A 71,456-nucleotide genomic window follows, 5' to 3' on the forward strand; every position below is an offset into this window, starting at 1 on the left:
ATAAATTCCTGTGCTTGTCCGCATCCAAGTGAATCAAGTGATTTAGTGCAGGATTTGTGTGCACTTACAGATGTGTTCCATGGCCAGGTCCAGCATTCACACCAAGGAACTCGGAGAAGACACAGTCCAAACCACCGCTTCTTGTTTTGCCTGGAAATCAGAATAAACCAACAATTTAGAGCAACTAGAGAAGCCATGGAAAGCCTGCTTTAATTGAATGAGTCTTCAGCTGTGATTTCAGGCTCCAGATTCACATTGGAAACCCAACTAGGAAAGGGGATGCTACCAGGAATTACCTGCTCAGCTCTCCTGTTGAACTGACAACTCTTGAGAAAGCAGGACCAACTATCCTCAGTCTGGGATGGGGACTTTTGCCATCTTCTCTAATACTGAGCCAGTGCTTTTGAGCACATGGCTGCCCCAGCCCTTTTGGGGAGCTTCAGCTCATGCAGCTTAAGGATGGTCACTGCAATCAATGCTTCTAAAAAGTGTGAATGAAGAACTGGACTTTCCAGCCTTGAGCAAGCATTGATGGCACACAGTTCCTGGGGTTGCCAATGGCCAGAGGCACCTTCCTCCTCCTCCTCTTCTGTGAGCAGCATCCCACATTGATGCTGAGATGGTGCTTTTGTTTCCTCATTCCTCTCCCTGGAATTCCAGCTCTCCTCAAGTCAGGAGAAACTCTGGTGTCTGGATGAACCTTCATCAAAGAGAATCAAATGATTTATGAGGACTCTGCAAAGCCCTTAGAGCCAGTGTGGGTTGCTAGTTGTGGGCCAGGATTGTAGTGCCACCTTCTCACTGTTCTTGTGGACGACACCAATGCTCTTATTCCTGAAGGAAGAGGACATCCTGCTCTTCTGCTCAGTGCGGCATCTCCCACCACCCACCATGCCCTACGGAGAACACCAAGGGACCAACTGGCACAGCCAGGTGATGGCTTTAATGGCAGTGACTGGGAAGGAGAGAGATGTGAAGAGCATGTCCATACAGGCCTCCAGTGAGCTCACCCAAGCAGGTTTCAACTGCAGAGGGGCCCTCACCCATTAGAGCCTCTCAGCATATGTGGCAAGAGCTCCTTTTTCCACGTGGCTTGCTAAATGTAGAGGCTCTTTGCCACTGGAGACTTTCACGAGATGCTGACAAGGAAGAAAGCAGAGGAAGTTCTGCCCTGATGAGAAGCAGCTATGTCCCTTACAGGTGAACCCCAACCTAACTCTTGGATTTAAGCCACAACCCAACTTCTGGGAAGCAAGAGGAGATGTCTTGCAACACTTGCAGCCAGGCAGATTGATTGGCAATGGAATTTTGCAGTTGGCTCCATCCTCAGCTGAACGAGATTCCTAAGTCCCAACACCCTTCATCTTCTCCCTTACAGCTCTGGCTTTTACCCACCAGCCCTCAGGCAAGAGTTCATTATTTCTTGCTGCAAGTTCCTCCTTGGATTAGGAGCTTTTTGGAGCACAGCCTGATCTCAAATGTTTGCTGAGCTCTAGTGCCTGGCATACACAGCCTCCAAAAGCCACACTCATGATCCCTCCTTGGCCCAAAAAGCAAGTCAACACGTGGGACTTTGCACGATGGCATCCAATGGGAGAGAATCTTCTGACCTGGGTTCAGCATTCAGGGCAGGCCTGTTAATATACAAAGTCATCAAAAAGAAAACAAAAAAAACTTGGTTTAGGTAGTTCAAGGAAGGAAGCACTTCAGCAGGAGGTTTCCTCACTTACACAACTTCAGCAAGGGTCCTGAAAGGGCCAAGGCCTTCTACATCCATCCTTGATAAGCAAGGACTCTTCTACCTGTTCATATAGCATGGGCAGGAACCTTCTCTATCTGCTGTTTTATTACCCCAAAGAGCTTTAATATACCCTCCTCGCCCCCACTGAGCCCACCTATTTTTGGAATGCTGGTAGTTCCAGCGGGCTCATTGAATATAGGAGGCAATTGCTCACACAGTCGTGATGTAGTTATCAATACAGAGTAATAATAATTATAATCTCGGCAGAATAATTATGCATTTTCCCTTGTGATCTGCAGTGACAGAGCAGCAGCAGCTTCGCTTTGTAGAGCTGAAGCACCAAACACTCCCAGATGTTGATGTTAAGGAAGATTTGGCCATCTGAGCAAAATTAAGCAGTCAGAAAAACTCAAAAGAGGTTCTATTCCTGGTTCTGCTACTTGAGCTGGAAATCTGGCCCACATTTTGGCACAGTATCTCTGGTCAGAGGAGTTTGGCCAGGAAAGAACCTCCCATCAGCATATGCAAGAGCCAGGGAAATAACCAGAAACAAATAAGCTGGTTCCTTGGAGTGCTGGAAAGATGGTCTGATTGGAGCTGGGTTCAAGTCTGCGGCAAAGCTGCCAGGAGGGACGGAACGGCGAGTGAAAGATAGAACAGAAGGAATTTCCTATGGCTCTTCTCCACGTGCCTCCCTATCTCTGCCTTCATTTCCCTAACAATTACACAGCAACGGGGGTTTTCTTCTGAGGTTTTTAATCCCTGCAGGCCTTAGCCACTGCCAGGAACGGGCCCATAAGCACGTGGCTGACTCACCTTCCCTTCACAGGGCCTACTGTCCCTCTGTTGCATCCCAACACATCAAGGGAAGGGTTGACATGACCCAGACTTCTCCTGATGTGGTCACTAAGTAGCAAGAAGCTCCCCACAGCCCCAAACTGAGCCACATCTTTTGGTAAGGAGCTCCTGCTTGGAAGGAAGCAGGCCAGATCCCCCCATGCAGTTGGGTTACCCTAAAGGCCATGTAGGGCAGTCAAGGCTCCCACTGACCTTGGATGAGAGTAGAAAGGATAGAAATTGGAAAGATCCCATCCCACAGGAACAAGGAGATCAACATCCAACCATTTCCCTTTTCTACCAGGAAGGAGCCCATTTTCCAGGGTGTCTCTGCATGGAGGTCTGAGTCCGTCACAGCAGTCCCAGTCCTGACTCACTGGCCCAGTCCTGGGGGTTCCAAGGAAAAAAAGTTAGAGACAAAAGTTAATTCATAAAAGCTTCAGGGGGGTGGGAAGAGATGATAATAAAAATGCTTGGGGGCAATTTCATAACATTAATAGGTAATGTAGTCAATTAAGTAGGCTTATTTTATTTCAGCAAAGTGCAGGTGGTGAGCTACATCTCATCGCAGGTGCTTTTCCAATTAGCTCGACGTATTCTAGGTGAATAAATGGCCACACGCCAAACCTCCGTGCCACTAGCAACAGACTAATCCAAACTAATCCCGAGGACTCGTCTTGCTTCATGCTAAAGCAACTAGAGCCTCTTTTATTTATTATCTCTTGAAAGATCTCCTCTCGCCTTGGAAAAACAAGGAGGAATATTTCACATTGGAGGCCGTAAATACACTTCACGCTGCATTCAGCAGGGGCTGGAAGACTCTCTCGCTGCTTGAATGGCAATTGCTTATTACCTTTATGTAATAGCAGATGAATATCCTGTTCTGCATTTGCTAAATGTTTTCTTTTAATAATCAACGCATCGCCCCATAATGGGCAGGGTTAGGCAAGAGGCTGCCTTATGAGCTCTTAAGGGAGACATCTGTTTTTCAGCATCATTAATTACTAGCATCTGATCACTAGAGTGTATTTATTTACTTTTGTGATTATGATGGGGCAAGACCCAGCACTTAGGAAAGTGGCAGGCTGATAAGACGGCCTTGTGTGGGCACCACGTAGGCAGCAATGATATAAGACGGCCCCACACACATACCTGCATTAGCAGGCAGCTAAGTTTGATCACAAAGCCTTTTGGATTTATCATAAAGTTTTTTAGCGTCCTTCTGGAACAAGCTGAGCATGAACGTGTGACAATGCAGAGGGTTCCCACATCTCTGGAAGAGTTGGCACCAGGGTGGCCAAGTCTACATCCCCTCCACATCTTCACATATTCTCTCCCAGGGTGAGAAGTGAGGAAGAGTTGGGGGAAGAGGAAGTTTCCTCCTAGTTTTTCCAGAGGGACTTACCCTTGGATGAGAGAAGCTGCTGTCAGAGCTTTGCGGAGATCATCAGGTCTCTCCATCCCCTTCATTCCACCAATATTTCCTTATTGGGGGACTAAAAATCCCGCCACGTGCTCGACCTTTTGCAGAAGGTAACCAAAATTCTCACCATAATCCTCACCATAACCAACCCTCACATTAGGTGATACCCAATGACCACAGACCCAACTGGCTCTGGCCGCTCATGAGTGCTCCCATCACCTACCTCTTCCCCTCTTTGGATGGTTTGGAAGCTCTGAGCCTCTTGGGATGTCCCGAGGAGCTGGCCGAGGGTCAGGCGAGAGGAACGTGCTGTCGGGACACACCGCTTGACGTCAACTGGCTCCGTTCCAGGAGCCTCAGACACCTGCTCAGCCTCGCGGGGTAGCTCCACGGCAGCTGCTGCCCCAACCCCAGCGGCGCGCAAGCGGCAACATGAGCCGCTTGGATCGCTCGCCTCCAACATTGTTCTCCCGAGTGTTTGGAAAAAGGCCTCGTGAAGAGTGACTCAGAGAAAGAGCTGACAAGTGCCAGCCTCACCTTCTTATTGTTTCATCAAAAACGGGAAAGACAGTGCGGGAGAAGAGTCAACCTTCACCGTGGGATCCGCTGTCCCGACTTGTCCGCAGCTCGCGGGCTGAGCGCGATGTTGACACGGAGTTGACATCTCGGCTTGATTTATGGAGAGCTCGGAGAAGGGGGAAAAATTAAACGTTATAAATCAGGGAGTAACATCCATAACCCTGAAGTGCTTGTTGTAAACAATACGAAACAGCGGCCTAATTTTTATATGTGTAATTTACGACGAGCAATTCCTTCCAAATGAGAGAATTTAAAAGGAAAAACCCGTCACTTGTTAGAATATCATTAATTTGATCAGATGAGGACGGAGCCAGCCATTGTTCGAGTGCTGGAAACTTTCACAGGAGCTAATTGCTTCCGTGCAGTTGCTTCCAGTGTGTTTCTATCCAGAGGGATGAGGATCAGCTAGAGCTGAAGTAGCAGCACCTCAAGACATCAGAGCGGGTGCCTGGCATATCTGTCCCCAGCTTGGACTTGGTCACCAACCCTCCGCACTGTCGATTCCTCTGTGCAACACTCAAGACCACCCAGCCCAGAAACATTGCCTTATTTCCCAGTATGAGACTGGTTTTATCTCACCTAGGCCAAATCCATCCAGCTAGAAGCTCTACACACCATGTCCGAGCTTACTCTCCAATCAGACAGCAAAGATTTAACAGCAAAACCAGGGAAGGGCAGATACCTCCCAGGCTAACCAAGCTACTGCAGGTGAACAGTAGATATGAGATATCTCCTTCTGCAAGGATGGGCATTTTGCAGCTGGACATGGCACCAACCATGCAGGTCACAGTCAAACTCTGCTCTGGGCCCTCGATGTTATTAAAACTCCCACAGCAAGAAGATGGACTTCCCAGAAATGATCCCTTCCTGGGATCTTATTGTCTAATTAAGCAAGCTAGAGGTGGTGGGAGAACAGAGGGGTTCTTACAACCTGATAACCAAGCCACAGCTCGGTGGATGAGTCACTGCAGGGCTACTCAGGCAGCTACTGCTCCCTCTGGCTTGGCCAACCAGAGGTTTAAACTCACTTGTTATAATTAGCACAAAATTAGGCAAGGAGCAACCACATTAAGACCACTGTGGTGCACAGAGGATGGGACACAGAGGACGGGGCTGAGCATCCTCTTCATCTAGCTCCACTCTTCTGCTTATACTGAAGCAAGAGCAAAGCAACCTGATCTCCAGAAACGTGCCATTGAGGCAGGAATCATGTCGGGAACATATCCCGGTCCTGAGTCGCACCCACAAGACCCTCTTTGTACTTGGCTCCCACCTGGAGTGGCTCCACTTGAGCATCTCGCCAGGCATCGCTGTTTACCTTGGGGCCACTAACAGATTCCGGCGCACTTTGGGATGGAAAGTTCTCCATAAGTAAATAAATGGATCTAACAGCAATGTAATGAGGCTGCAATTAATTACTGTTTGCAGAACACCATGAGAGGCACAGGGAGACGTGCTAGCAAAACACAAAGTATTACTAAAGAAAATGTATTATTGTTGGCACACCAGGAAACGGTAGCAAAGCTCTTCGCTTGCTCTCTGCTTACCCGCTGAGCTCTTTCCCAACTGTTATCCCTCCCAGAGAGGAGCAGGGTGCTTAACCGGATGATTTGCATGCCAGCAAGTGTTCCTCCAGCTCACAGCTCTTTCATTAAGAGAAGTAATGACAGAGCTCTGAGAAAGTATGGAGCGGGGAGGGTGTTGGTGGTGCAGGAGTGCTCAATGAATGTCTAACTGGGGACAAAGACACTCTCCAGGTGGACAGAGAGAGTAAATAAGCCTAGTCTCACCCACCCTACTCCTTCAAGCTGCCAGAGCATCCGTTTTCACACAATTAATACAGGCACATATATGGCAAAGATTAAAGACTTCCTATGAAAGACTATGAGTAAGTAGTTCTTTCACCAGGAAAACTTGGACAAGGGCTGCAAGAAGCCCCTGCAATTACAGGGCCAAGGAAGAGGTTATCGCTTTGCACACATACATCAACACCTAGGCCAGGGTCACTAAAACCTTCAGAGCATGAGAAGTGACATAAATCCATTTCCACTTGATCTTTAGGTGAAGAGCCAAGACTACGAGTTGTACAGAGACACTCATTGGGTTGAGCAATGGCATTTGTGTTTCTTGTAAGCCTTTAAATGCTTCAAAAGGGGTGAAACGTGATCCATGCACGACACGAGCTCGCGCTCAGCAACGCCAAAGCTCCCCTCTCAATTACGCTCGCAAACGGTGTTTCCCTGGGCAGAATTAGGAAGGATCCCCCTAATCCCTGGCACCCGGCTATGCCGCATCCCATCTCCTCGGTGCAACGGGGCAGGACTGGGTACCAAAACACAAGATGCTCCCAGAAACGGGGCAGTGCAATTGGCACATACTTGGGAAACACAAATACCAAGGCCTGCAGCATCCCACCTCCATCCTGATCCCACCAGGACCACGCAGCCATTCTCTAGATCCACGTGTGGACCAAATTCACCAAGCCCCCTATGGCCACATCCATCTTTCACCCACAAACCCTCCCTTTCTCAAACAGCTCCACAGCAGCAGCTTCTCACAGCCCTCATGTCTCGCCTATCCCGGAAAGCCCATTTTTTGGCAGAATTACCCAGGAAGGAGCACGGAGGAGAGCTCCATTGCCAATACCTGCTCATATCTGCAGAGCCAGAAAACTACTTATCTCCGGGATTGCTTAACGGCGCGCGGAGGATTATCGCCGCGGGTAATTAAGTACTCCGAGCTACACGGAGGCAGATAAGGATCCCATGCAAGCGGATGGGAAGGGAGGTAATTGCGATTTAAGCGGCTGAGAACTGTCTCAACACGCGCACCCGGCAGGAGGATGGGGCCGTCCTTGCTCTGCCAGCACCAGGACCTAGGATGCAACTGCTTGTACCAGTGACGGGCTACTGCTTGGGCTGCATGGGCAAAAAAATAGCGATGCAATATTAAAAACTTTCCAATTATTTGCAATATGCATTCCCGCTGGGGTAGCACATAAGCCACAGTGCAGCAGAGCAACCTGGCTATGATAGACTTAGTTTTTACCAGGTTTAATTTGGCAGAAAGCAAAGCCAGTGAGATGCTCTCCATCTCATTCAGCTGCTGATGTGGCACATGGGCCTGGAGCAAATAGGAAAAAAAAGGGAAAAAACAGGGAAATGGAGATGATTGCAAAAGAGCAGACAGGTAGGAGAAAAGCAGCTATTGCACCCAATTGCCTTGCACTTTTTTGTGCCTATGGAAACAGGTTAGAAAAATGCATCCGCAGTGACACAGGGGCCAGCAGAGAGATGAAAAACAACCAGAAACTCTGACTCCTAAAGCTCACAGTCACTTCACTTTTATTCAGGATTTGGGGAGGCTCTTGCTCCAATAACACTGATGTCACTTGCAGGATGCAAAGCATCACCCCCATTCCAATCCACACATCTTATCCCAGTCCCAGCACCATAAATCAAGGTGGGCAGTGTTAAGAAGACAAGCAAGAGCCTGACAGATGCAGCAAGAAGATGTTTTAATTCTCACTTAGAGCCGTTTTCCCTTCCAGCCCGACAATATTTATCCCACAGGGCTTTGAGTCACCTAGAAATTGCACAAAGCGCATTTGTTCCTGCTCGCCTCTGGGCCACGAGGGCAGAAGGGGAAGAGAAGAAACCCCCCAGGATCCTTATTAAAGAGGACAGAGCAACAAGCAGGGCGATGCTCATCCTGCAGCTCCGTCCCCACGGAGGACTAAATAACCCTGGCTGAGGTTAGACTGCAATAGATCTGCTGGTAAAACAGCATGTTGATAAAAAAAATAATATATTAAAAAATGATTTATTCTGCCCTCCCACCTCTGCAGCCACTTACCTCCAGCACAGAGATATCCAAATATTGCTTTTTATTATATATATTGAAGACCTCAAGCTCTGTTAAGCTCCCCGCAAAGAGACATGATAGATGATGGTGGCTCCTCAAAACCACAACATTTAGGGCACCATAAATTCCATATAAAAAAAGCGATGGCTTCTCCAGGGAGCACCGCTAGCCAAAAAAGCCTTTTACAGACAAATTCACAGCAGTGTAATAGATATGCGAGCAAAGAGGTGGGTTTTAGGTAAGCCTTAATCCTTAAGGAATTACAGATAATTCACATTTAAGTAGCTTATAATAAACGCCTGGATACATTTAATAACTACATGGCATAGAGGAAAGTGGAGAGCTCATAAGCCAAAGGACTGGTTAATTATACATTTAGGTGCAAGACCAGCTCAACAGCCCCTGGAAAGGCTCAAGCATTTTATTTCAGGAAATGCTGCCTGCTGGAACTGGAGCGCTCCATGGGAAGAGGATGCACAGGAGGAAATGGACAGGAGTAAACAGCCAAAGTTTGGCAAAGAAGGTCTTTTTTCACCCCTTTTTTTTGGGAGCATGTGAAAAGGGACCATTCTGAAGCATTCCAGAGAAGCAAAAACTGCATTAAACTCCTTAATGTTTTAAGATCTGACCCTTTCCATCTCTTTCCCTTCCCACTGGTGCATTTCAGGAGGTGAGGAACCAGGGCATTAGGGACAACATGGCTTGATGGTTAATTAAACTGCTGTTACAAGAGCAACATGAGCCTAATGAGGGGCCTAATCCCCCTGCAATAACATCCCAAACCAGCCACCTGCCAAGGAACAACCAAGGTATTCACATCGTGGCAGCTACCAGCTATTAGGGCTGTATCCACTGTCAATATTTTATTAGCCATAATTTGATACGTAAACTGCCTCCAACACTTGATCTAAGCCCAAACTATTATTTTACAGCATTAATTGAGAACATTGACACCGCGTGCTTGGTTCTCTCGCTCTAATGTGATTTATGGGTGGTGTTTAATAGCCTGACAATCTTGATTTACCACATCTACCTGGTAGGTACCATGCGTATCTAAGTCAATTAACACGTGGTGGCCTTAGTATATATTACCTGGAAAGGAAAAAGAATTTCTCATGAACAATTACACTCCCAGACAAGGAAAAAAGTAAATAAAATCAAGGCAAATATTTCAAGCATCTGAATTGCAAACAAGATAATGTGACCTGGGTAGAGTCCCACGACAGCTGCTGGTAGGGCATTGCTTCATGAAGGATCCTGGTGATTTTTCGTGGAAGATTTAACTAATTAGTTGGGTAGGCCCTCAATGAGCTAGGCACTAAGTTGTATTTAGCTTTAATTACATAGCAGCCCTGTTGACCCATTCATTTGGAAGCGAGACTTGCGCTGAAGTGCTTGGCTGAATTCAGGTCAAGGTAAACACATCTCTTGCAAGCATCTCAAAAGCTGCTTTGATACTGAGCTAATGAGCCTCAGAGAGGCTAGCAGTAGGGAAAAAACAGAATAAAAGTGAAAATTAGAACATTAAAATGAGAAAAAACATCTAGTGTCTACACACTTGCCCTCAAGACAAGCTGCCCAAGCCAAGGTCACTGCTTACCATCCACTCATGCCCCAAATTATCTCCTCTCCTCCCACCACTCCCATACACTGGGCTCCTCACTGTCCCCTTCCTCCAACACAGACCCTCTTCAGACCCAATTCCATCCAATTTAATTCTGAAGAAGCTCCCAGCAGCTTCCCCACCACTCTCATTACCTCCATCCTTTAGCTGCTACTGCCATCTTCACCCTTGCCTTCTCCCTACCACTCCTTCACTTAAGGAATTGGCCCTCAAATGTCCTAATTTATACTACCTGTCCCTCTCCATTACTGCCCATTCCCAGGTGCTGCTCGTCACCAAACTCAATCCACACACCTGAGGCCATTGCCAACCTTTACCCAGGGCCTGTCAGTGCTGTCAAATCAGTGCTGCCCGATCAAAAAAGGGACAGATTTTGGGAGGAAAACTCTCTGTTTGCAGGTTTCTGCAAAAAATAAAATCTTTTACACTTGAGATGACTGTGCATGACTGCATTAAAGTGCTTCCCAGTGACTCTGTTTATGTAACCTTGAAGGTATTTTGCACAATCCCTTGGTTTTGACAACTGAAGATTTGTTATGAATTAATACTTTTACATCAGAATAACTCAGAGATTGAGGAGATTGCTAAAAATCTCCCAGAAAACCTGTGCAGAGAGCAGCGCCGTGAAGCAAAACGTATTTATTTTTTAAGAAAAGCTCTTTCCTGGGTTACCTGGTCTTCAACCCCTGAGACATCTGGGTAAAGTAAACCCACTCCCTTTCCAATCCGATGGTATTTGGGAAGTCAAAAACACACACATGGATACACATGTATTGTCTTTCTCCCTGGCACAGCTCTGTGAATAAAGGGCTTCAAGCCAAAATCAACGAGATAAAATCACTCAGGAACTTTTACCATGTCACATCCTTGTGTGAATCGCCCTCGTGTTTATAGCAACGGGCACCACAACAGACCCCAGTGCTGCCAATGGAGCCGGGGGGGAGCCGGGCACACGGAGAAATCCCTTTTCTCCTCCCAGCATCGGCCGGGTCTGCAGGACCCAACTGGTCTACGCAAGAGGAGGGAGCTCGGCACAGCGATTTGGGATCTTTTCCCAGGACCTCGAGCCACTTGGGCAGTTTTTGCCTCATTTCACCCACTTCTGTGTGAAGGAGATGAACTGATACTTCCTGAGCTCATGGAAGAAGCCGTGAACTGCCAAAGACCTGGAAGTCTGGGGCCGTAGGATGCAGTGCGAGAAGGAAGCGTGACTACGCACGAACGCGTGGAGCCAGCTTGGTAAGACATTACTTAATCCTGTCGCTGCAGAAATCACATTCTAGGACACATTAAGGCAAACGGCAGAAAGAGGTCCTCGCTTTGGCATGCAAATGCTCCGGCCGGCACGATTGCTGGGGAAGAGCTGTTTCTTTTTGTGATTTCAAGGGATCGCGGAGGAGCCATCGGAGGGGTCAAGGGGGAAGCTCCACCCCGGCTGTGTTGCAAGGGGCTGCAGCGCGGGACCGAGCAGGTTCCTACGTGTCGCCAGCGCCTGCTGCAGCTCTCCCAGCGCCGCTCGCGTGACGTTTCTGCAGTGTCACCCCTGCACGTGCAGCAAACCGTGACCCGCCGTCCTGGGTAATGAGCTCAGCGCTCCGGCCCGGGCCTTTTGCATACAATAAAGATTGCCTCTGAATTTCTCCCTCTGCAAAAGGCAGCTTTCCCAGGTCTTCCCAGCTTGGCCATGGAGCGGGGAGAATCCTCATCTTTTCCCATCGCTGCCTCTCCTGGGAATGGGGGCTCCCGGCCATCCCGCGACTCCTGGGGCCGCTGAGCCCACCTCATTCCTTTCTTTCCACATTATCCCTCTGGGCACAGGGGCTCTAATTACTCCTTCCCGTGCCTCTTTCCTTTAACCATTCGGAAATATTTGAGTGACAGATCTTTTATTAAAATGCCATTAGCATCAGGCGTGCGAGAGCGGGCCGGGCTAGCGCTCCGCTCAGCCTTTCCATGCCTCGGGGAGAGCACGGCTCTTCCTGGCACTCGCCCGGCCGCCGCGGGCTCCGCGAGGATGATTCACCCAGCGGGGTGGTAGGAAAAACGCATTCCCATCGAAGCCGAGGGGAACGCAAGGAGGCAAAGGACACTCCGGTCGCTGGATTCGGGAGCTCCTTCCCTTGACGCTCCTCTTCAAGGATCCGACCTATGCAGCCGGTGGCTTTCCATGTCCTGTTGGTTATCACCTTCCCAGCGAGGAGAGCTGAACTGAGCTAAATTCCCTTTCCCTAGACCCTTTCCTTGGAAAAAAGCTTTGGAGAAGTCAGTTTTCCTACCCTTGCCTTCATGAGTTTGCGGCTCTTGCCCATCGAAGCTGCAAGCTCCTACAAGCAGCGACGGGCGCAGATTCATCCTTCGGGAGCATCCGATAAGCCAAGGCTCGAGCCAGCCCCTCACCGTGGCTCCGGGGCAGCTGCAGCCCTCTCCGTGCCCCCTCCCCACTTCTCCGTGCCGCTTCCTTTCCAGCCCTGAGGGAGGGCAGGGAACGAGAGGAACCGCTGGTTTCTTAACAAATTCTTGTGTCGTCTTCTTGACACTCAGGAATGATCCCGCTCGGAGTTCAAGCGCGGGAGCATTTCCCTGGATGGAGATGAGTGGTCGCCAAAGGAGAATAAATCCCAGCCCACCATCCATGCACAACGGCAACTGCCATTCCCTGTTCCCACTTCCCCTCTAACCCAGGGCCAGGACTTCTCCGGCTTGGTTTTAATTAGAGGAAGTTTCTTCGGAAGAGAAATTTAGCCTGGCTATCACCATTTCCAGTAATGGAAACCCCCCCGGCACTCGGGCAATGCCGCTCCATGGTTAATTAGCCTCCCTGCAATTTCCATCATCCCGTCTGTCCATTAGGGAAAATCCCCCTGATTTAAGCACTGAGACGCATGTCATTTCGAGTCCCTGTATCCGAAATCGTTTGGTTCATGCACAATTATAATCTTAATTAAAAGATGGGGAAAAAAAGCACCCCAAAAGACATCTAGACAGTACTTTTCCAGCAGCTGCAATTACAATTCAGTCCCTAGAGCCAACAAGCTCATTGATAACCTACCTAAAATACAAGTAAAGGGATTTTGGCACAGCAAGGAGCGAGGCCCTATAAATAGCAGTTTTTGTTCTGACTCAGACACGTTAATTCTATCCCCATTCAGAAACATTTGTTCGTGCAGGGAGGAACATTTCTACGTTTGCCAAATGGAATAACCGTAAGAGCGAGTTATTATTATTCCGTTAAGCGAACGCAGAGATTTCTCTCCTCTTCCCCCAAGTTCACAAACGAAACGCAAACAGAACGCAATGTGACCGCTCAGCGCGTTTAGCAACGCGGTCTATTTTTAATAGGTCGTTATGCCAAACTACCCCTCGCATCGAAAAAAAACCACATTAAAACACAAGGGGATAAAAATAGAAGTGCATTAATTATAACGGCCGGTGGCTGCGGCGGCTCTCGGCCCGATCCCGCTCGCGCCGGGAGGACGGACGGACGGAGGTGGGCGCAGACGCGGCGAGGATGGGCACATCTGAGAGCGTAACGAGGCCGCCGTGAAACCCAAGAGCGCGGCCGGAGCGTAATTTATGGGGATAATAATATCCAGGGTCGTTAGGGCTGGCGGTAAGAAACATTTGGAAAGCGTACGCGGTGTCGGGTACCGGGGCGGAGGCAGCTGTTAGAGGTTAGGGCAAGGGCCGTGGAGGAAGATGGTTGTGCATCGGCCTCGTGCTCTTCCTCACGCTTCTCTATCTGCAGCCTGAGCTGTCTCCGGAGCCGCTCCGCTTGTTTTGGGAAGCAGGACCGATCCGGGAGCGCCTCTTCCTCTCCACCTGCTCTAGACGGGGATACAGGACAACCAGCTCCACCACGACCTTCCATCCCAGTTTGCTCCCATCTCCGACCTCCCCATCCCTCAGCACCTGCTGAGCGTGGCTGGAACAGCAGGTGATTAAAACACTTCCAGAAACCTCCCTCGGATATTTCCGCACGCACCAAAAACACGGGAATTCAAGAAAATTCATGAGAAACTCTGGGGAGATTTCCACTCCAGTTCATAGGCCAAAAGATTTAAAATAAATTTCATATAGGCAGCTGAACACCTGCTCCAGCTGCTGTTGGACAGGATTCCTGCCTTTTGCACTATTTCCAGCTCTTTCAGTCTCTTTTGAGTCTCATATTGGTAAAATGGGCACTTCACTTAATTTAGAAGTTGCGCCCTACGTCTTAATCAGGCAGTGTCAAAAAAGCATTTAAAAACTGGTCGCGGAGTTCTTGTTTTCTGGATTTCACACTGTAAGGAGAGTAAAATTAAAGCTGATTGCTACAGAAAAGGAGCCTTTGTGTCTCATCTTCCTCTGCCGGGTTATGTTTCTAAGGTATGTTAAGAAATGAGACCCCATGGGGGTTAGTGGTGTCCATTTAAATCTCTCAAATACCTACACGCAAATATACCAAGCGCATGAGGATTAACTCTAAATCGGACCGGATTAGACAAGAAGCTTTGCACGGTGATGTGGAATTGCTGGAAAAAAATAGAGAGAAAATTGTCATTTTTGCCCACTTTACAATACAACTCGATCCCCCGTGTATAATGAGCTGTAAGCCTGGCCATATCCCAGGATCAGGTGAAGAAAAAACTTTCACTTGGGAAAAAAGCCATGGAATTCCGAGGGCCAGAGCATCAGGGACATGAGAGATGGGAAACCTGAGGCCACCTAGCTCACTCACTCAGCACCAGGCAGTCCCAACCGGCTGTGGCTTGTCCAGGCCTCCTTCAAATATATATTCGCACACGCTATCTATATTTATACATACATATATTTATATGCCCCCCGAGTAATTAAAGATGACTCTGAAAGCTTCACAGTGATGCTTTTAAGAAGGACGTGAAGCACGTGATTGAACACACAGAATAATACGAGCGAAAGGATGACCTTGGCCATCTTTTGAAGGCCATCCATGTTATGATACGAGAAAGAGAAGGAAGAATATTGAAGATGGAGAAGGCACTGCTCCAGACACTGGTCTCTGAGAGGTTTCTGCTGAAGATGAGGAGGGAGGACCTACCTGCTTTAACCTTGCTGGTCCATGGGAGGAAGACCTCAGAGAGCGACCAAGGGCGAAGGCCAACCCATAGTCTGAATTAGCAGGTGTGTGACTGCCTGTTGAACCGCATTTTTAGGCCTCCAGGCTCTCGCAAGCTGTCAAAAAACACAGCATTGTTTGGGGTAAAATACCAAGTGTGAAACAGTGACATTCGATTTGACGTGCGAGGCTAAATTAAGGATGAAGTCAGATGAAAGAAAACCGAGCGCGTTCATCACGTGCCCGCGTTCAAGGAGAAACGCAGCCGAGTTTCAGTTGATCTTGGCTTCTTCGCTGACCTGTAGCAGTAAGTTCCCCTCTCCTCTTTTTTAGTGTTTAAACAGTTTGTCAGTGAATGATCCCATTCATACGGCACCGGCAATGACAGTTCTGCAAAATTAAATGACACTTAACTGTACACCTAATAAATCTGCAACAAAAATAAACAGAGGAAAAGAAAAATGCCTGAAAGCTAAAGAAAAAAAAATCACAGGCAGGTATGAAGGGATATTGTCATGAAAATTGATGGAAATGGCACCGCAGGATCGCTCCCATTTCCTGTCCACGTTTATCCAACCTCGGTGTCCGCAGAAGGAATTATGTAAAAGGAATTAAATATGTAGCTGACAGAAATGGGGGTTTGGGTGAGCAGGGACAGAAATGATCAAATCAGCAATCAAATGAGAGCATTTGTGCTCAAAGGGAGACCCACGGGCTCAAGGGAGTTCATTAGCGCAGCCCCGGAGGCCTCAGACTGAGAGCAATTTTACGTCAGATTTTAATTAAAACCCTGGGCAGAAAAGGCAGGATTGAGCCATCAAAGTCTGCTGCTGACAAAAAGCTGAGTCACACTGACATGACAGCAAAAGGACCGTAGATCCCACAGGAAAACCGGGAATTTGCGGACGGGAGCACATGGGAAGAACAAATCTCGACTGTGGCAATCGATGATCGGGCGATTGAGGTTATTTTGATTAAAGTGAAACATTTATAAAAGGGATAGTCTGAACTGCCACCTGCAATTGCACCAACCTGGTCTTCCCAACCCCAGAAAACCCTTCTCATCCAAACTTTTCTGCCATCCCATGGGATCACAGCTTGGGAATACCACAGCAGTGATAGCGGAGAATCCCGTAGCACGGGGCAGGAAAGGGACTGTCTGGATCGTGTTTCACGAGCATCCGCTTCCCGTTCCGTTATCGTATCCACACGGAGCTTAATCAAACGAAGCTGTTCGGAGGAACCGGCACGGAACGAAACCGATGGAGATGGAGGATCCTCCTAGGAGAGCAGCAAGGCTCCCAGAAACACTCTCAGGCAACAGGTTTGGCAACATCCTCCTATTTACCTGATGCACATTTATTTTCCTAAGCTTGAGGGACATCACACGCCAACCACAAGCCACCAAGGAGGAATGAGTGACACCTCTGTATCGCTGCTCATTACAGGTTACTTCTCACCGCACGGATGGAGCTAATTATTTCCTCGGGGGTAAATATTCACTCAGGCTCGCAAAGAAAAAGGAGGTAACTCCCCGTCTGGGCTGCTAATCCCATTATCAGACACCTCCTCGGCACCATTATCCAAAATAACATAAAACGAAACAGTCGGGGAAAAAAATATACCATTATACTTCCCGCGAGGAGAAGCACGGACAGGCCAGGGAATCATTTCTGTGAGTCATGATCCGCACCCAAGTGATGGAAATATCTCCATGCAGAGAGGCACATGACGTCACGGGTTGAATGGACTTGATTTTCACCCCCCAAAAATTCCTATGGGGAAATTCCGGTGCAAAAAGCCAACTCGCTCTCCTTGAGGTCCTTGTCTGCATGGGATTGGTCCCTCCTGTGCTCATCCCATGTCTATCCAGTAGAAAGACCTTAGATGTCCGGAGCACCAAGGCTCATAATAGGTGCATGGAGCTCCACATGGACCCAGGTGGGATGAAACACGGCTGGATTTGGGGAAAATTTACCCATTTTTGCTCCATACCCTCCCAGAAAGGCAGCTGTGAGCAGGAACCCCCAGTGAGGAACCTGTCTGGGCATGTGGCACTTAATTGCACCACTTCCATCTTGTTTTCTTCTCATTTAGCCACTGGACATCTAGGAGAACGTGTAGGAAAACAGGCACTGGTAAAACTCCACGGAAAGCAGCTGTGCATTTTGGCTTTCAAAAAGATCCTCTCTGAATATCAGCCTGCTCCCAATTATCCAGGAGCCAGGAAAAATCTGCAGGGTCTCAAGGAAGAAGCCCTGTTGTTTTCCCGGCACTTTAAGCCTCTCTTTTTTAATCTCTTTCAGAGAGTATTGCTCTAATACCATAATTACGAGGTGACACCTCTGGAGCAGCCACCCAAGCCTTCCGGCTGTGCCGGGAAACGATGCTGCTGGAAATTTGCTCTTACTGGATGGGTTCTTGCACAAATCCGAGGAAGGAACAGCTTTAAGCGCATGTTAGAGCAGCTCTCAGACCTGCTTTAACTTAATTCACTTGCTGCAATAGCCTCCCTGTGACTTCTTGGGGTGCAGGAGCTCTTGCATCTAGTTGTTGTTGACTGCTCAACGATTTTTTTCCCCTTATTTTTCATTGTAGTTTGCTACAGGCTTCTCAGCTTTAGATTTTTCACCACTTCTTCCTCCTTTTTTCACCCCTCACTCCTTTTTTCCTGCCCTTTTCCACTTTGCTTCTGAAGAAGCCAATGACGAAGGGAAAGGGGAACTGAAAACCCACCTGAACACCAGATCCCTGTTCTTTTGCCTGGAGTTAAATGGAGACATACATTCTTTTTTGGGGGGAAAACCAGGATGAAAGCCCATTCATCCTTGCAGGGACCTGGGGGAATTGACTGTTTTGCAGGATGAGCTCAGTGCTTTGCAAAATTATCTAAACAGTGGGTACAAGAAAAGGTGGGTCGCAGCCAGAGCTCCGGATATGAGCACTTCCAGCCCTGTAGGGAGGTTGGGATTTCGACACCGGGGCTCGTTGCTGGCTGTTAGAACTGGAAGTCAAACACCCCCCAACAGCAGCAAGGCTGAAACCCACTGCGTTTCAGCAGCAAGAATCAAGAATCAGGAAGATTTCGCCTGAAAAATTACCACTTTTTGCCATTTATCTTCTGCTGCTCTCTTTCCCTGGGAATTGGGAATGTGCTTTCTATGAACATTCAGGAGGTTAGCAGGAAAACCAGTGAAAGTCCTTCGGTGTAAGCAAGTAGCAGGGAGCATTTAAGAGAGCGCTAATTTTGCACTTAAATAATTGCACCGAGGGAACGAGATGTAAAGATTGCTGCTCATCCACAGGAGGAACAAATCCATCCTAAATGTCTTCTGGACTCATTAAAAACTAGCCCAGACAGTTAGGGTATTGCAGTTTTACCCAGTTTGACTCATAAGAGATTAGAATGGGATTAAGAAATAAAAAAAAAAAACACTGGAACTTTTCCCACCATAAAGTAAGGTTGAGTCAGAAACAATTATTTTCATCTAGGACACAGGAAATGTAAATTTTGTAAAATTTGCTTGTGCTCTTTGCTGAAAAGCGAGTCACTGCTCTTAGCGATTTAAAACCTTGCTTTTAATTTTGAAATCTGCTGTTTTCCTATTTCTCCTTTCCGTTGGGTATCACAACAACATCACATACTATTTCCTAGCTGGGACCAGAGTCGCACTCTGGTGAGACCTGAGAAGGTCATTTTTTTCCTTCCTTTCTTTTAAATGTGAATGTCAGTGTTGTCCTAATTAGACAAATCCACTCAGTGCCGAGTGAAAAAATAAGGAACAAACCCCCCAAAAGGGGCATTTTCCATCCTCTAGAACACATTTTGGCTGAGAGAAAGGCCCTACAGTGGAATTACAAAACCTTCCAAGATGCCAGGCTTAAAATACATTCCTTGAAAATTTGCCTGAAAATGCATCTTTGAAGCCTTTTTTTGGGCCCTTTTTTATGGTTTTGGAACGATCTGCACCTAAAATGCGATTCAACACAGTATCCCGAATCCCAAATAAACCTCTCCCCGCCACTTTTGAACTCACCAGCCAAATTATTTCCAGTAAATTGCTCCCCTCATCCTTTCCCCGAGTCCTCCTCCGTTCAAGACTTGTGGAAACATTTTATTTTGAGATAACGGCGTCGTTGCCACTATCCAAGAACAATACGGGACAATTATAGATTTCGTAGGCCCTCTAATCTAATTCCTGTATAAACAGGCCGAGGGCCCTTTTCTAAATTAAATCCCATTTCAAGTCCAACAGATACGGTTGAATTAAAGCACAACTTTAGAAAAAGAGACCTTCACAGATAATGAATCTGCAATAACACATCGTCCCCTAACTCTGGCCAAGCAGACGAGCGCCAAATCCCTCCCTTCACTCCCTGCCTCTCCTGGTGCCTGTCACGAGCATGTCGGGGCTCTGCGGTTGTCCAAATCTGGTGCCATTTGCTTAGATTTCAGTGCACCGAAGCTGTAGATGCCCTTGATGGTTGGTTACCGTGTTTTAAGGACTTAGTGTATCCCCCCAAAGTGTCCCAAAGTCCTAAACACTTTGGGAGCGAGCAGAACAACGTCCTGTCACCAAGGGCAGCAGTTTTGTCACTTAAGTCCCATGGGACATGGATGCATGTGCTGTTCCAAGCACAAGACTTCCAGTGCAGAAGCCTTGTGAAGAGTTTGATGACTTCCATTTTCTCCAGGGTTGCACAGAAGGAAAAACCTAGCCCACAAAAAAGTGCCTGTTTAGCATTCTGAAAGACAAGCAACAACTGTTGTATTTATATATTTAATTTTTAATTAAAAAATAAAGGTTATCTTAATACATCTTTTGCAGCCTTTGGGCAAAACTACACCCTTAACAAGACTTTATGAAACATGATGCACATCTATTCTTGGCACACATGTTAAAAACAAACACAAACTTTCTCCAGCAACTTCTTAAATCCATCATTCTCCCCAAACCCTGAAAACATATAAATGCTTAAAAAAAAAACTACAAAAATTAGACATGGGCCCAAAGCAAAAATCCCAGATCCAAGCATCCCAAAGCTTTTGGAGCAGACTCAAATCCAAACCCTCATCTCATCCAAAATGTCACCCTGGGTCACTGCAAATTCACCCAGCAACCAAGAGATACGGGATGTGAACGCTGACCCGGGTACAAATCTCGCTTTGGACACTTGGATCTTTAAATCCAAAGCAAACCCATGGCTCTGGGCACTTCCCTAAAAACGTTTAAGTCGGGCCCATCCTTAACAGAAGTAAGTGCTGGTTACATGAGGAAATGGTGCTGTCAGAGCCCCCAGCTTCTGAGCAATCCCGGATTTTCCATCCATTTGCGCTACGTTAAAAGGCAAGGATAAAGCCAAGCGAACCCCTCCAACAGTCCTAGCCCTACGCGTCGCTTCCCGCATCCAAGGGCTGTCTCCGGTTTTCCAGACGCTCCGGAAACGTGTCCGAGCCTCCGCCGCTCTCCGTGGGGAGGGACAGGTCCTCGCCGCTCCCACGGGATGTCCCACCGGAGCATGGCTGATTCCCAAAGGCACAAAGTGACCAAGCTTTCGACTCGTACACAGGTCTACATATATATATATTTATATATATATGTACACACACACAATTACATACATATTTAAATATATATATACACACACATATATATATATTTGGTTTGCATTTTCCTCTTTTTTTACTTTTTTTCCCCCCTTTTCTTCCCCTTTTAACTTAATGGTGTCGTCTCCTCTGAGGGGGTCTCTGGTATATGATCTGGAGTCTTCTCTACCTCCAAAGAGGCTCCTGGCTTCTCCTCTGTTGATGTAGGCTCCTCGGGTGCTTGAGATCCCTCCAGCTCCTGACTTTGAGCCTGGCTGTTCATTTTCTCTTCTGCTTCGATTTCCTCCGAGGTGGGAATGGAGTTTTTCTTTGGACGGCCTTTGGGCTTTGTGGGAGCTTCCTGCCCACCTTTCAGCACCTGGAGCAAAGGGATTTGCAGTCAAGATCAACTTGAACTCCATACCCTTTAGGTAGCAGGATGAGGTCTGCTCTGGGCCTCAAAGTCCATCTGTGATTTAGGCACCATGGCAGTTTCATAGAAATGCCCTGCATTTATAGAGTGACTTCACCCATTACTTCACACGAATAATACAAAACACAAACTATTCCACAAAGGACATCAAGAACAGAAGGACAGCAAGAACAAAACAAAATTCTGGTATAAATGGACACAGAGCACTGACATTATGCTCAGGTTCAGAATCCATCCCTTTGAAAACAGCTTTTCAGGAGCACATGCAAGTGGTAACGAACCACTTACCATTTTCTTCCACTTCATCCTACGGTTCTGGTACCACGTCTTCACCTGGAGCTGCGTGAGCCCCAATGACTGGGCTAAGTCCAGCCTAAGAGACAAGACAGACACTGAAATAAGTTGAGAGCAGAAAATCTAAGACTGTAAAGAGATACAGCAGTGAGACTGTGGAAGAGATGTTTACGTGCTCCTCCAATCTGTTGTTTCCAGTGCAGAGAGAAGTGGCAAATCACTGTGTATTTAGGATGCCCTGATGGATGCTCTTATGGAAGAAGAATATTTTCACGTTCATCGCCCTCTTCTAGGAAACTGGCTACCTCATTAGTGTTTCTCCTCTGCAACCACTGGGGAAAAGGAGCAAGCCCAAAAGCTTCACAAATTTGTCTGTCTTGTTTGAAACACAAGAATGGATTGATGCTCCACATGTGTTTTTGAAGGACAGAGCCACCAAAGCAGGCCTGCAATGTCTGAAGCAAACACGCGAGAACCAAGACACCCAGCATCAGTCTGCCTTTGAAACTGTTGATCTTTGCCTCACTCTTCATCTTCTCTATCTACGTAACAAGGATTAGGAGACTTTTTCACTTCGCAGGAAATTATGGCACATCTAAATCTATTAATTTTGAACGCCTTCTGCTATTACATGCAATTCAGAAAAGCTTATAAATTATTACTTGCATGTTTACCTTAAGGGTGTATGTGGCAAACAGCCCATAAACCTGATTCACCCTCCACAAAACTCCAAACTGTGGAAGCTCATCTGTAACCATTCATTATTTCTATATTAAAAACCCCAGATATGAAGCAAATTCAGCCCAGAGTTCAAGCCTTTATCCTACCCCACAGGTGACACACCGTGCATCACCAGACGCACGGTGGTGATGGAATTGCACAAGGGATGGAGCTGGAAGTGCTTGGAAAAGCCAGGCGAGTGCCGCGTCACGCAAGATCCGCAGGTGGGACAGCTCCAACGCAGGAGTCGCATTCCGAGGTGTTCTGGATTATGTGAACTTTCTGGCAAATATTTCTCAGGCTTTGGATGGGGAAACACATTTGCCAAGGCCAGGTTTTTCATAATAAAACTCTTGTTTCAGCTGGGCTTCTAGGGCAGTCAGACAGACTCTCATATTTACCGACACCCACACGCCCCACACCAACCCTCGCTCCTCAGGGATTCCAGCTTTGGAGTCACTCCGGACCCACACAACGCCTGTGAGATGGTCCCATGGAGTAACAGACACTGCGTGCAAACCTATCCCAAACATCACCCCATCGTTGCGCGCTCCTTCACTGCTAACGATCCAGGTGCTTCGCTTGCCCTCCAAGCGGCACGATCTTGTGTCCAGGCCAAAAGCAGCAGGAGTGGATGCAAATAACAACCCATTGCTTCACCATCACGTTTCCAGCCATGAGGTCACACAGAGACACTCTGCTTGGCTAACTCTTGCCCGAGCACCCATGTCTTATCACACTCTACGTGCTACCAGCTACGATCCCTTGCCACCCGTGTTAGCATAACCAGCATTGCCTAGGAACCAGGGAAAACAAACAGAACTAGAGGGGAAGTGGTGCCCAGACAAGAATTGCTCATCGGTCTTGAAACCCAACAAAGCCAAGGAACAGTCATAGCTCTAAATTAATTTAACAGCCTTAAGTGCCTCATCAACTCTGTCATCCGTGTAGTTTTGTGAAGCGCTGAGGAGCAGCGCAGGAGCATGAGGAGCTCCGAGACTGCAGGACGAGGATCCTGGTGATCCTCCAAACTTAAATATCACATCAGCGGGCTGACTATCCCTCGCATCCTTCGGTCACTGTCGGCGGCGTTTCCAAACTGTAGGAAGGTAATTACTGCTCCAAGTCACCAGTCACTATTAAAAGGGGCTGCTAAGGTAATGGCAGGAAACCAGAACGTATCCTGGAGGAAGTCACATACATCCTGCAAGGCAAAAATGACTCCAGGAGGTGTAGATTGGAAAAAAACTGCTCTGTGATGGACAGCTTGCACCTCCCTCCCCAGCCCAGCAAACCCCTACCTGTCCGGGGTGGAGAGATACTTCTGCTTCTGGAATTTCTTCTCTAAGCCCATGAGCTGGAGCTCCGTGAAGATGGTCCTGCTCCGGCGGGGCTTTTTCAAGCGCGGCGTGGGCTGCTCGGCCTCCGACTCGCTGCTGCCGTGGGCCTCGGCGGCCGGGGGCTCCGAGGAGGCCGGGGCAGGCAGCGCCCGGGAGCTGGTGGCTGCGGGGACGAGGTGAGGGACCACGGAGGGCTGCCTAGTGATGACGGAGATGAGCGGATAGGCCCTCAGAGGAGGGGATCCTGCCAGGGAGGAAGCAGAAGGAGATAAAGGTCAGCTCAGTAGCAATAAACGTATGTTGATCATACAGGTAGATGAAGACAAATAGATCAGAAGATTTTTTCCATCAGCTCTTAACTCTACATCTTATCCTAACCACAGGCATCAGCCCTAAAAGCACACCAGAAGTTCTGCTCCAATCCTTGCAGGTCAGGATGACAAATCCCAAACGTTAGAGGAAGATCTGATTCACATCAGACCTTCCAAATTCACAGCTACAGACAGATTTCTGATCAGTCTTAGCCCCAGGAAACAAAATAACCCTTTAAAGCTCTGAAATGAAATAGGATCACCTATGAGAAATGTGCACTCCTTGCAAGACTACCCTATATACAGTCTTGGGCAAGTCACCTTCTTGCTCTGTATCTCAGTTTACCTCATTTGCAAGAGGGACACAACCCTTGCCTACTTCGCTGGTGGTAAAACATGGATTAAAGCTTACTGTACATATATTTCTACAAGGTATTTTGAGATCTTCAGATAAATGGTGCCGGGCAAAGGAACATATTACACCAGCAGGCCAGATTGGGAAACTCTTAGCGTGAGATCACCACTAATGAAAATAATGATCTCTAAACCTCAATGTGTCTATTTTAGTGAGCAATTCATCATCGGTAGGAGAAAGGTGTTGCCACTTTGGCCTGCTGATGACCTATATTCCTTATCTTGTACCTTGGAGTAAAGGGACCTGGTCTCATACGTGAGGTCCATGGGAAGCAGCAGCACACAGGGTACATGGGAATCGTGCAGCTCCTTGGCCATCTCTGCCCCACAACCAGCTATGTGCAAAATCCAGCTGCTCGTGGAGCCAGCTCGGAAAATTGTTGCTAGGACACTCTGCATCTTAAGTCTCGTTTTCTCCTCCAAGTCTGCAACACCAAAAATCAAAACATTTCCATTAAATTATTCCACTTAAATCACCCAGGAATTACATGAGAGATGAGATCAGAATTGCTTAGCCAACCTCTGACTTGTGTAAAATGCATCTATATTTTCTTTCCGGGGATTTTTTTTTTTTTTTTTAAACTGATGACTATGCTGATCTACAGTGTCAGCAAATAACCTGGGCCAAATTCTGCTTTGATTTACCTCCTCGAAGACAGCATAAATCAGGGCAGAGAGCTGCCCTTGGCTTTCCCTCTAATTCTGCCCTCACCGAGAGCAGCTGGTTACACAGAAGGTACAAAACGATCTGGTCTTGATAGTCTGGATCACTGCTCTGCTTCACAGAGCTACTGTAGATAGCCTGCAAGGGGACAGGCTCCAAGCATCCCAGTCCCAACCAGCTCTCAGTTAGGAGACCCAAAACTGATGCTGTTGCCATTAAGAAACAGGTCTAGTTTTACTATCTACCCTTACTCTGCTGTTACAGGGGCTGGTTCAAACCCTTCCCACCTGCCAAACCTGAAAGTTCACTCCTCTCTTTGGACACGGGTGGCTTTTTGGCACCAGTTTGCTGGTTAACTGATCCTTCTACCCTCGCACCCCCACGTGTTTCCAACGGGGCTCTCCAGAAACCGCAAGCTTGCTCAGGACTAATAAATCACTGGAGCTCAGAAACCCCTGCAAGGCTCCCAGGGACCAAAACCTCTGCAGAAAAAGCATTTTACGAGAGACTTTCTCCAAGGGAGGTCAGCAAAGGCTATTTGATAGCAGAGCAATCAAGGATATTCGCTTTCCTGCATGGCATGGGAGCAGCATGTGGGACCGCTCGGGGGGAGAGAAGGGGAGCTGCAACAGTCCCAGAGCCTGAAATCTATGTCTGTAGGAGAGGAAAGTCTCCTCACAATCAGGTAGGTTTGCTCAGGTGCAGGTTTTCCAGGATTGAGCACCTGAAAGAGGGATACTTTTCCCAAAGCAGGCAGCTGGGACCTGGCCAAGCGCTCAGAGAAGCTCAGCGGCTGCTTATTTTTGGTGCCCACGTCAAGACATTTACTGGCTTGCAGCGCTTCAGTGCGTGTACTGGTTTGCAACTGCTGAGCTCCAGGTGGTAAATACATCTGCGAGGCTCTTGACACCCAGTGTCTTGTATTTGTTTATCATTGGTGATCATTAAGAAAAGCCTTTGCTTATGGTTGGCACCAACTGTAGCAACGGTGCTCTTAGAAACGATCATAAATAAAGAAAGCATCTGCTGACACTGATATAGGAGTATAAGGAACTAAAGTATCAGCTCCATGTAAGACCTCATCATGCAGCTTTCTGCCCAAGGCCTATGCTTCATCCCCCAAACTAAATATTCAGAGAGATTTTCTCTTATTTGTTTCCTTTTGCAGCGCTGGCACAACCAAAAGGGACAGAGACTTTCTCCCATTTTCACCAAGAGGTTTCAGCCAGGAATGTGTTTCTCCCATTTTCCCTGCGTCCCAGGCACTGGATTTGCAGCCTTAAACACTCCCTTTCTACGGGTGCAAATGAAAGGGGTGAAGATCCAGGCATCCCTGCACAAGCTCCAGATCCAGCTCCACGAGCAGGAGTGGAGACCACTTGGTTTTCAGCCTGTAGCCAGCTCTGCTCAGCTGCTGGCAGGTTTGGATTAAACTTCTTATGACCACTGGGTATGATGCAAGAGGCACAGCACCACTGTACCGGATCGCATTGCAAAAGTTTTAATTAAAAGTAAATACTTCAAACACATCTTTTGTCCTTCTTCCCCCTCCCCGTCTTTCTTGGCTTCTTCTCAACCCTGGCAGACACAGACTAGAGGGAAGAGAAAAGGGAAAGCACTAATTAATTGCACTGTTTGACCGCCGGCAATGGCAGAAGAGTTTTCCCTCCTAGGCAAAATCAACTAATTCTGTTTTGGAAAGAAAGAAAAAGGAAGGAAAGATTTATGGATGAGCTGCTCTTGGCAGGCCTGCCCTGCTCGGAGGCAGAATGAAAGCTCGCTCCGAAGAGGCTGCAGCAAAAGGTAAATAAAAGAAGAAAATGAACTTAGGACTCAGGAAGATCGATAAATCTGCTGTCTCCCAAGTGTCAAAACAAAAGGCAAGAGAGAAGGAGTTGAGTTTGTTTAGGAAAAAGACATTTTCTGCCCATGGAGCAGGCAGAAGGGAAGCAGCAAGCCGCAGAGCAAAGCGATGCTCTGGATCAGCTGGACCACAGACCATTTGGGCTTTGCTTTAGCAATGCAGAGTGCATCAGGTTCCTCCTGAAATCAATGTTGAGCTCCACACCAAGCTCCATCCGAGGCCTGGGAAGGACGTAGAGACAGAAGGGAAGAGACAAGAAGAGCAAGGGGCTTCACAGGTTCATTGCCTCCTTGCACCCACACCAATAACCAATTCTCTCCTCACTTTTTCCACCCTTCCCATAAGACAACTGCATGGTGGATATGTATTTAGAGCCCTGTCACAGGATGGAGCTTTTGCCATATTTTGCTGTGGCTGCTGCAGGGGTGAATTTTATTTACTGCACGTCACACCTCTGGGGGTTGTGAGCTATCATCTTCGGACACCTTTCTCCACTAAGGAGAAATTCACTCATAAAATAACTATTTAAAGATTCCTTTTCCATTGCATTTTCTTTCCTTGTATTTATGACGAGCTCCAATGGAGGGAGAAGGTATTAGAACCAAAGCAAGGCAGAACTGAAGCTTTTAAATAATGGCAGCAGGCAGCCTTTCTGACAAACCAGAGGCAGAACTTGATGCTCCAGTTTTTCGGGAAGTAGGTCCCCTTCATCCATCAGTCCAAACTGGGAAATTACTGTGCCTGAACACACGGGACAGCTTCTCACCTAGAATAAATCAGGGGAGATCTTACAGGGGAGGCTTAAATGAAACAGTGTTTAAGGAAAAAGATACTAGAGCCTCTCCAAATGCTTCAGGTGATGGAGCTTTTTTCCTACAAGGCCCTTTTTCTTTGGTTACAGCTGCAGCTAAGCAGGAGCCAACGTCTGTGCATATGAGCAGAGGTGAAGGGCACTTTCTGGGATGTTTTAAAAGCTTCCCAAAATAGTCCCGAGATTCAGCCCAAGTGCACAGAGCCAAAATTTCCATGGGAATCATGTGAGACCACGGGAAAACACAGGGCCTAAGTGCAGGGCTGCAGCACTAGAGATACTCGTGATGCTCCAGGAGAGCATTCAGAGAGTCTCCTCGCAGCAAAGCCCAACTGCTCCTCATCAGAGATCACAGCTACAACTCGCACCATATCCCATTTCCAACACATCCTGCTGTTCCCCATGTGCTGGGGCCCTCAGACCTCTGCTGGAGCCCAATTTAAAAGCCACAAGTGAAATTTCCTCAGCACTTGGGGCTGTGAGATCCAGGCTTTTTTTTTCCATCCCCATTAGCATTTTATCAGCATAATGTTCCAGGGTAACTTCTACATAATAACAGTAATTAATAAGTTTCAATGCAGCTGAGGCATGCACGCCAGAGGCCTTCACAAAAAAAGATAATTAATACTTACTTAATAACGACATTTGATATTTATATTGTGCTTTTTTCCCATCTTCAAGGCACTGTGCACTCAGTAGTCGGCCCAGCATAAATGAGGAGCCCAAGAAGCTCCCTGAACCAAAACACATCTCACTTCCCCCACCAAGGGGAGCCCTGTTGAACCTTGTCTAAGTTTTTTCCTGAGCGTAGGAAAGATGAAGGAAGCACCACCTGGGTGCTCCAGGGTGTTCTCCTCACACACGTCTCTCCTTCCAGACTGTCTGGCAAGCAGAGGAACGTGCCAGGACCTTGTCAGATCCTCATCGAAGACAAAAATTTATATAGAAAGAGGATCATGTTTTCCTGAAGGAGCACTTAGAGAATCCATTTGGCCGACGCTCACAAAATCCCTTGGAGGGAACGTAACAGCGTTTGGGCTTAATTTGTGGAGAATGGAGCAGATAAAACACGTGGCACTTCTCTACTTTAAATTACCTGGCTTGCTTTTTGGAAGGAAGCCTCCCTTTACTCAAATCCGTACTCTTAGCAAACCGAGTGCGGATCGGAGAGGGACTACTCCTTGTTCAAGTTAAAAGGAGGAAGCACTTTCTGGGATCCTTCATCTTTAGCAGATGATCCCTTTAAATGCTATCCAGGGGAAAGGAGATGCTCTGAAATCCAAGCAGGATCAGGTCCTCTAAAAAACCTATGGGCCTGAAGCCATCACAACTGGAACCAGCTCCAAATGGAGGGCGGGTTTGGATGTGAACTTCCCATCCTGGGACTCGGAGGGAGGTTTAAGACCAGGCCACATCAGTCCCAGAGAAATAAACATGAATATGTCTCTAAAAACCTCTGTGCTCCAGTGATGCAGGAAAGTTACTGGGATACAAGCCACCAGTTCATTTACCATTTCTGTACCGAGGGACATTTTGGCTCCATTAAACCAACTTCAATTGGAAGACCTTCTTTTTGGACTAAGTCATGCTAAGTCCTCCAGCCAAGCGTTTCCTCCGTTACCGAGAGTACGACTCAACTCTAGAGCTCGTCACTCGTTGGACCCAAATTTAGTAAGCAAACTGGCCAAAGGATTACAGAATCAAATAGCTACAAGAGATGGATTTACAGGCAGTCTCTGGTCTCATCCGCAGGGAGAGGAGGAGAAACTGCATCAAGACAGCAGCTCTCGGGGTGTCTAAGTTTGGACTGCAACAACCTTCTGTGTTTACAGATGACTGGACATCTGAGGACGCTGGGGAGATGTGTAAGGTGGCCAAATTTAATCCCCCATCCTACTGCAGCATTTCCAGATGGTCAAGGAGCAACACTTGAATTAGATCTAGAAACGCATCAGAGCTGAGAGGGTGCAGATCAGTGGAAGGATAAGTCATGATCCGTTGTTTATACTGTCCCCTAAGTATCTCTTTCTGGCTGCCACCCAAGACACAAGTCTATAGAGACTTCGGTCTGACATATTATGGCCATTCTTATATCCTTACATGTTTGACAAATCAAACTGCCTTCTCTGAGGATTTCACAGTTTTTGTCCAAGTTCAAATAAATAATACCACGCATGCATAAATCAATCGGTCCTTTCCTTCCTGCCCTGTTAATTATTATCACAGCATCCATAAGCAAACACCAGCTTTGGACAGCTGAGAAGCAGCACACACAAAAGCGCTCTTCAGGTTGCACCAGCCCACCCTCGTGTGAGCCCCAGCAAAAAGCTTGCCATAAATACCACTACCTCTTCCTGCTCCAAGTTTATGAAACACGTTGGTGAATGAAACACGGGAAGGAAGAGAGGTCACTTGTTTCTAAACACCGTGTGGAAAATGCTCTTTGTGGCGGGACAGCAGTTCTGCACTTAGAACTGCAGACACCCTGGCTTGCCCTCAAAGGGGGCTTCAGAAAGCACCAGCACCAACCCAGAAGAAACCTGTCACGTCTTGGCAAAGCCTTTGCCTCTTAAAATCATGGCTTAGCATCTCAAGAGTTGCTCTATTAATAACTCAGCCCCGCCAGGACACAGAGAGCTCTGAGCTGCATATATGATTCTTTGATCTTGCATCTGCCCCAACTGAGAGAACACTCATCTCTGTTTCCTCTACGGACAAAAATAGATTTGGTGGACGATTTGGCCGAACAGCTGCACAAACAATGCAATTTAGAGGGATGCAAATGGCACAGGAGCGAGTTGTGTCCAACCTGCCCAGCCTTCATGTTTGCCAGTTGGGTCGGAGACAGACCTCTTGGGGCTGGGTTACAAAGGAGAAACGCAGAGAAGAAACGGAGCTGAGTGTAACAACCACCAGAAGAAGCCTGAAACACCAGTGCCACAACGAACACCTTGGAATAAGGATTTCATCATACGATTTCTTCACTGCTCCTACCTGCAGGCATGACTATCCAGCAGAGAAATTGGGAGGAGGGGTTAAACATCAAACAAAACATCAAATTATTTGGTGGACAATCCCGTGCCCAGGAAGGACATGAAGTCTCCTAGAAGCAAGCGAGATGTGCCATGCCAAGTAGCATGCACCCTACGTGACCTGCTGAAGGTGGCCTTGAATACCCAGAAGACAACCCCAAACAGATATAGATTAGCGTTAGGGTGGAGACTGTCTCTAACTCATCACAAGGGTTTAAATGAGGTTTTATAGAGCTCAAAGCCTGCTAGCTTCAGTCATGAATTACTGCCATCACGGACAGCAACCTTGCCGAGAACTTGCTTCCAGCACATCCAACCCTGAACTGCAAATAAGCCCCTCTAACACTGTGCCCCATCGGGGCTCCAGATGGATGACCCTCTTGCACCTTGAGGTTCAGAGGGCCTCAACGCAGACCTTGAGTTATTGCCCATCTTGGCTTTCCATCAGCAGGGCCATCCATCTCCGCTTCTCCTAGGGCACCCGTCACTGAGGAATGCAGGGCTGCCGTGCTGCTCAGGTGCACCTGAGCTCCCCAAGCGCATGCAGATACCAATGACAAAAACCCACATGCAAAGAGCTGGGTGATCTCCTCCTGCCTCCGTAACCAGGGGTGTACGATCCCCATTGACGCTAGAACCAACTCCGGAATGCGGCCCACTCTGGAGAAGCCACAAGATTATTTATCACAGATTATTTATCTTGCACCTCGCTAAACCCATTTCCCATTAATAGACTATTCAAGCACCGCGCTGAGAACCCTCTTTTGTTTCTTACGTTTATTAAATTCCTTAACATGCCATTAATGCACGCGTTGAGAGTGAAGCAACATGCACAGCCTGTTATTGCGCAACGGCCTGCTTCCACCAGAGCAAACAAAAATAACATTTTTCAGCTTTTTTTTTTTCCCTTTTTACTATTTTTTTAACCCAAGGAAGATATTCTGCCACAGCTGCTAGTTTTTCCATGGTGATGGTCTAAAGAATTAAACGTGCAGGGAATATTCTTCATGTTGCTCAAGCAGCGGCATCGCCAGACCCCTCTACCCGGCACCGCTGGGATGAAATTCATCTTAGGTCTTGCATTACCACATGCTTCCAGCAGACAGCAGAAGGGACTCGCTTCACTTGCCCTGGGTTTGATATGCTTTGATACGAGGGCTACAATTTTATTAGCTAATCTGGCCAGATCATTTCACGGAGCCACAAACATCCCCTCCAATCAAGAGTCCTTCTCTACATCTGCATTCTCCTTTCTTTAAAAAAAATCACCCTATGCAAGCAGAATCCTTTAATTTAGGCAGACACAAGATCGCAAATTATTTTGGGTCTGGCCCTTCATTAAAATAGGATCAATACAGAAAAATAAAGAAAAAAGATTCGAGGAGCTCTGAATCAACCCATCTCAATTCACAACATTTCTGACAGGTAACACATTCCTCCTCCTTCCCAGGCAAAGGGGAGGAAACAGGAATCTTTAAGGAAAAAGCAAAAATCAATATTAAAACATAAATTTGGACAAGCTGCCTTTGCATGCAGCGCAGAGAGGCAAAAAAGGCAGTGTTTTCATTCCTTTTTCTTCTCTGCAGGTCACTTCATTAAATCACTGTGAAGAAAATACACTCCCCCCCAAGACGTTAACATCTCATTTCCAGCGCGGCTTCGGTGAGTCGACCAAATAAAAATAAATGCCTTCTACAATAATAAGGCATATCATCCATCGTCAGCATGTAAAACGCTGTCATTAATCATAGCAGCAACCTACTTATTATGGGGATTCATGCGCTGGCAATACAAATGCTTATAAAACAGGGGCTCCTTTCATAATTCCCTGCCCTTGTCTCTCAATAGCTCAGAGGATTAACCCTTTTACAACGAGGGTTGGGCAAACTGGTTTTGCCTAATTCCAAACCAACTTGACGTCACGGGTTCGAAAGTTCGGCCTGAACTCAAACACGGGCAGATGCAGCGAGAAGGATGGCAAGGAAAAGGGGGGGAGACGCGGAAAGATGGCCAAAAGAGCATATCATGAAATACAACAGGATGAAGACAGAACGGGGAAAAGAAAATCTTGTAAAGGGTCAAAGGATGCATAAAATGTGCTAATTTGACCCCTAGAAAGCAATAAAAACGGGTTGCCTTTTGCTGTGCACTACATCTCAACACCACTTGGGTGGGAAGCTCTTCCTTCCTGCAGCTGGCACATCCCGACACGAACCGGGGCTCAAACGAGCGAAGATCGGGGACCAGCGGGTCTCTCCTGCGATGCTCCCCGATATCCCACAGACATCCCAAAACCTCCAGCTCCGGTCAGATTTACAGCATGATGCAATTCCTTCTATTTTTATTATTATTATTGGTACTCCTAAACACACCCCAAACTTCTCGCTGTTTATGCAGTGCTGTAAAAAGTGAGGCATTCAAATGACGAAAAACCTTGCAGTCAGAAACCAGGTTACGTATATATATATATATTTTTTTTTTTTTCTCCCATGCAAAGCAACCCCAGAGCAAGAACTTTTCAAACGCTTAAATTAGCTTTCCCAATAGGGTAAATACCTCTGGTTTTTATATCAATGCCTGGAGTGTTAATACGAGTCGCAAACAAATCGCGCCCGGGAACTCCAACGCGATCGATGCCGGCAAACGCGCAACAGCAACGCTCAGTTTTTAAGCATCTGACAAGCGATTTTAACGCGTTTTCCACAAGTTGGGACATGCCTAAAGATTCCAGTAGGAGAAGGAAGGCAAGGAGCAAGGAAACCAGGGAGGGCCATGGGCAGAAGCAGCCGGTTCTCATCGAGGTTGAAGCCGCAGCTACGTGACTAGAGCCACCGAGTTTTCACCACAGCGCTTCGGAAACGCACGCAGACCTAAGTGATTCGGCTCTTTATGGAAAAACATGGAAGAGATGCCACGCGAGATGGCACACAGGGCAAGGAGTTGAACGCCCAAACCAAAGCCAATTTGCCCAGCTTGGAGGACATTAAAGGCAACTCTGCTGGGAGCAGGCGATGGATCGGGCTCCGTCTTTCATTTTCCACACAGCTGCCCAGGGGACAGAAAACGAGGCCCCCTCGAGCCCGTCGGGACCTCTACGATCCCTCCTCAGTTACCTTTGCTGCCTCTTCTCATGCTCCTGCCAGCCAGCTGGCCTTTGATGGACAGAAATATATCCATAATATCAATTTCCACGACATCTCTTAGCAATAGACAGGTGCTACGGTGCTTGGGCACCAAGCTGAAAAGTCTCTGCATCAGCAGCAAGAAAAAGGGTTTCATTAAAGCTGTATAAGTAATAATAATAATAATAAGATCTATCAATCTGGGGTTTCATTTTTGTTTTAACATAACTTAAGTGCTAAACTACCTTATAATAATGTGCTTTTAAGTGTTTACAGTTCAGGCATAATTGAATTGACTCATTCCGGCCCCGATCCAAGCGTGATTTAATTGACTTCAGTGGGAGGCAGATTGGGCTCCGAGTCATTTTAACTAAAATAATCCATCAATCCGTCGGTCCTCCCCCACCTCCAGCTCCTTCCCATCATTTAGGCTCATTCTGCCTTTTTTGCACCAAAGGAAAACCACCTCGTTGGATTTTTAGCACGCTCTGTCACTGCTTCATTGAGGATTTTTCTCCATTAGCCACACAAATAAAAGCAAGCATGAGCCCTAGGCCTTCCTGACTTCTGTATTTCTGACTTTTTAATGCATTTTTGTTACCTATTCTGCTTTTAGCTAGGGATTTGTCATGAGAAAATATCACTGCGGTTAATTTTGTCCCCAGGTTGACAGATTAATGTCACAGAAGACCCTATTTAAGCAACCACAAACATGTCACCCATTTCCCTGTCTTGTAAAAGAGACAGAGGTGCCTTTTACTAAGGCATCACGTGTACTTACACAATCTATTTTGTTTTTTATGTATATATGCAGGCAGCAGCGTACCTATGTATGAGACAATGATAGGGCAGCAGCAGGGTCCTGTTCTTGCTTCTACATTCACTCTGAGGATATCTAGTTTATATATATATATATATATATATAAAACCTCTCAATTGATTTGCATCAGCAGAAAAACTGGCCATTAATTATCCTATAACTTGTTATAAGATTCTTATTACTAAATGTCTTATTAATAGGTCGGTTGCCAAATGGCAAGTCAAATAACTGAAGATTGTTAGCACCGAAAACTGTCTCATATTTTGAGGAAACAGCCTAAAACAAGAAGCAAGAGGATCCGAGGTGCAGGGAAATACAAGTGAACTTACAGGACAAGACCCAAGCCTACATAGCTGAATGGTTTTATGGTCACCAAAACGTTGCTTCTTCAAATCTCTCAGCTATAACTGCCGCAGATACGCGTGCATTTTCTGTCACTGCATTTTTTAAAGGGGACTTGAGCCTCGTTACATGGGATTTTGTTTAAAAATGTTCCTCTTCCTTCTTGCCAAAAGGGAAAAAAATAGTGCAAGCTTGCAGGGAAAAACTAAAAATCAAAAGGGAGAGTTGAAAGGAAATGGAGGAGCATGGTTCTCTAGAGAGACACAGAGGGATTGATGCCAAGACCCCGATTACGCTCCCATTTTTATTAAATCTTATCCCGTAGCTAAACTCAAACCTTGAACATCCTCCTGGCGCAGGTCCCAGTGGCACTTGCCCACCCAGGGGGACACGACAGGACGAGATGATAGTGAGGGTCACCCTGTCCTTGGGGTCCATCAGTGGATCCCGTGTCCAGGGGGCACAACACCTGCCGGGAACATCCGCAGCCGGCACCGCGGAGCCGCGCGCCGGCCGAGACACAGGAGGAAAAAGGTGCCAAGAAGCAGTCAAAACCTAAAGCTAAATAAGAGGAAAATGGAAAATATTAAGCATTTGCTGTGTGAGCCAGATCCTAACACCAAATTTATACATATATTTTAAAAAGATGTCATTGAAACGTAGCTTGAGGAATTTCACATCACTCAGCGAGGAGCAGAAACTTCTCAGCTCGACTCTTGCAGAAACAGCCAATGTGCCGGGGTGGGAAATCCATCTCCAGCAATTCCCTGGACAGCAATACGACCATGAGCTCACCCTTTATAGGGTAAAACACGCTTGGAAACCCATGCTCTTCTCACATGAGGGGGACAGGGCACAGGGGACACCAGCTTGTCCTGGGGATCGAATTCATTTGCAGCCCTAGCTCTGACCTATGCAGATCATGGTCCTAAATCTCCAAGGAATTATCCTGGTCTAGCAAAGCATCCGCTCATATCAGCATCCAAGGTGTAGGACACAATTGTACGGTGTAGGACACAATTTTCCCAGTGGAATTCCACATTCACCAATACCTCGTGTCCGAGCATTCCTCGGCAGCGCTTAGTCACATTTAACCGCAGCGCCGATGACTCTCCACACAGTTTTATTGGAATCACCACAGTGTGATTCCTTGCTTTCCTCCATGTAGTTTGGCCTTTCACTAATTTGCTGTATTCACTGTTAACAGAAGTGAGATACACGCAGCCAAATTCAGTCCGGAATCCAGATATTTCAATTAGCTCAGTATTTGGACTTATTTACAGTTCCTCTAAGAAACTCATTTGCAAATTCAGACTCTGCTCTGGCTCTGCTTCTGAAATACCACCTCTAATATTGGACAGAATCTGATGTAAAAGATTGGCAGCCGCGTCTCTAAATACACAGTTATTATTAGTCAGCTCGTTATTATTCTTCATATGTCACTTTTTTGGCATTTCTGAACTACGTTTTCTGCTAACGATCTCAGAATACATAAAACCAAGGCTGACGCGCTGAAAAACGCCAAGCTCAAATTAAATTTCATGCCCAAGCTTCAGCTGTTCCGGATGAGTCCACGTTCAAAGCCCACAGCATTTGGTCCGTTTACCTTTGCATAAGCTGATTTCCAGCACGACGGACACGCGAGGACCTTCATGCAGGGCTGAAACAGAGGGGAAGTTAATTTTCAAGGAATTGGGACAAAACTCAAACTTTCCATAAGTTGCATCTGCATAAATCCTACGCGGGGGTGGTTGGGGAGGGAGACGGATTTTACAAGACTGTAAAATCAAATTCTGACTTTTCTGGGCTTGTAGGAGAGTGCTCCGAAACATCAGCCCTCCTGGGGAGCCTGCATGCAGCAAAGCAGTCTCTGAATTACCTTAGTGCGAGTTTGGAATACTCGATATCTTCCTTAATATTGGGATCAGACTCATCCAGAGAAGGAATACTTGAGATTTCTCAGGATTAATATCACTTTGCCGCTAGTTTTTGCCACTCAGCTGCAGAATTTTACTGATCAGTGTGAGCTGAAGCCAATAAGGATAGGGAGGATAGGATTTTTTGCTCCGTGTATTTGCCCAAATAATCACAAGAAGTGACCACTGCAGCAATGCAGATTTCTATATAAGACCCTCACAGATCTTAAATTTAAGCTGGAGTTTACCATATAAGCGAGCGTATTCCTTTGGACCTGCTTCCTACCTTTGGGGTCTTTGCGGGACCTCCTGCATCCGCAGCTCCCGAGCATCCATATCCCACCGGGGACCTACGATTCCCCAAAGGATTCACTGCCGGTAGGAGACTTGGCACCCTCAGGTGTGACCCATCCCAGAAGATATTCCCAACCGCATCGCATTGGGTTTATTTAAGCGGATTAACCCAGCTGTTTCGCTGCAGATAACAGGCACTCTGCTCTGCAGCCTCTACCCCTTCCCGGTTCCTTTCCCACAGCTTCCCGCTCTCCCCCAGGATCCCCGTAACAGGATCCGCTCCATCACGGGGGAAAAGGTTCGGCAAAAGAGTTGAGCCAAAGAAATGTCTCCCCTTGCTCATTTTAAGTTATGCCCCAGAGCAAATCCAAAGCTTGCCTATTTCAACGGGCAAAATCAGAGGGATTCTTGTATTTTTGTGAGGTCACTTAAATAAAACCTGAGCTGTCGCAATTAATAAATCTCCTTTCTCACCGTGGTGCCCTAAAAGGGCTGAGAAGTCTGACCAGAGACCTGAAATATCGAAGCTCTCGCTTTACTGAGCAAGAAATAATTTCCCAAGGCCCCCCAGTGTTTGCAGAAATTGCTTGGACTCATCCAGGGAGCAAAAAGTCAAATAGATCTGGAAAATGGTCTCATATCAAAGAAAAAAAGAAACGAAACAAACCCCAACGTATAAACGAAACAAAACACTTTGAGGCAGTCGGGTCCCAACTTCATCTTAAAATAAAACAGCAGGAGAAAGGCTGCAAGAGTTCAAGTTTTGACCAAGTTGCATATTAGATCTTTTAACATATACAATTATATATTAAATCACCAAATTACATATATTAATTTTTAGACACACGCACATATATAAATACCAAGAACCTCCATCATGCAAATATTGAACAAGGTCCTACTCGCACAAAATGAAACAAAACAAATATTTTAAAAAGCCTGAAATGGTGATTTCAAGGAAACAAGATAATTTCTGCAGTCTTCCTTAAATACACAAACTACACACAAACCCACAAACTATCTAGCAGACCAACCGGAGTAATAAAGCTTCAAAAAGATGTAAATGAGCTGGGAAATTAAGGCTGTATCCACTTACAGAAGCCGCTGCACTTTAATTATTTAATATATGTAGAGCAGGACAAGTCTCATTAGCACTTATGCACTTGCACAAGTGGAAAAAAAATGCTTTTATCCGAGCAGCTACATCTCAGAGAGAACCACCACCAAAATATACCGATACAGGGCATCTTTATACTCATAAAACTACATTCACGCAAGGTGCCTTTTTGATGCAATTTTTTCGGCGAAGGAAAGAGCAGCTCCCTCCAAACTGAGATATGCAGCAGTAAAAGGCTGTGCCGCAGAGCAGATCTAAATTGCAGCGACGCTTGCAGGGATTTCAGCTATAAATCACGAGGAAACTTTCAGAATTTGTGTTTTCTGCTGTGCTCCGGAACAGGTGCTGGCAGAAACGCGCGCACACAGACCACAAATAATTCTCCCTACCAACTTGGCTAAAATAAACTGAAGAGTTTTTAGTTCCCTCCTAAAACGGGCAAGGAGGCTCCTGTTAATGTAGGCGTCTTAAATTGGATACTTTGGGAAGGATATTCAAGACCCATATTGTTCATTAGCAATACTTAATGCTGGGGGTATCACGATCATGGTGTTTTTTCCTTCCCAAGCACGACTGTCCAGGCTTTTATTTTTCAAGGAATCTTAATTACTTGGATAAACACGAAATATCTTTAGTATGACCTCAAATATACTGCCAATATCCAAATCCTTTGATTCTTTATCCTGCCTGGACCTACAAATGGAGCTGGTTTTTGAACATATCGCTCAAAACAAAGTTAAAACAACAAAAAATCCTAGAAATCTAATTAGAATAATTATAGACCCATCTACATGTATTTTTTTGATCTAAAATTTATAAAGTGGAACCATTTTCTAACTGGTTTTGTACTTTTGGCCTCCACTCAGCTTGAAATCAAGCCTAAGGTTTCTCAAACCTTCAAACGCCTCTATAGCAAAGCGAGAACCACATACATTAGTAATCATTACTTATACGACTTAATTAGATCCCACATAATATGAAAAGCCCATTAAATAATTAAATATAATGAAACTAAATAAATAAACAATATGTTCTCACTAAGTCATCACAATCCGAAGAGCCCTAATCAAAGCGGTATTAGCAACCCTCCAAAAATATTTGTGTTTAAATAGATTGCTATCTACTTTTTGATCCTAATAACTCTGAATCTGGGCAAGGGTTTTGTAACCCGCTCTAAGTACATTTTGGCTCAATAAATGGGGATTTTGGGCTTTGCCACGTGCTGCAAAACCCTTTCCAAGGGTCTTTTGGCCCCCCTAGCCCGCTCTACGGGGCAGCTTCGCTAGCCCAGCCGCACATGTTGAAATATTTAGCGCCCGCTCGCAGCCAAAAGGAGGGAATATTTTCCTTTTTGGTTACCAGCATTTTCCAGATCTCTTTGGTTAACAAAAAGGATGTTGCTAAAGCGCCGGCTGCGCAACTCGAACATCTCCCAGCTTTCAGCTTCAAATAAATTATCTGACTGTCCTGACTTCAAACAAGATGTAAGGACTAGTAACTCTTTAGCCCACAAAAACACCCCCAAAAGCGCCCACCAAAGGGGCCAAGCGTTCCCAGAGCCCGTCCCAATCCACCACAAAGGGATCGCGGATGCCCAGGCAGCAGATTACACACCCGAGCTCTATATTTCTGCAATCTTTTTGGTCCTCTAGTGCTTTCTTGTAGATTTGCATTGGTTATTTTTAGAATTCTTCAATTTTAGTTCTCTGCCTTATTTCGTTTCTTAGACAACGAGAAAGAAAATAATAAGAAAAGCAAATAAATAAACCCCAAACCCGACGCACACAGGGCTTTATTGCAACCACAGACGTTGCAGATGGACAGTTTGCAAATGGGGACTTTTTGTCGTCTTTTCTTCTCCGTCTTTTAGCCCCTCTCTGCCTTTCCCTCTTGACCAACGCGACCCCATGCAGCACATCCAGCAGCAGGAACCCATCCTAACGCAGGGACACGGCCTTGGAAACACCATCCCGAAGGAAAATCCCTTAAAAGCTCCCAGAAGCAAACAGAAACAATGCCTTAATATAGCGTGGCTGGGGAGAGCCCGGCCCGCATCACTCGGTACCACCTGCCGCATTATCATGGGCTTATTAATGAGCATTTAATTAATATATTCCTTTGGTAAGGCTTTCCATGCACAACACAGAGCCACAAGGTTAAAAAGAAACCAATTTCCACTCTGGACCACGCTCCACACACGATTCCTTCCCCTGGCTCGTAGCTGTGTCCTAATCGGAGTCTCCCATCAGCGATGGGCCTGCAATTTTCAAACACAATTCAAAGCAAAACGCCAAACGGACGGCGCTCTGCAAGAGGGAAAACGGCATTTTGTGACCCTGAAATATGCATTATTTTGCCCAGAATTACTCCTTTGAAAGTCTTCCTTCCAACAGTTCAGATTTGGTGGAAGTTGGAGAATCGACTGAGGAAACCGAAAGTTAGAAACGCAAAGGGGTTTTGAAGCGTTATAGGAAGGGCATAAATGTGGAGAGCTACGTACTGCACCTGAAAATTAGATTTCCTACAAAAAAATAAAAACCAAAACCCAAATTCCATCATGTAGAATACAATATAAGAGTTAGATATTCCCTTTTACTGTGTATTGCTAAAAGCTCCTAGGAGACTGATCTGCTTGAGATATTTAATGAGCAGCCCCAGCCCAGACCCCCTCGATGATCCCGGCGGATTCAACCCAGCGGGATGTGTACGGGGCAGGATACTCCCTTGCTGCCCGTAAAACCTACGGGAGCATCTCCACCTTCCCCGTTAGCCTAACCCGCTCCAAAAGACACACGGATCCGCGCAGGTTTCCGTGGATTACAAGGCCGTTAGATTTTTCCCTGCTCCCACTGGCAGCGATGGGGAGGCCACGCGCATTGGCCAGGCCCGCACGGGCTCCTCCGCTCTCGCACAGGGCGCATCCCAGGGAAGAGGCGAGCGGAAGCGCGGCCGGCTCTTCCAAGCGGGAAGCACTGGAGATGCCGGGGATCCCGGGGGGGTCTCTTACCGGCGCAGGAGAGCAGCGGTTTGGGCCGCACGAGCAGCGCGGGGCAGCCGGAGCACAGGGAAAGTTTCTCGAAGTAGTCGCACGTCTCCTTGGCGAGGATCTCGTCGATCATGAAGGTCTTGTAGCGCCTCCTGCCTGCGCGGGCGCGGCCGGGCGCGCCGAGCCGCGGCGGGCAGTGCATGGCCGGGCCGGGCCGCCCGGGACCGCCACCGGCACCGGGGCGGCAGCGCAGGGGGCTCCGCGCCGCCGCCTGCGCGCTCCGTGCGCGCTGCGTGCGCGCCGCGCCGCTATATAGCGCGCGGGAGCATCCCCTGCGCGCCCGCCCGCGGGCCGCTCCGCCCGCGCCGCTCTGCCCTCCCCGCCGCGCTATTTTAGGATGTGCGGCTTTTTTTTTTTTTCCGGGTTTGGTGATTTGCTTTTTTCCCCCCCTCTTTTTCTTCCTTTATTCCCCCCCACCACCTTTTTTTTTTTTTTTTTTTTTTTTCGGAAACCGCCTTTGGGTTTCCCTTTCTTTCCCCCCTCTTATTTTTACCCTCTTCCAACCCTCTCCTCGCAATTTAAGTGGCGACATTAAGAACGCGGCGGCAGCAAATTTCCTCCCCACCCGCCAAGCACCCGAACAAAAAAAATAAAACAAAACCCCCACATATCCATATATATATATATATACACACACACACATATACACACACTTTTTTTTTTTCTTTTTTCTCTTTTTTCCTTTTTTACACTCACTCTTTCTGGGCTCCCGCAGCGGCTGCGGCTCCCCCGTGCGCAACCCGGAGCTTTTTCCCCGCCCGGCGCCGCTTTTGCTTTCGCTGCCGGCTGCAAAAAGAGAGGAAAAAGGGGGGAAAAAAAAACGAGGCTGCTTTTGTGGAAGGTAACAATCATATTTCACTCTGCAGTACCGATTATTTAACTTTTTTTCCCCCTCTCAACTTCTATTTCCACCTCCCTGTTTTACAAAAAATAATAGAATAATAATAAAACCTATAAACTGTCTTCAGTTTAAGCACGGTTTCTTTTTTCCAAAAGCCAGCACCCGTTGGTTGCAAACTTCACTATTTCTACCCATTTGGAGAGCCCCAAAACAACAACAACCAAAGTCACCCGCTGTCTGACGACGCTCCAAGCTGGAAGAGGGACACGAGGGGACGCAGCCCTTCCGATGCCGCCCTTCAAGGGCGCTTAAAAAGCTCCGTTCGTGGTTTCTAGCAACCTGCAGCTGCAAATTATATTAAAGACAAAACCAAAATATATTTCTCATTAAAAGCCAGCAGAAGGGCGTTCTCACCTAAAGTAAATCATGTTTCTTTAGAAACTTTTTTTCTTTTTACTCTAATAAACTAAGGTGATTTTACAAACAGGAATTCAGTTAGGACAATAATAATTAAGGAGTTCAAGGAGTTTTTTACTCAAGCATGTCACTATTTTTAAAGCATTTACGCTATTCCTTTAATTCCTAACCCCACAACAAATATTTAAGATTTCCCGACTTCATCATTCTAGGAATACTCACTTAAGTCAAGCATAAAAGAGGTGTTAGCAATGCACTTTTTCAGACATTTCGGTTTTTAATTGATTTTAAATTAGCCATAAGGCAAATATCAACTTAAAACCTGCTGGCTCATAGTCATTGCAAATATGTTTCTGAGCCAGCTCCCGACTGCAAGCCTGGAAGAGCAGGAACCAGCAGCATTTTGCTCCATATCCCGATCCCAGCCCGGACATCAGGAGGGGAGGAGACCATCGTCTCGCCTTGTGGCTTAGGCACAAGCAGCCCAAGGAGCAGGGTCTCTGCCCATCCATGAACAGTCACTTTTGTCCCCCTGGAAAGGCTTGAAAATTGGGAATATGGGGCTGATGCCACCAGGCTTCACAGATCCCCTTGCAGGAGCCTGGGGGGACAAGCTGGCAGGTGGAACAGGGGCACAAACATCCCAGAGAAATTTATTAAATACATATATATTTAAGTGGCCAGAACTCCGTGGTGGTTTCTGCTCTACGAAACACACGCTGGCTGTCAATCAACCCAGGGCTGCTTTGGTCAGGAATAATCAGGGGTTTTGTTTCCAACATTAATGAAGTGGCTGGAATAGCCAACATCTGCCAAGGAGCCTCAAACCCTGCGCAGCTGTTGGAGCCCCCGTGCTCCCCGGCTCGCAAACGGGGGACGTAGCAGAGGGCAGAAAGCCAAAGATGCCATAGGAGAGCTGGGAGAATGGTCAGAAAGGATGGGAATTTCCCCATTGGAGTTTCTGGGGACAAATTTTATTCCCAGCCCCTTCCATGTGGCACTGACCCTGCTGATGCTGTGCACTGGGACCAGCCACCACTACGGCACCTGTCTTAAGGTGGTGGTTAAAGGCTCAGGAATTCAGGCACTGCAGTATCACCACGTGTTTTACTTAGGTAGAATCCCAAATACGTGGCTGCAATTAATTCCAGCATTTGTACAGCTCCAGGCACACTGGGATCAGCAGCATAACACAAGGAATCTCATCCAGAGCATTTACAGACCACTGCAGGATTTGTGTTCAAAGAATAAAAAAAACACATCCGCCTTTTTTTTTTTTTAAAAAAAAAATGTGCCCACTTAGTCAAAAAAAAAAAGTGCCTAAGCCTCAGAGCGCATTGGTTATTGTCCCAAATTCCTTTTTCCTGACCCAAAGGGCAGAGGTATCTTTCTCAAGCCCCCGACATTGCCGCATTTCATCACTGGAAAACTCTTTTTCAGATGAAACCCAACGCCCTTTGAAAATACGGATACACCAGACATAACCAATCCTGTTAAACACCAGCAGTCTGATCTTACGCAAATGCCTTTTTCGGCATGATATTGGGTTTGATACCTGATCCAAAATGGGGGGCAGGAAAGAAAAATCCGTGCGTAGCAAGAAAGAGGGAGGCCGGTTTTGCTCAAGGGACCAAGTGCATCCAGAGGCTACAGATTTAAGGGTCCCAATGCATGAAAATCTCGGAGTAAAAGATGACAACGTGAATCTTGCAAAAGTAAAGGGTGTTTCTGCTATCTGCCCACTGCCAGAGCAAATGGCCAGTGCTCAGAAGACCCTCTTTAAAAACAGGAGAGTAAAATCTCTCCATGCACGCAGGCAATTAGAGAAACTCATCGAGCCCCTTTGGCTTTTGCGCTCCCCTGAACAAAATGCTGAGAGCGAGGGCATCAGAGCCGCTTCTCCACCTCCTGGAAGGCATCTGTAAAAGCAGAATCCTGCAGCAGAGCAGAAGGGAAATTGCAGAATTAGCCAACGGCAAACTTTACCTTGGCCCCTTTGCAGGTGGCAAGAGGACACTGCCGGGCACCCAAGGGCGCAGTGGGAATTGCAAAGCACGGAGGCAATGGCATGCCCAGGCCATTGCCACCAAAACCAAGGCAGGTTTTGTCCTCCGTGCTGGCTGGAGCCGTTTCCATGAGCTCACCGGGGGCGTTGCCGTGCCACTCTTCAGGGCACCCAAGAACGTACCCAACCCCATGGAATAAATCATTACGAATCCCGATGCAGACGCGCTGGCAGAACCCAAGGAATTTAGGGAGATGTTGATGGGGTGGCTTTGCTTTTCCCGGTGTTGGATAGATACCGCATACACCCGAGGTTATGCCAAGAAACATAGGCCATCTTTCAGCAAGTGGGGATTTGTTTTTTCTTGCTATAGCTAAGAGCCCAGAATCCGACTTGTAAACTAGGGCTAAGGAGCTTGGGAGCGGCAACCAGGAATGCAGAGGAGCATCCCGTCATCCGGAGCAGGAAAATGCATCGATGGGAGAGTCTGGGGGCAGTTTTGGGACAAGCCCACTGCTGAGGAAGCAAAGAAAACACAGGAGATACGAAAAAAGGCAACAGGCCCAGATATTAATGGGATAAGAGCAATTTCTCCATGTCTACCAGGAATCCAACGTGCATATTCTGTTTTTCCTCACTCTTCTACCCAAATCATCATCCTCTCTCAGTGAAAAGCAGGACACCTATATTAATACAGCCAAGACGATACGAATACCATTAAAATCACTTTTCTAGAAGATTCAAGGCCAACAGAAAGGGAAAGCAGCTGATCTCATGACAGCATCAGTGTTGGGGACTGGAACATCTTAAAGCTCCCCTCATTTTTTGGCATGGAAGGTGTCCCAAATCTAATACTGCCTCACTCTAAGCCACACTCCAGCCTCATTTGGATGGGAATCCACATCTGAATTCAGACAGCTTCATCCAGCTCTGCCTAAGGCCAATTATTTTTTGCCCAAGGCTTGCTAGGTCTCTGCCAAGCCTGACAGGAGCACATTAAAAAAGAAAAACCAAGTTATTTCATCTCTTTCTCCAAGAAGGACCAGGATGTTTTGGTCAGATGCTTAATCCTTTATTCACAAGGATTATATCTGTTTGTTTCCTTTTCATTTTCTCCTACAAGACGATTTACCTGGAAGCAGAGAATAAAAAAGCCCCAAACCATTAGAGCCAAAGTATGTCTCCAGTCTCCATAGAGACACCAGAAAAACACTATGATCATGTGGGCTGTACACAAGGAGCCTATTCATAGTGGAATGGGTGGCGTTCCAGGACATTAAGTAATTTTGACAATCTGCCACTATCTCAGCCTACAAGAAGCCCAGAGGGAGTTATTGATGCCATCAAGCGCTGATCTTTATAACTGGTTTCTAGACAGGCTTCTTCATTCCAGGCTCTGCACGACCCCACATCCAAACCTACTGATGCATCTGAGCACAGCCATGAGGAAATCAAGGCCACCGTCCTCACAAAAAGCCCAGGTGCCTTGAATACTTCAGGGTAGCCTTGGAATAAGTGACTTAGCCCTGAGAAATGACCTGTCCACATCAATGTGGTGTGGAAGAAGCAAACGTGTCACACACAGGATTGCTTAATGACAGCTGAGGTGCTCACAGGCTTCAACCACAGCCCTCAGCAAAGCAGGTTCTATCACTGCTCATCCCTACAGTGCCAGGCTCTGCCTCCTGCCCCTTCTTGGGTGCTTCCAGACAGAGCTTTTGGTACCCCCCTGCTCTGGCTAGGGACAAGGCCTGTCCCCTAGCTTGGGATTCAGACAACAGCACGTATCCACGAGGAATGGCAAGAAATCAGACACAACTCCGCTGCCATTCAGCGTAATGGGAACATTAAACCCACAGCGCTGCTAAGACCCTGGTGCCATTGGGTAAGCCCGGGAGCTTTCACAGGGTTATCCATGTAAGTGGGAAGCAGCACATCAAACAACTGGTGCATAGCTCCAAGCCCCTCACATTTAAGGACCATCTCCAAGCTCCTTAACTCAAGTTTCCCAGTTTTCTCCCTGGGTAAATTTATCTCTCCAGCTTGTTGCAGACAGTAACAAGAGTAGTAGAAGAGCATTTTTAGCCCAAAAGGGAGAGCTCTGCAGACTACCCAAGAGCTCACTTATGTTAACTACCTTCTTACCTCCTGCTTTGCTACCAGCCTGCTGTGAGCACTTCTTCCTTCCAGAAACCTTGCTATTCATTACACAAATGCTTTGGTTAGAAAACATTTGATAGCCTAGCTCCAATTTATTCTTTACTCTTTAGCGCTTTATTCCTTTTAGCTTTACTTTTTTCCTTACTAATGCCTTTACAGTCAGCATTTACAGTTAATTATTTCATTTCCTTCTCATCACTTATTTATACAAGCCAAAATTCTCACCTTCAACTAGAAAGAAAAATGAAAAGAACATACAGCATTCCTCTAAACTCTTCTCTGCCTCCCTACTCCCAAAAAAAGAGCCTCAAACAGGTATCAACCCATTTATAAGAAAGGAAGGGTGCCCACCCCCACATTCCCACCTGCAAACACTAATCAGGGATCATTTTGCTAAGAGCTTTCTGCACTATAAAAAGGGGATAAGGCAGCCTTAAAAGCATATGAACTAGCAGGTTATATTGATATAGTGTTTTCTTTAATGTTGATTGATATGTTGGTTTTTCGTTTGTATAGTTCTGCATTTTAAGGCAATGCTATTTTTTATAGTACAGGAATTTAAGAGTAATGTTGAACATAGTAATGTTCAAAGGTTCTGTTCTTGAAATAATGCTACTATATGTGAAGACTTATTTCTATCATCTATGGGTCTATATTAGAGGTGAGAGTATTCCTTATTAACTATGATACAGGTCAAGTATCCTTATATGTAAAAGAAGATTTTTTTTTCCTTCAATTCTGTTTGTTGCTTTTCTTTTAAAAATGCTATGTATTGGACTGTAATTGTACCCTTGAGGTTTAAGGAAATAAGTATGTTCACGTTGAAATGTGTAATCATAAAACTCTATATCCTTTTCTTTGTCTGATATGTGACTTGTTTAAGACATAGTGGTAAGGCTCCAATGACTGGAAGGTGAAGAACAGGTTAAAGGCTTTCTCTGCCCTGTTGTGAGCAGAACTGGTATGGCCACATTGCTACATGATGCTCCTGTGTTTGAGTGCAAACATCTCCCATGTTCCCAAGAACCCTCTTGATGGGAGGCCTTGTCTCAAGCAGAAAGAGGTTTTGTTCTTCTAGTACTTAGTGGGTCCAGTCTGCTCACAAATAGCAGAAATGCAACTCAGAGCATGGGCTGCTATGAACTAGGTTGGTTCTGCTTGTTTCTGTAGAGCTTGGCCAACTTAGGCTAAAGGAAATAAGTTTCTTGAGCAAAGACTCTTGTTGTCAGGTGCTGTTTTATCTTCTCTACAGAGAATTTTTAAGGACTTGAGGGCTAGCCACTAGGCCATATGCAGAGAGAGTAAAGATGAAGCATTTCTGGGCTAGAGGTGTTTATGAACATGACCTCCTTGTGCTTTAGGGATAGAAATAAAAGGCTTCAGTCCTAACATCTGCACTTATAACAGTTTTAGGCATGCAAATGTAGGAAGGTGATGATGTTAATGATGGTGCAGGTGGACTTTTGAAGCTCTGGACTCTCTCTAATCTTTCTATGGTCCACTACCTGCTCAAAGGGCAGCTCCCAAGTCAGAGTAATAGCACAGGGCAGTGTGTGTGGTTGGAACAGATACCATCAGAAAAACCCTGATGCTGAAGAAAGAGGTGAAGGAACAAATTCCCCCTTGATCTGCTGCAGTGTCAGTGGCTCTTGAGCCCCTGCTCAAACATTCAGACAGGGCTGGTGTGTTTTTGTAACCCCCTGCCTCTCCCCTTTGCAAGTGTGGGGTTGCAGACTGGTGGGTTATTCATGTTAAAAGCTGTACCACAAAGCTCTTCCATAAAAGTCTAACAGACAGACACATTAACCCCTGTAATCCCTTCCTGTGGTGTACATGACGCCACCTAGATTTATTAATTAAATGCTGGTATCCGGTGGCCACTGTCAATTAAGTGTTTCCTTGTAACATGTATAACGAGGGCTCATTCATTAACAAATGTTTCCATTACATTTAAGGCTGTGAGTCTCTCTGAAGGCTTCTCTCCCCCAATAAAGAGCTGCAGAATCTGTTGGGGCTGGAGATGATGTGTGGAGATAGGGGAGAGACAGTTAATGGAGCTGTTGCTAAACCAAACAATTAAAAATAAATAATAATGCATGTGGGGCCTGCATCTTGGTGCATGCAGCTGAAATGTGGTAATGGTGTAACTGCCTGCAGGGGTTAGAATAAAGAAAAAGTGCAGAAAGGATGTTACCATAGCTGGCTGGTATCTCCTTGATCTTAATTTTGTTTGCCAATGTGCCCTTCTTACCTGGACTTCTAGCACAAGGTCAAGGATCTTCTGGGCTGTTATGTCTATCCACTTCTTTTCAATGTTACTGTGCTGCATGTGCCCAGTTGGAGCAGGACTTACCAGATGAAACTTAAGGGAAACCTTGAGGGAGAAGGTAGAAGCAATAGGATTTTTAGCTCTGAAGGGATTTGTCATGATGGGTCTGGCTTAATTCTGCTAGAAAATATCACCTAATAGTTTGGTCAAATGGCCAAACATGTGAGGCCTGAAGTCCTTGCAAGACTAGCAAGGCTGGCATCAAGTTATGTTGCTAGGAGTGTATTGCCAGATACTCTAACCTGGCTCCTGAGAATCTGAACTGCCAAAGTTTTATCTGAAAAAGGCCAAGATGCTTTCAAGCAGCATTTGTGATACCAAAATAATGAAGCTTGTAAATGACTTAGCCCTGAAATGATTTCTAGATCATTGTTTTTGGCAAAAGCTGATCTAATGGAATAATTAATTCACTCAATCTTCCAGAGGGTTTTTCCAACAGCTACCTCAGGGGAAAGAGGTCAAGAATTGCCTTAATCACCAGCTCTTCCTAAGTAGGAGTCTGCCAGTTGTGCTCCCGCAGCTGTTGGGAGGTAGAGCTCCAGTTCCCTCTTCTGGCAAAATGTTCAGCTGCAAGTCCTGTTTGCAAGTTGGTTGGTATATTCAATTAGTCAGAGGCTTCGTTAGTGACCCTTGTGAATCATGCTTAAAGCCAAGTATGTCAGAGGGACAAAATCAGCATGCCAGGAAGAAAACATGAAGCCTATCTGCAAATAACTTTCCAACAGCCAAAGGAATTAGGTGATTCACTGGCTAGCTGAACCCTAGCACTGCAGTAGTGTTGTAGATTTGTACAATTATCTTAGAGAACTTTAAGACTTGCTCTAGGAGGAGCAAGTGAAGCTTATTTAGAATTTATTCAGGTTATTTAGGAAGAATTTTTGTCTTATTTAGAAAAGCCTGGCTGTTGCAGGGCCAGAGGGCAGTGGAAAAGCTTGGAAAGTTACAGGGAGTGTCTTTGGTCTCTGTTTACCCTGTGTGTTGGCTGCTGGAGCAGACTGCTGTGTGGCACTGTTGGGGAATGGGGTCTGCAGCAAATCCTGCCCAAATCCCCCAGCGGAGAGGCAAGCTGGATGTTCCCTGTGGGCAGACTGGAGGGAATGAGCTGTTAGCGTCGAGCGTGCGGAAGCGGCGACCTTATCGAATCAAAAGCACTGGGAAAAATGGCCAGTGCCATCTGGCCACCTCTGAGCGAGCTCGGGAGGACGCGGGCGCTACCCGAGGCAGCCGGGATGCACCTCCTTCCCCACGCATTCCTGGGACATTTCTAATCATAACTGTGAACGGCATCCCGCAGGGCCTTCCTGGGATCAGGTTCCCCTTGGCAGATGCCCCATCCGAGGTTTGGAGGCAGCAGAGTGTTTAAAATCAGTTCTAACCTCAGAGCTGCCATCTCATGCTGGGCCCACTAATGACTAAGCTTTACTAAAATCTAATTTAGGCTTTCATAATGTTATGTCCATTCAAAGTTGCATTTTTTAGGGAGCCAGCAAAAGCCAGGCAAGGATGGAATGGTTTTTGTCCTTCTTTGATTCCCTTGTCAGTGGCACATGTATAGAATCAATTATGAAGAGCAGAAAGTAGCTTTCAGAAGCCCACTATTTTCCTTTTTTTAGTATTGGCATGTTCACACAACTGAAAATTGACTGAAGCGATAACAAGTAACTTGGCACATGGCCTTGTCTGCTCGATTTATTATCATGCATTCCTATCTGACTAATCTAAGATGATTTTAAAGGGCCTATCATCAAAATAGCCAAGAGCTGCCACAGGATCTAATTACTAATCTGCAGGAAGGAACACTGGCTTTGCCACAAAGTTGGAATGAAAGAGCTGAAATGCTACATCTTTATGGAGCAGAGGGGAAGGCTGCAGAGCATATAGTATGAAATCAAAAACTCTTCTGCTTTTCTGTGAGCACTAGATGCATGATGCAATGCAAAGCTATTGTACTATCAGAAACCATGGTATTGTTTTTCACTGCATGAGACCATGAGTCATGAAAACTGTGCTGCTCCCCTTCCAAAAAATGCTTTATATTGGCTTGTGTTACTTGTCTTTCATTAGCTTTATGGTTGAGGACATCCCTGCAGATTCTGCATGTTCTATAAGCACCCCTGGCTTTGCTGTTGCAGCACCCCAGACTGTACATCCGCATTTTGTATTTCATTTTGGGGAGGAAGGGAGACAAAGATGAGCCATGAGAAATAGCTAGGGATATTTCTCTCAAATTTCCCCTCCAAGAAGTTATTAAATCACATCAGGTGCAAGAGGCTCATAATAGCATGGTGTTAATAGACTTTGCTGCTTGCTGGATTAAATTGGGGAAAGGAGAATGGGAAGCGAGTCTGGGATTAATCTTTAAGTTTTATAGAAAGCATCTTGTCTAACTTCCAGTGTCTCCTTTCTTCCCTAAGTTACTACATGTCTCATTTGGTTTCTATAACCATGGTAAAATTGGGTGGACCCAATCAGCACTCTGATCTCCACTTTTGGGTGGACCATGCCAGTTCATAGCTGAGCATTTGCAGCAAACATATATATTATAGCCAACTTGATCCTCACAGAAATTGAATTCTCATACAGCACCAGTGTATCCATCCTAATGTATATGGACAAGGCTGCCCAGTCTTCTCACTGCTGGACTTGCCCTCCCAACCAAGCAGTAACTACATTCACAGAAGCAAAGCAGGTACCTTAGTCATCCTGATGCCTCAAGCAAGATGCCCTTGAACTGCTCTGGTTAGCGATTTGGGGCTGAAACAGTATCTCTGGAAAAGCATCTGCACAGTTGTGATTTGATGCTCCCCTGGAGCAGTGCCACTAGAAAAGCAAAGTTTTACTTCTAATTTGAATGTACTCAGCTTGAATCTTTAAGTGTTGATTTAAACTGCTTGGCTTTTGGTTTCTACTATTATAACTTACAGTAACTACTTGGGTTTTGTGAGAGGTAGCTGTGTGCATTTATTAGAATGTTTTTAAAAGTTATATTGCAGTCTTGCATGTGTTTCCTTACTGAATCTGCTTTAAAATGTTCAACTTTGCTCCCTGGCCTGGCTGGCCTGATATTGGTGAAGGTGTTTCTGTCCTGCCAGGCTTCACCAGTGCCTGCTCCAGAGGGATGCGGATCAGCCACTGGATACAGGTAGACTGAGCAGGGCCAAGTGCCACCTCATCCCTTGCTGCAGCTGTGGCATTGTCACAAAGGCCACCAGATGGCAATCCTGCAGAGCTGAGACATGAGCATCTCCAGGCAAGGCAATGCAAGGAAAAGGAAAGGCATGATCAGAGTTTGTCTGAATTTAGGCTGAGCACCTGTACCAGAACAGGTCAAACCATCTCTGCATGACCCCTTTTCTCGTTTCTCTTTTCCATCCTAGTGTTATTACTCCTGTAGCTACTTTGGTTTTGTCCCACTGCAGCATTTTGCACACTGTCAGCACCTGTGTTGCATAAGGGTGAGTCCAGCTCTGGAGCCCTAAAATGTTCAGCAGGCACCAAGGGGAGCTGTGATGGCAGGACCGAGATGGAGTGTCAGACAGCCCAGGAACAGCAGGGGGAAGTATCAGGCTGTAATTAAGAACTGCCAAGAGAAATTCCCTGCCTGGTGCTTTAGGAGATCCCTTGGGTTTGCCTCCCACTCCCCTTTCCCACTGTGGGAGAGAGTGGGCCCTGAAGGGAAATGTATAGAAGGGAGAAAACTTTTGCAGGGCTTTTTGTGCCCTGGTTGACTGCACAGCTGTGCACATCTGTGTTCCTGGAAGGTGCCACTTACCAGAGGCTTTGGCCATTTCGGTCGCACTTCTGAGTGATGCTGATGTGATCCCCATGACCCAAGTGCATGGGAAATGGAGGGGGAAAGGCAGTTTTGTCACATGCATCCCTGGAACAGGATGTAGCTCTCACCCCATCAGTGTCTGGGTGCTCACAGCAGCCAGTGGTTGGGGCACATCTGGAACCATTTACAGCAGCATCTGGAAGCTGTTGTGAGCAGCAGCAAGACACAGTTGTTTAATTATTCTGGGTCCATATCCTTTGCCACTGTGAAGCTGTCAGTGGCTGTTCAACCTCTTGGCACAGATCCCAGCCCACTATCCCTGCATGCTACTAGTCACATCCAATTCCTGGGAGGGTCCATAAGGCATCAGCTTTACCTCGAGTCCTGCCCTGATGTGTCCTGCTTGAGCAAATGTCTAGGAAGTTCCCTGTTGTAGCAAGAATGAAATAAAAAGGAAAAGGTCTGGATTTCTCAGAGCTAATATTCCCTCTTTATTTTCCTCACCAGGCACAAATGTGGATTTCATTTCAGCAGCATCAATTTGTTCTCTGCAGGGGAGTCCATCAAGAAACCAATTTGCAGCAGCTGTATGGTTAAATTCAGCATTAACTTCTGATATCTCCTTGAAGAGGAGTATGGATGTAACCAGGAAAGATTTCTACTTTCCTCCTATATCCTTGGTGTACCCCATGTCCTTATAAACACAGAGCAAAAGAGGTTCTTATGGAAAATATTCCTTCTGTGTTCCTGTTACCTTGTTCCTTCTTGGAAGTGAAGGAGTTGAGTAGACCATGCTGAGCATTTTTGTGGTGCAAAGGGAGAGACTAAGAAGTCTTGTTATCCCAGTGCTGAACTTCCTCTGGAATCATCTGCATCTTCCCTTTCTGCCTCCAGCAATGCCTTGGAGGTCAGTGCCTTGACCCAGGAGAGATGGGATTAGAGGAGGAGGGAGGTTGATGCTGATGCTCAGTCAACTGCTTCTGAGTGGGGTGGAGAGTTCTGGTGCTAAGAGAAAGCACTGAAATGTGAGAAAAATGGCATAAAAATAACAGACTAAACAGGAACATTGAAGTTCAGGGAGAGGAGGGGACAGGAAAGGGCAGGAGATCCTCAGGGACAGAGGGCCCTGATGCAATAGCTTCTCCAAGGGAATAAATTAGACCTAAAGAAACATGCAGTGAAGGGGCAGAAAATCTTAAAATCAGGACCAGATTCCAAAGGAGCCATCTAAGAGTTCAGCTCACGCTGCACTGAGCAGCCAGATGGCTGCATATCCCAGAGAGATGCTGCTGGGAAAGGAAGTGGAGAGGGAAAGAGGGGGAGTGTGGGGTCACTTACACATGACTCTTCCATTCCCAGTGAAAGAGGAAAAGGAAATGCAGATTAAGAGAGGTCCTCACGGGCTGAGCCAGCACAGGCACAGGGGGCCAAGGCAGCAGAGGAATGTCTTTGAACTTCTCCTGCTTGCATATTTTTCTTGTCTTCCCTTCTCATCCTTTCCAAGTGTTTCAGCCCACTCCTTCCTTATTTGCACATCTTCCCTCTGTTTGAGTCTCTCTTCTCTTTTTCCAAGCCCCAGCATTCCCACAAATGCACAGGATCTCCCCAAGAGATCCATCTTCCCTGTGAAAAAGCTCCTGTGTTTTTGGCATCTTCTCCCATCTTCCTTTGCCAAGTTGGAGGGAGTCCTCAGATGAAACCAGGAATGAGCAGTAGTTAAACTGCAGGTCCTAGCAGGCACTATACAGCTTATACAGGCTGAGATTAATTTTGAATTAAGCAGAACATTTTATTTCAGTAGGAGTCATTGAAAATATTTTCCTGTTTTTCTTACTAAGTGGCTAATAACTTAAATTACTCTGTGCAAGTCTAAATATGGAGTTAGCAGGTTTTTCCATAGGACAGGTGAACAGATGTTGTGTGCCAGCTCGAAAATCTGTTGCCCTACTAAAGTCAAACAGACTGGACTTCCCATACCAGGACAGACAGTTGTGGGAAATATTGTGGATTTAGGATTGTCTCACTTGGCTCAGTCAGGATATCTTGCTATTCTTCTTGGTCCTTGCAGCTCTCATGATGTGATTGTGGGAATGTACTTGTTCTTTCTGTGTCTTGGCTCCCTCTGTAGTGAAATAGGAAGGATACTTGCACCCCTATAACTGTGCTGAAAACATGAAATCGGTTTAAAGAAACCAAATTAGGTGAATCAGATGCTATTAGTGCGTTTTCTAAGGAGGGCTGTAAAAGCTCCAGTACCCCAGGCAGCCAGGAAGGGGAGGGATGTCACTGAAATCAGTTTTTCTCTTTTTTTTTAGGTTCTTTTTCTGGCTTGATCTGTAGGTGTTGTGCTGAATTGGGAGGGTTTTTTTTTAATCTTATTTAGTTAGGATACACCAAAGGCAAGTCCACTTGAAGGCAAGGCTATTCCAAGCCCTTAATATGTACATCCCTGACCGGATACCCTCCTCCGAGCAGGTCCTGCAGAGGGAATTCCCTGCAGCAAAGGCAGCAGCTGAGGGGGACAAAAGTTTAGCAGCCTTTTTTTGTTCCTTTTGGTGAGGATGTGTGATGGTGACTGTGCTATTTTTGTAGATGGCTCCTGAGCACCTCTGCTGACCTGAAATGATTTGGCCGGACTGCATTGAGCTCCCTCAAAAGGGACAGGAGGAGGTTTTGGGAATTAGCAGCAAAGGAGCTGCATGATGTTACCACAGGGAATGCCCAGGGGATTCCTGGAGAAAATGGTACCCAAAGGCATTCTGTGCTGGCTTTACCTGGGCCAACAAAACTGTTTCTACCCAGGGACAAGGAAGCAGAGATCTTAACACAGAATTAAGAGACATAACAGGCAAGTGGCATCTTATTTTTCCCCATTAACTACTTGGGAGGTAAGTGATGCTAGCCTGATCTCCCAAGGCTTTAAAGAAAACCCTATATGCAGGAAAGGGAAAGAAAAGCAGCCACAGAGGTTGCTTTTCTTTTCCTCTGTTCTGTATGCAGGCTGTGTTAGGGCAAGTAAAAAGCTTAGATGAAAAGATACCTTATTTTTAGCAGCAGTGTTTGTAGATTTGTTTCCCTTCTGTGTGTCTACCTTTGCAAGGAGATTAAAGTCTTCCACAAGGAATATCCTAGTCATTCTCTCCCTGGGTGCTTAAATGATGGGGTGTTGTACTTGAAGTCAGCGTTTTCAGAGCTGTCTGCTTTCATCCTTGCTTTGAATCTCCATTTGAGACGCTGCTGAGTAAGCAGGGAAAAAGGAGAGCTGAGAAGGGGGAGGCTTGAGCAGGAAGGTGGCGATGGGCTCTTGCCAAACCTTGTAAACTGGACCTATGTCATACTGAGATGTCAGAGCTGCAGGTGGTTTTACTATCATCTCGACAGCAGGAGCTGTGTATTAGGGAAAAATGATTATGGGTGAGATGCAAAAACAGATCCTGTAACTTCATATATGATCTTTACTAAGTCTCTGTGATAACCCATCTGTAGGGTAATAATTAGCTTTTCTGCAGGTAAAGATATATGCACCTTTACTGTCTTGCATGACCCACAGAGCATTTCCCCCAGTGGGACTGGGATTTTAGCTGTGTCTCTCTCAACATCCCTGCAATGGGAAGATTAATCCTGGGAGATGCAGCCTGGAGCATGAAATTTGGCCATAATTGTATCATTTGCACTGAGCAGAGTGCTCTTGGCACCTCAGAGAGCACAAGGCTCAGATTCCAGATCCCCTGGAGCAACAGAAATTGAAACACTGTCCAGAAAGATTTAATGAAACAATCTTTCATGCATGGAGATGGGCAGCCAGGCTTTCCAAGGGGATTTGCTTTAACTTCATCCCCAGGCCAGAATTCCCTACCTCTTTGCCAATAATTATTGCAGACTCAGGCTGCATCTTCAGCATGCAGACACTTTTAACAGCATCCCTGTTTGTGTTTCCCTTAATGAAGTGGAGAGTATTTTTATGAGCAGTGTCTGTTTTGCAGAAACCTCTTGGATTCCCAGTTGTGCTCCATGTCCCTGTAGTGCCAGCTACAGTGTAAACACATACACACCAGCAAAAGTCTTTCCCCAAGGAAGTTTGTGATGGGACTTGCTGAATTCTCCTAGTGTCAGCACACAAAAAGGTCCTACAGCTTCAAAAATTGTTCCTGCTGTCAAGCATCCAACTTCAGCAAATAAACATCCTCAAGTTGGTTCCCACAAAATTAAGCTTTGTTCTGGAAAGCAGATGCAGATCTTGTCCTCGTGACTAGCAAAAGATTTTGTCCTGCAATTTGAAATATAACATAGATCCAGCTAGCCTGCAAATTCCTTATTTTGCAGTGCAACTAAATTCTCTACCCTACCAGTAGCTGGAAGCATTGCTGTTATAACTAATAATCATCCTTTGCACTTATGTAGCATCTTTCATTCATGAGTCTCAAAGCACTTAAGCAACAATTAATTAACCCTGTAGCATCTCACTGCTGTAATTAAGGCATCTATATAAGGAATAATTGCACCACAAGTGATTCTGGATCCAGTCATTTCATCAAAATGCAGCAGATATGTCACTGCAGTTTGCAGTGCAATGCAAGGATTAGCAGGGCCTTAGGCCCAGAAAAGTTCTTTATTAGGCCATGAAGAGGAATTTAAGGGAGCAGAGAGTAAATAAGTTGTAAATGTTGTAGGATTTCTGGACAATGTGATTTATCACCTCTCACTGAGTTTATTCATCACCAGCATAATTTTGTTCATCACATATGTGTTCATTTAAAAGTACTCTATAGGATTGCCATAGAAACACTGCTGTCCAATTCTGCAGGAATCCTCTAGCCTAGCAAATCCTTAATTTGCAACTTCAGAGCGCCAAGTTTCCGGTTCAGTTCAGCAAGACTGTCAAAAAGGAGGCAAATGATTTTGGGTATCCCACTGATGCCTTTGAATAGCTTTGAGAATCTCAAGTTAAAAAAGGAAATGGCAGCAATGAGCATTTTAAAGTGCTATTAAACTCAGGCTCCTGGGTATTACATTTGCATGCACAGGGCTTTAAGCAGACAACCAGCATTGCCAGGCACTCATAAAAGCCCCTTAATGTCAAAGTGTTCATTAGACACTCTCTGCAGCCTGGTTTGGGTGATACTTTGTGTCTCATCAGTTTGCCTGCTTTTCCTAGTGCTGCATTAGCTTCTTGCCTACCCTTTCGTACCTCTTTCAGTAAGAGCTGTCCTATCTTTCCATGCAATTCTGACATTTTATTCCAAGACCAAGGAAAAGAATTTGTTTCCTGAAAGAGCTTTCAGCTGTGCACAGTGCTTTAAGGCAGCTGCCCAGATTTATATAATCTGACAGCTTAAAGGTGGAAGAGTAATATTAATGGCAAGAATTTTCATGTATGCAGCAGTCCTCAAAGCATTGCTATGCTCTTCATCAATGTTAATTAAGTCTTAAGCCACTGCCAGGTTTTTTGTAAACAGGGAATCTTGAGTATGCAGAGGGTAAAAGTATGTGCAAGAAGTCACAAGGGTCAGCAAAACATTGGGGAACAGAGATGAGACATCCAACCAGTTAGGTTGGGCCCTAATTTTGCCCTGGCCCTTTCCACTATGCAATTAAAGTGCAGTCGTAGGTGCTGGCTTACAAAAGAGGCTGTATTTTTGTTCACCATTGCTGCTGTTCTCCCTTTCCAAGCCCAAGTTTGGATACAGTCAGGCCAGCCCCATGCCCAACACTGCAGGGATGCTCTAAGGTAGTGCTAGGAATGCTAAAATTTGCAAAACCACCCCAGAATCTGAACCACACCAACAGAGGACTGTTGATTTTGAGAGATTTGGCATTGCTAGGCAACAAGCACATAGCAGTAGGGATCAATATCTCACCAGGTGTACAATTTGACATGGTTTTATTGAAGCCAATGACTCTGTACCAATTTAAACTAGCTGAAAGCTGTGGTAGCAAGACAGAAAGGAAGTGTTTAACACGCACAAGAACACCATGATCTGGAACTTAATCAAAATAGGGAGATAAGTATCTTGCTTCCCCATTTAAGCCAATCTTTGGAAGAGATCCAAACAAGACTGGGGGCGAGATTCTTCCCACACACCCACTCCTGCTGCCTGAATAAAACCGAGCCAGGTTATTTCTAACACAGGCTATTTCTCTGTGCTGTAAGAGGAGCAGAGTCACTCCTGGATGTGCTTGGAGAACCTGGAAGGCAACATCATGAGAGCGACAATGGCTAGGGGCACTAGAAGCGTTAATCCAAGGTTCCTCCGGAATGGGAAGCCAGCGAGTGGCATAAAATGTGCCATTAATTACATCTCTAAAAGACCAAGCCTTCTATGAGTCTCTCCTTGGTCAGCAGAAACATGTCCAGCCAGCATTTATTCCACTGCTAAGAGACATCTTATGTCTAGCTTAAATTTATTGGACAGCTTGTGCCTGCTAAAGAACATTTGACATGGCAGCACTCTGTCAAACACCTCCAAGGTGGCCTTTTCCATCCTGAACTGATGTGAAAAACATCCAAGGGGCACTCCAGCTTGGTGGGATGTCAAGGGAAATGCAGCTGATCTACTTGCAGGTTAAAAAAGCCTGCAGTGCTGGGCATAAACAGGCCCAAGTTTTTGAGGTCGTAACAAAATTCGTACAGCAGAGACTGTCTAACAACAGGAGGTGGGTTTCTTGCTGCAGAAAAGACTGCACTGGAGGAGAATTCACTTCTGTCCCAGTGCAAAGGAACCTCCAAACCCAACCCAGCTGCCTTGCTGTGAGGGCACTGGGGACACAGGAGTTGTGTCAAAACTGGAGCAAAAACGGAGTTTAGAAAAGGAGACAGAGCGAGTCAGAGCAATCAGTAGCATGCCAGTCAAATCAGCCATGCATTCACCTATGGAGAAGAAAAGCAGAATTTCCACCTTGGATTGGGTCATCTTCCTTGATAAAGTTTATTTAGAGCTTCTTTAACTCATGGAGCAAAAGCTCTCTGACTGGAAAATATTCTTGAGCAGCTCCACTAAGAAGCCAGATGGAAATATGTACTTGTTAACGATACAAGCCATAGTAGAATATTTCAGGAGAGAAGGCTGAAAACACCTCGGTCTCAGCTTCATTATGCAACCTTAAGCATAGCTTGATTTACCTTAAAAATTGAAACTACTAAGACCTTTGGGTTTGTATTTAATCTCCTAAACTTCTATCTGAGGGTAAAGAAGAACAACAGGACTTACTTGTATCTCTTAATGTCCTCAGGTAGAAGATCCTCACGCTTATAAACTGCCTGTTATGTGAAATCCTTGAGATAAGAATCTGTTTATTTTGTGTCAAGCACCTAATGTACTGAAGAACTAATAGATTGACCACTGCCAGGAAGTACCAATGTTACGACAGGTTCATTCTTTACCTAGGGAGACCCAGCTTTTATTTTTGAAAAGAAAAATCTGAAAGAAAGATTCCTCAGCTAAGGAAGGGCGGGCAACTGCTTCTGCAGTATTAGTTCTGCATGACAATTGAAAGAAGGTTTCTTCAGGGGTTCGTGGATTAATATGCAAAAGACTAGATATGAAAATAAATATGCAACATGGGCTATTCTTCTCTCAGTTTGCTCCACGTTGGTGTGGAGAACCCGCTTTGTTAGCAATGCTCTTGTTTAAATGGCTTGATAAATTGGATTCCTTTGATGCTGTTTGCTCCTGCCTTCCTTAATCTCTCTTAATCATAATAATGATTTTTTTTTAGGCTGCAATGCATCTGACCTACTTCCACATTCCCCCCATCATGCTGTTCTTTTCAGTCTGCATTCTCTGTGAAATATCTGTATTTTTCCTCCTCTTTTTCCTACTAAAAAGCAGCCATTAAAATGTGTTAAGAAAAAAATAAAAAGGAAGATGATCCTCAGGCAAACTGGGAGCTGTTTTGATTCTCACCACCCCACAAATGCTGGAAACCTGGTGCTTGGATTCTGCCCTTTTAACCAAACCTTAATCAGTCCCAAGGTACTGCTCATCTACATGGAATTGGCTGAAGTATTTGAAGCACAAGGTTCTGACAGAGATGTATAAATTGCAAGTTCTGGTTTTAAATTGTTATCACCCCAGAAAAAAAAAAAAAAAAAAGAAAAGCAAATTTGAAATAGGGACAGAAAGAAAATAATTAGTTTTGAACAGTGGCAGATGCATCACTTCAGACAAATTAGACCCCCTCCATCCTGAACTCTGTCTGAGGCAGAAGGACAGGCCAGGGATTAGGGTTTTAATAAAGAATTGGGCGTCACAGATTACAGTCCCTGCCCCACCACAGCCTGTGTGTGCAGCCTGGTCCGTTTATACAACAGGGCTCACGCTTTTTTCCCTCTCTCAGCAATGCTGTAGGAGCAGAAACACTGCATATTGCCAGGCAGCTAAGGCTAGATACAATTTAAGATAAGTAATTGCTGAATGGGATCTTGGACACCGAACATGGGAGCTTTGTGGACATGTAAACTGAAGTCCACAGTCCCTCTCCTGTGCCCAGGCAGGGTTTTTGCAAGTTAACTCACCACGGATTCTCTTCTCGACCTGGAATACCCCGTGTAGCTGCAGCTCTGCACAGGCCTCAACAGGCCCTGATCTGAGCAGGCAAAAGCTTCAGCTCACGTGCAAACTCCGGCGTAGCCCAGAAGGGAGGAGCAGTCTCAGGTAAGACCTGCAGTCACCGTAGCTGCTATTTCAGCTACCTCTTATTTGGTTTTTATCTGATTCTTTGAGGCTTTGGCAATTGGTACCACGAAAACCCAGCGAGAGCAGCCGGCTGCATGCAAACCACGTCCAAACACGTGTAGGTGTTGGCATGGAGCATGGAAAACCAGGATGAGACTTGGAAAAAGATAAATCAACAGGCCTAGCTGCAGTTGTGTGTGTCTACTCTTGTAGACTGATCACTTCTGAAGCCGTATTCCCCATTTGCTGCAGCTTGAAGGGGGAAAAAGGAGAACCAGGGCCCACGGTCAGGGAACAAAATGTTCAGAGCCAAGTAAGCAAAGACAAAGGGACCACAGGAATCAAAGGATGTTGCATCTGGTTCAGAACAAACAAGGCAGTTAGAAAAATGGTCTCAAAAGTAAATGGCAATAAATGGCAGGTACCACAGTAGCTAGAGAGCTAAGAAGCAAGGATATTTCCTGTGCAATAAAGCAGGGAGCGTTACAGAAAAGGAGAAAACAGGGAAAACCATCCTCATGGGGTGCATTGTGTTGTTTGTAATGCTTCAGTGCCATCCAGCAAGGCACCCTAATACCGTAGCACCCAAGGGAGTGCAGACTCACGTGTAAGCTGCCGTTCAGTTCACAATTTAGGGCATCTCTCCCTGGAAGACACAACCTTCTCCCCTTGCCCTCCATATCTTGCATGTGATGCGTTTGCTGGGTGTTATCCCCAGCACTTCAACACTGCCAAAATCACCATCTTACCCAAGAGTGTTGGCAGCCTTGTCATATCTTGTAGCAACCAAAGAATTTCATCCCAGGGCCATTCTCCTTGCAATGTGCATCCGGAGGATTAGACATCTCATTCCCACTGGCTGTCTTGCACTTGTCGGAACAACAGTGCAAAACTCCCCTAGAAATGAGAAAAGAAAGACTCTTAGAATAAGTAGGCTTAAAAAAAAAAAAAAAGGCAGCTCTGCTTCACAGGCATAGAGGTCTAATAGCTAATTACCATGCTAAGTCATGGAATCTGAAGATAAAAAAAAATTAGCAATCCTCAGAAGATGCACGATCTAATAAATGTTCACAGCAAATCTGGCTCCTGAATCTGCTGCCCGCTGAGATAACGAGGAATGATGCAGGGCGAGCCAAACACCTTCTCCGTTGTGGATGCAAAGCTGCTCAGCGTTGTAGGGGGCTGCTGCCACCGGTGACAGTCACACACAGGTGACAGTCCAGCCCCCTCGAGGGCAGCTCTGATTTCTACCATTGCTGGCAGTGCTCTTTTGAATGGTTATAAAATAGCGTAGTAAGATTTTTAACCTAGGTTCTGGCAAGGTAAGTCCTAAGCTTGCGCACAGTCTTCAGCTTTATAGTTCTGCTGTCTGTGTTAATCTCCATAGGGCTCTAAAGCCTGCTGAAAACTACCCGTAAGGGCTTAGAGTAGGTGATACTTGGAAGCATTTCATTTCCAGGATCATCACATTTTTTACAGAATAACTTGTTTGCTTAAAAAACTTAACAGATACTTCTGCAAAAGATGGCTGAGCTAGACCATGTACAGAATGTATGATGAAAACCTAGGAAATAATTGATTTTTCTCCTACTTTCATCAGTTTACATCTGGGACACCCAAATGCTAGAAAACTTGAATATCTTTTCTAAAAATAGCTGCATCTATTTATAGGTGTTTTCCTTCTCCATGTAAATATGTAACAGTAATTCCTGTCTTGTGCTGAGCAAAAATCTAATACGAGGAAAACATGGGATATTCTGCCCTTCTTGCATCGGGATGTTTGTCTGGTTTGTCCCAATGCTCCTCAGGCCCGATCCAAGTGGATACCTTCGGATACCACGTGGATGTGCTGCTTTCCAGGCTGCTGGCAGACGTCCCTGAGCCCAACAGCGCTACGAGGTTTTAAGTCCATGTCCTTCCCAACGCCTACGGCCGATGGGCTGATTCCAAAGCCCAGGAGAAATTCTCCATAGGAAATAACAACACATGTGCCGGAGATAAAACACAGACCTCTTACATTTGGTTAGGAGGATGCAAAAAAGCATAGGACGGGACCCTGCTCACACGCTGCGTTGGCTGGGATCACTCTCCGATCAGTCTCCTTTGAGATGGAGCAGTTTGGATGGCTCCCAAGTAGGCTGAATAATTTTTTGGCTAAATAATTTTTTGCTAAATAGTTAAAACGAGTGGTTCATTAAAAGGATTATGTCTGTTATTTTGATGTTACACCTGTTATTGTTCTTAGGGCACCTCTTCCCATGTTGCACAAGGCGCTGTTGCAGCCCCCTGCGTCCCCCTTGCAGCTCCCCTGCTTGGTGCATTCGCTACCACGCGGTCCCATTGCAGCGTGTCCTGTGCACTCCTTGGAGCCCCATTCCCACCCTGTGCCTGCCCCAATCCCTGCACTCCCAGCCCTCTTGCACCCTCCTCAGCCCCATTCCCACCTCATGCATCCCTGAGCCTCGCTGCACCCTTGCAGCTCCATGCACGGCCATGCTCCGTGCATCCCTTTGCCCCATTGCATCCCTGCTGCTCTGCTCCTCCATGCACGGCTGTGCTGCATGCTTCCCCCTGCAGCTCCTTGCATGGCCATGCTCCATGCATCCCCTGCCTTGCTGCATCCCTGCAGCTCCATGCACGGCCATGCATTGTGCATCCCCCTGCCTTCCTGCATCCCTGCAGCTCCATGCACCGCTGCACATTGTGCATCCCCCTGCCTCGCTGCATCCCTGCAGCTCCATGCACGGTCATGTGCATCCCCCTGCCTTCCTGCATCCCTGCAGCTCCATGCACGGCCATGCATTGTGCATCCCCCTGCCTCGCTGCATCCCTGCAGCTCCATGCACGGCCGCGCTCCGTGCATCCCCCTTGCCCCGTTGCACCTCCCCTTTCCATGCATCCCTTTTCCCATTGCCCCTCCCTTTTCCATGCACCCCTGCCCCGTTGCACCCCCCTCTCCCATGCACCTCCCTGCCCCTTTGCAGCCCCCCCTCGCCCCGCGTCTCTTCCCGCCCTCCCGGCCCCTCCGCGCTGGCGCAGCCCCTCACCCGGCGTCGGGGCGGAGCCGGCGGCAACGCGCATGGGCGCCGGGCCGCGGCGGAGCCTTGTGTGAGGGGGCGTGCGCCGGCCGCCCCTCACCCGGCGCCGGGGCGGCCATTCCCGGCGCCTTCTTCCCCGCCGGGCCCTCACCGGCGGCGGCCATGTTAGCGGCGGCGGGACGCGGCTGGTAGGCTCCGTTTCGACCCCTTCTGTGGCGGAGCGAGGTGAGTGCGGGGCTGCGGGGGGCCGTGGGGGCCGTGCGTGTCGCGATAGCGCCGCGCCCCGTCGCGATAGCGCCGCGGAGGGGCGGGCGGGGGGCGCTTTTGTCCGCGGCGGCGGCCGTTAGCGCCCAACGGTCGCCGGGCGGTCACGCGCGGCCGCTGCCTCAGGGGCTGCGCTGCCGCCCGCCCGCCGCGCGGCGAAGAAATAAATGAATAAACAACGAACTCGTGGCTCTATCGTTCTTTTCTCTTCATTTCCCCCCTTTTTTCCTTCATTTTTTTCCCCCTTTCGCTGGCGATTCTGGGTGTGCGTTGAGTCCCTGTCCCGTGCCGCTGAGCCGGCAGCGGAAAGGGGGATCTCCCAAGGCGGAGGGAGGTGGGATAGATCGGGAACGCCCCCCAAAATCCCTCTTTTATACATATAGATAGATAGATAGATAAAGCGAGGGATCATTGGGCTTTCGGCCTGCCTGTTCCCTCTAGAAGTGCTTTTCAGATTTTGGGAAAACCAGCTTTGTGCTCTGTGGCGGGCGTGCAGCTGCCGTCCCGCTTTGTGCGTGGCTCTTTTTCCATTGTGCGGAGTGGCCTTTGTGGCCATTTTAATGGGGTCCCCTTAATGCCCTGTTGGACCTTTTCAGGTGCGGAGAGAATCCACGGATTTTCGCCCACCGGTGAGGGAGGAAACATCCGTGCGCTACCGAAGTGCATGAAATGGCAACGTGTTAAATGCTTCTATATCGATAGTCATTCCTTGGTTGAATGTGGATGCGTGTGCATGGAGGTGGTTTTATTGGGAAAACCTTCTTGGTTGGGTTTCACGCCACGTTGAAATGGGCAGGAGGAGAGAAAAGAATAGAAATAGAACATCAGGTAAGGGCAGATCCCCAACCTTTTTGGATTCTGAGTGAAGCTGAACAAATCACTTAAACTGGAGAAAAAAGGTAAATTGATTTTCGAGACATTACATTCAAGCATATATCTGTATGCCTTAAGGTTTTCCTTGCACAAATTGCACAGACTTGCAGTGCTATCCCTTTCTCCTTGGAGAAAGTGCCTCATTTTGCATTATTTTTTGCTCGAAACTGAATTTTGATGGCTTGCAAATTCAAAGAAGGTGATGGAAACAAGTAGTTTTGGTTAAACCTCTACATTTCCCACATGAAACAGTGCAGAAAACAGCACTTTGGACAGAGACTCGGACAGCTTTTGCCGGGGAGGAAAGTCCAATTTTTTGCACTGGCTGATATGGTCTTCAGTAAGAAAGCGATTTAGAGCAATGGATGAAAAGACAAGGAGCTGGAGCCTCCAAGTATTTCACTGCGAGCAAAAACTGAACTACTAAACTAAAAACCACTAAAATCTTTTTACTAGTCCAGGAGTGACCAGACACTATTATAAGGATGTTCAAATTCTTGTAACACACCTGAAAGTTTTAAGAGTTTGAGGGTTGAGTATGGGATCAATGGCCTTTTTTTCACAGAATAGGGACAAACATCTGAGCATGTTTATTAAGTGCCACGCAATTTCTTTGCACCAATGTCTCCTCATTCCAGTTTTGCAAAATTATATTAGCCTCAGGTGAGCAATTTGTTTTGATTGGCAAATAAAATATATTTGTCATAACGAATACACAAGTAGGTCGTGTTGTTGTGAAACAACACAACTGAAATTGTGATTTTAAATACTGTATAGAACACAGAATTATTAATTACTTGACAGAAACATGTTGTTCAGTATTTCAGCTTGCAATTTTAGTCTCGGTTGTGTATTTAAAGTAAAATTGTCATGGTCAGAAGAAGCCAGGGGCGTCAGAGAGATCAGTAGAAATATCATTGGGGAATATGGTTGCTTCCTAACTTTTATGTGTGTTCAGCCGGATGTTGCAATGTTTGTGTCTCTTGCAGATTAAGAAATAGTTGTACTTCACTTCTCAAATTTCTATTTTTCTGTAATTTAGGGGAAATGTAATGGTGTCCCTGCATGTAAGGGGAAGGATTGCAGTGGTTACTTACTAGCTGGGGAGGACATAACGGAGGAAATCTAACAAGTAAAAAGGGGAACAGTGCTACTTTGGCAATTTTCCCTTGGGCTTTGCTTTCTTTTGAAACTTTCTTTTGAACTTCAGAAAAGGAAATGTTATTTTGCCATTTGAATGCATTGTTTTGCTTTGAGTGTCAGGCCGTATTAGGGGGATGATTCCAGTGAACTTCCCCCATTTCTAAACAAACACATCAAAAGTTTAAACAAACATTCAGCGTGTTTTTCGGGAGACAAATACATGTGTGTTTTTTGGGGGGGAATTTTTTTTTTTTTTTTTAGGTATTTTATTATGGTTAGAAGAGTTTGTGTAAAGGAGAAAAATTAGGGAAGGTTCCCTTGGCTTTTGCTTGCTTTTCTCCATAAATAAGAGGAAGATAAAGCCCCTTTATGAAGCAAGGGGTTATTTTTGCTGGCACTTCCTGTCTGAATATTCTTATCCATGGAAGTTCCTCTCTCATCTCCATGTCTGTGAGCATGGCAGGAACTTTTGTCTCATGATCCTTGGCTCAAGTTCCCTATGGCTGATTTTGGGGTAAGAGCTGAAAGGGAAGAAGATGGAGAGACCAGCAGATATTTTTTTTATCTGTGCCTTTCCACCTGTAACAATCCCTGATTTCAGCAGGGGCTTCTGCAGTACAAGTTACTGAACTGAGGTTGTTCTTAGTGTTAAGAAGCCTCTGTGCCTTTTCAAGTGGTGTTTTCTGTCATTGGCCTCTCTATACACCCAACTAGACCAGCTAACCGTGTTCCTGCATATGCAGTGTTAGATCCTCTGGAAAGGTGCGAAATAATTAAAAACTGCCCCTTTAAACTATTGAGTAAATTGGATTTATTTACCAGCAATGGACAGGAAGTTAATCTTGTTTAAGCTGATGTTGACTTTTCCAATCTGATTTTCTCTAGCAAGAAACTTTATTACCTGCTTGTTAAATGTACTGTTAATTAGCTGCTGATTGTTTAAGCTGATAAACCAATGCTACCAGGTTTACCTAAATCAGTTCAGTACATGCGCTGTGTTTCCTTATGCTTCCATCTTGCATTAACTACCATAGTACTAATGATCTCCATGTAATTTGATGGTATTTTCAAGTGATTATTATTATTATTATTTTAACTTGAGGTTCTTTTGCCTCATGGACAGATTCTGTCCTTAGGTGCCTATGTAGATCTGAAGTTTATACAGAGTTATCTATGAATATTATAACAAATGAAAACCTGACTGGGCCAGGTCCTCTCTTATAGCTTAAAAAACAAAACACTTCCAGTTCTCAACATTTTAAAGTATTTTTCTTTCTTATTTTTGTGACTAAGTTGCAACCTTTTGATTAATGTTGCAAGTTGAAGTCACTAGTGGAAACAAAGGAACTACTGAACAATGAATCCTTCACCCTCTTGTCACATTAACAGCTTTCTCTGATGAAGAATAAACATTTTTTTTTTTTGTATTCGAATGGAAGGATTATCCTTTAGTGCCCCTGTTGCACCATGGTCAGAAGGGGAGCCCTGGGTAATGTGACTCCTGTTAGAGGTGATTTGGTTTCTCCTGGTCCTCCTCTCCTCCAGCCCTGATTGTGGCCTCTCCCTTCCCTCCCCTGTGTGTCCATTGCTGTGGCCTTTCCCCTCTCAGCCTTTATCTGTAGATGGAAAGCAGAGATACAGAATTCATTTTAACTCTCAAGAGTCAGAAAAACTGGTGTTTCTTTCATTTCCACTTTTAATTTGGTAAATTGGGATTGTGAGAAGCTTGGAGCCTGACTTTCTGTGGATTTCAGGGTACAATTAAGGGCTTAAACATATCTGAGTCTTCTTTAACCTCGGAAATATTATCTGTGGGGGGAGAAAAGAGACTTGGTCACTGAGTTATGACCTTAGAGCTCCTGATAGTGGAGCTGTAACATCATGGCCATATGTTTCTGTCTAAACTCACTGCTTTTCCATCAGCAACTTGTGTTCCTTTTAACTCTGTCTCACACTAGCCCTTACATTTTACAGCAGGTGTAAAGACAAAGCAGGTGAAACCGTTTTCCAACAAGAACTTGCTCAAGTGACAGCACCTGCTCCAAATCAACCTTCTGTTGCTGGGTGGTTCAGCAGTGCAGACACGTGGTGGTCATCTAGCTGCAGCCTCAGAATCTGTGTAGGGAGGATGACTGCTTTAATTACTGCTGCTAAACTGCTTTTCAGGTAATGGGGATGAAGGGTGGCGTTTGAAAAGCTTGGTCAGCACTTACTGGCACATTGAGATAATCAATGGCTTTAAGATTCTTGCTTCTTAAAGAAAACCATGTTTAATTTTCTGTGCAACTTGGTATGAGGTGTATTGATCACCAGCTAAACAGGAGTCTATTAAAGTATTAATTCTTTTATTTCAGTAATGTTTTTTCCCGGCAATTATAAGATGAACTTCATACGCTCAAGGTGCACACAAGTATTAGGAAGGAGAAGAGGCAGTTCTTGGTGTGTTGAAACCAGTTTGATATCTTTTGGGGCCAGAGTGAAAACAGAAGTGGCAGCAGAATCTGGAAAGCTAAGGGAACTGCCTTATCTTTCTTGCTGTTGGAGGAGTAACCTCGAGCCTGGGTTTACAAGGGAGTAAAATACAGGTACCAAGGCATTCAGTTGCTTTTGGAAAGGTGAGATGCATCTGTGTACATCTTAAGCCTCCTTTGGCTTTACTTATTGGTGATATATGAAATATCTCTTTCCTGATAATGTGAACAAACAGTTTTTATAGTGTATGAAGTTGATATTGAAGATGCTGTGTTTTTAAGCCAGGTCAGGGTAATAGAGAGCTTTGCCCATGTATTGGTTTATGGAGGCTGTTGTTACGATCACTGTGTTAGCAAGTTCTGCTTTGCCTTGTCATAGCTATAGTAGCAAAAATCTGTAGTGTCTATCTGGTTTGCAATTGAGCAGAATCTAAGTTATTATCTTAAAACTTGAGTGTGTTATTGGTTAATGGGTGGCACAAGCATGACCATTAGGAGGAGAAGTGGACATCCCCTCTTGTAAACTAAAATATGCTTCTAAAGCATATCTTTAGTTGTTGCAAGAGCCTTTGAGTCTTTTCTGGGACTTACCTTCTCCTTGTTATGATTCTTGAATGCCTTTATTAGATCTCATAAGTTGCAAATGTATTTCAGCTTGAAGGCATTTATTTGAAAAAAAAATAATGCTTTGATGTCTGGTGCATTTTACAAGAAACATCTCTAAGTAGTCTACTCCCACCTGCTGCAAATAATCAATCTTTTAAAAGGGCAATTGTTATACATTTTTCTTAAAATTCCAAGAGCCTTTTCTCTTGTTCCTTTGTATAGCTTTTTAACTTTTATTTTTTCCCATATGATCATTATTTCCCCCTTTATACTCTGCGTAGGATATAAGGTAAATTGCTCTGTTGAAGGTGTTTGTTTTTCATTTTCACACAGTTATATGTTTGCACCTGTATCTGTATACTTGTGTGCATACTCTTTTCCTTCAGTGAATTTTTGAACATTTCTTTTTTGTTGGCTGCATTTTCTGCTAGCTTACGAATGTGTTATTTCCAAATTGCTGTGACAGACACATCACTTTCTTGCACTAGAATCTATTACATAAAACTCACAGATGAGTGAGCAATAGCTATATATATTATGTTTAGATAAAACAAGAAATTCTTTGAAACAGATGTAAATCAAAATGTGTTGTTCCTCCTTGGCTTCTGTGTGCACACAGAAGTGTAATATGTTTGCTGGCAGCTGCCTCGGTAAACAGGAGGTGCTTTTACTTCACAGAAAGTTGGGATAATTCATTCCTGAAGGGTAAACAAAATTCCGTGGCCCATCAGTTGAACGATGCGCAAGGGGAGCCTCAGATGTGGAGTTCAATGGCTGGTGACTGCTGCGGCGCGTTTCGCTGGAGAAAGGGGAACAAAAGTCTGTTTGTAGCAGTGCTGGAGCCCGGAACAAAGGCTCCGGGGACCTTTGAACCCTTGTGGCTGTGCAGCTGAAGGAGGAATTGTTCAAGAATGGGAAAGAGTGCCAGAAGACTAGAGATCTGCTGCTGTATCTTTCTACAGGGGTATTTAACATCCCCATCTAATGCAAAAAGAATAGTTGATTGGGAGACTTTCTTACTTTTTTTCTGAAGAAATTGCTGCTTCTCTGCAGAAGGGGCTGTCTGGTACATTGAGGGCTGTGGTCTTCGGTGGCCTGTCCAGCATGAAACCTCTGCCGTAGCTTTCACCTTCATGGAGTTTTCAAGGCTTTGTGGTGGGGAGGGCTGTGCTAAAATAACACGTCTCCTCAGTTGCTTCCTGCAGTGGGAGAGAAACCACAGGGCTCAGTGTTGATCCATTTGCTCTGAGGAGCCAGCTCAAAAACGCATCAGCTGGAGAACACGCAGTTGTGCTCCTGTATTCCTCAGCCTGCACGTGCAGCTCATCACATGTGTACACGTGGAATGCTTCCTATCTGTCCCTCTTGCTGAAGAAATACTCTGTTCCCTTCCTGCTGCTTCAATCCCCAGCATTGCAGAGAAGCACTTAGGTCCTTGGCTATTTAATCACACAGACAGTCGTATTAATTTGGGAAGTTGGATAGGATGTTGCTTGGCTTCCCAAATGCTTTCCTTTATGTCGTGACAAACCTTTTTCCTGATCACAGCCTTCACCTCAGGTACCCCTCGCATTTCCTGTTTGTGAGGTG

At 46.0% G+C, this 71,456-nt stretch overlaps 1 protein-coding gene across 1 annotated transcript; it reads right to left on the minus strand.

Moving 5' to 3' along the window:
• Positions 1–20,843: 20,843 nt before the first annotated feature.
• On the minus strand, positions 20,844–41,419 carry BARX2 (BARX homeobox 2). Its single transcript, XM_010219485.2, has 4 exons — positions 41,231–41,419; positions 23,478–23,760; positions 21,451–21,535; positions 20,844–21,108 (listed from the first exon to the last, which is right to left on the minus strand). The coding sequence occupies exons 1-4, from the start codon at positions 41,409–41,411 to the stop codon at positions 20,857–20,859; spliced, it is 801 nt and encodes a 266-aa protein (XP_010217787.2). The 5' UTR covers positions 41,412–41,419; the 3' UTR covers positions 20,844–20,856.
• Positions 41,420–71,456: the final 30,037 nt, after the last annotated feature.

Source organism: Tinamus guttatus, unplaced genomic scaffold, assembly GCF_059628265.1.
Source record: "Tinamus guttatus ecotype Peru unplaced genomic scaffold, ASM5962826v1 Tinamus_guttatus_pri_ptg000143l, whole genome shotgun sequence".
Taxonomy (NCBI): domain Eukaryota; kingdom Metazoa; phylum Chordata; class Aves; order Tinamiformes; family Tinamidae; genus Tinamus; species Tinamus guttatus.

Coding starts and splice junctions, on each gene's coding strand:
- BARX2 (XM_010219485.2), bottom strand. CDS start 41,411: ATGCACTGCCCGCCGCGGCTCGGCGCGCCCGGCCGCGCCCGCGCAGGC. Junction 23,761..41,230: donor ACCGCTGCTCTCCTGCGCCG/GTAAGAGACCCC, acceptor CCTCCCTGGCAG/GATCCCCTCCTCTGAGGGCC. Junction 21,536..23,477: donor TATCTCTCCACCCCGGACAG/GTAGGGGTTTGC, acceptor CTTGTCTCTTAG/GCTGGACTTAGCCCAGTCAT.